Consider the following 72,089-nt stretch of genomic DNA (forward strand, 5'->3'; position numbering starts at 1 on the left):
GTAAATGATTTATTTATTTTATTAAATTAAAGTAGTTAAGAGTAGAACATATTTCAAAATGTTTATAAAGGGTAAACAAAAATATTAATCAATGTTTATTGGTTTTATACTTTTATTTTCTTGTTCAACTCTAAACTCAAATACGGTAATCACTATGTTTGCGTGACATTTATAAGAACCATCACCGCAATCACCCCATCCATTGTATATCAGGTATATCTATTAGTTTTGTTAAATATATAAATTTTTATTAGATTCATTCAACCCGTGTAATAAACAAGTTTTTTTTAAAGATATAACATTTTTATTTTTTACTATACAAAATTACATTTATGGAACTCGTGTAATACACGGGGTTTTAAAAAATATAACTTTTTTTTATTATGTAATATATAAAATTAGATTTATTCAATCCATATAATACATAGGGTTTATAAAAATATAACTTTTTATTGTTTGGTATATAAAATTACATGTGCTTAACCCATATAACACATGAGGTTCTTAAAAATGTAACTTTTTTCATTATTTAATATATAAAATTAAATTTACTCAACCCGTACAATACACGGGGTTCTAAAAGATATAACTTTTTTTATTATTTAATATATAAAATTACATTTATTCAATCCATGTAATAAACGAGATTTCTAAATATATATTGTTTTATTATTTGGTATATAAAATTACATTTATTCAACTCGTGTAATAAATTAGATTTTTAAAGATATATATTTTTATTATTTGGTATATAAAATTACATTTATTCGACCCGTGTAATACACGGGGTTCTAACCTAGTTTTTAATATATTTTGAAAGTGGTTATGAGTGGAGTGGAGAGAAAAAGTAATGATAAAGGTATAAAAATATTATTTAATTGAAAAAGAGAGAAAAAATATAGTGTTTTTTAGTTTAATTTAGTGAAAATATGGTGGAATGGATGTGAATGCTTTTACACCCCTTTTAACATAATACCCCACAATGCCCACATCCCCACCACACTCATTTTAACATAATGTCCCATAATGTCCACATACTGACTGGACCGCAAAATTATGCAAAATGCCCAAGGGTCTTCCCTCTCCCACTACACATGGTCTAAGTAATATCTCACCAGCCACTTAGGCTATAGCGTAGCAGTCAAGATGAATTATCTTTTTTAGGGAGACCAAGGTTCAATCACTGGGATGTGTAAGTATTTAAGGGGAAAAAATTATCCGTTAAAAAAAAGTAATATCTGACCGTACCGTTACGGAGGAGGAGCTGTATTTGTTTGATTTAGGGCATCCCAGGATGTTTAGAACTAAGGCTTTTTTGAGGTCGCCAGTTCGAAATCGAGTCGAATCGGGTTTTACCACAGTGTGCCTTCAGTCGGACGAGTTTTCCCCAGAACTGGTGGCTTGGTAGTTTGGGTATGCATCCAACTCTGATCGTTACAGAGGAGAGAATGCATTTACTCGATTGAATGTTTATCCGCTGATTTAGTTGGATGTTAAAAAAAAGATATTAAGTAATATCTAGTAATAACGAGATAGATAAAATAAAAAAAAAACTATTTTTTTTTTGAACGGCCAACAAACTCAATCCCGAGCACTCTCGGAGCACTCACTGGATAAACGGAGTACTCCGAGAGTAACCCGAGTCCACCACCAATTCCGGGGAAAACCCGATAACCCACCCGCCCGTAGGCACGACAGTGAAATTATCGGTAAGAATCATTATTAATTACTAATTAAATTACCTTTCGAAAATAAAATACTAAATAAACTCGTATATTAGATAAATAAATTTAGCAAACATCATTTTGTTTTATTTTATTTTCCGAAAGTACTCCTGCATTTTCTTCTCTTTTTTTTTTACTTCTTTTCCTCTTTATGGATCATCAATTAATTTAATTTTCTCAACGAAAAAAAAACGTATATAAACGTCAAAGCAACTATCTATGTGGAGAAAATATAATGTTTTGGAAGAAGTGGTTTCAAATCTTCATTATTCTATCAATTTAGTCCTAAAAAAAATCACGAGTAAACTACAATTTTATCCTCTGGGATTATATGAGATTGACACTTTGACCCCCTTTTAGAGAAATTTCGCACTCTGATCTTCCAACTAATGAGAAACCATGCAATATTACCACCTGTCGTCAAAGAACTTAATAGTTCTGTTAAATAGTATGTTAAATGACTATATTACCCTTTCTTATTACTCCTTATGCTATGTTCTACTCTGCAATATTACCCCCGGTGTAAAATGACTATATTACCCTTTCTTATTACCCCCTATGATTTTCTGTACTTTGCAATATTACCCCAATGTTATATTTCTTGCAAACCTTACCCACTGCAGGAAAAAAACCTTTCCTGCCTAAAAATGCTTAACCAGACAGTTATAATACACATATATCAAACACACATGGAACAAGGAACAAGTGTGATCATCTAAAAACCTTGCTGCAAAATGACCAAAATGGTCATTTTGACCTTAGAAATAAGCAAAATGGTACATGCAAATAAGCAAAATAAGCAAAATGCTACAATACAAAGTAACCTGCTGCAAATTGTTGCAATAATCCAATTATCCAAATATGCTACAATACAAACTAACCTGTTGCAAATTGATGCAATAATCTAATTATACTAACATGCTGCAAATTGATGCAATAATACAATTATCCAAACATGCTGCAAAATGCTACATGTTGCAAATGGTACATGTTGCGAATGATCCAATTATCCAATTTATATAGGCTGCAAATTGATATAGGTTGCAAATTGATATAAACAAACCTACACATAATAATTTTGACCTTAACATGCTGCAAATTGATATAAACTAACCTACTACAAATTGATACAAACTAACCTGACTGTGATCATCTAAACACAATCAAACATTACCAGTTCTGTATTATCAGTTATAATACACATTATGCCATTATACCAAACATGCAGTTATCAGTTATCAATCATACACATTATACCATTATACCAAACATGCAAATTGATATAGACATGAAACCAAAACATCCTACAACAACCATATGTACAGTTTTCATACACATTATACCAAAAAATCCTACAGTCAGCCTACATAAATACATTATATATTAGAGTTAATAAAGTTATCATAACTAGGCAACCATTTCCTACTGAGGGGGAAACTGGAAGTGCAGGAAAGGGCGGCCTCGCATTTTCACCACCATTGAGAACACAATCGTTCTTAGTGTTACACTCATCCTCATGTCCACTGCAAACACAGATTACAACAAAATCAACTGTAATAAAACCATCTGATCCATTAAACCCCTGTTTCAATAACCCTTGTTCAGTTGTTCGATTAAACCCCTGTGTTACATACACAGTGATTCCCATTTCCACTGTTTAAATAACCCTGTGTTACATCCCAAGTTTGAACTAGGGGCGGACCTAGGTGAAAAAAAATAGTGTTTTTTATAGGCAAAATGTCGATCGCACCCTTTGAAAGTTATTCCTGGATCGGCCACCGGAAGGAGAATGAACATTTAAAGTGGAGCAAAATTTGACTAAAAGAGATGATAACTAACCCTTGGTAAGATGTTAGAATATTGGGAGGTTGGTGAAACATGAAGGATGCTAAATAAATTTTTTATTAATTAAAAAAAGTGTTGCCGCATCAGCGTCAACTCACAGGGCCGGCCTATAGGGGGTGCAGGTGGGCGACATTACAAGGCCCAAATCCTCCGAGTGCCTAAATCTTTTCAATTTTGTATGGAATTTACGATGTATAAAATAGAATATATATGCACTGAATCGAGAGATAACATAAATGAGCCCTTGTACTAGTGGTTACTACCTTATTTAAAAAACAAGGAGACGTGGGTTCTAATCCTGGCGTCTCCAAATTTTTTACCTTAGCTTATTTTTTGTTTTTCTGTTGTTGATGACATTTAATGCTTAATTTTGTCAACTGAATCTTTCCTTTTAACTGATAAATTACTTCCAAAACTTAGCTAAAAATAATTATTTAAATTATAACCACATAAATTTAAATGATTGATGAGTTTATATGAAATCGAGATTTTCGAATAGGGCCCAAATTTTTTATCTCGCACATGGCCAAAATTTTTCTTGTGATTTTCGGAGACGACCCTGTCAACTCAGCACATTTTTATTAATTAAATTGTACGTTAACTAGGTATTGTGGGTTAACTACACTGCAATCATTTAACAACAGTTATACTATTTTTTTATAAAATATTTTATAAAACAAACTTTAAAAAATACACTAGAAAGGAACTAAAAATACGACCAATCGAAAAAACTTTATAAAATTTTGAAATTTTGAACTAATTTCACAAACACCACAAACTACAAGGATCACATTAGTCATTTTTGAAACTTGAAATACTAAAGGTTTTAAAAGTTAAGCTACTTTTAACTAAATAACAAACTTCAGGGACTGAATGTGTAATTTTAAAAAATAAAATAAAATTATAACAAATATTTACCACCACCTTTCTTCTTTGTGCACCCACATTCCACAACAAACAAAAACCGGCTATTGGACCTTTCCCCTCAAAATCGCACCCAACATCACCCGACCCCACTCCAACGTCTCCCTCATTTCATTCCGCCAACACATTAACAGGATTACCAAAAGAATGATCTATGGGTTTATGTTAATAAGACTATTCATGGAGATCAGGCAGGTGTAATCGATGGGCAAGGCATTGGTTCAGGTAATGGTATTTGGCAGCGTATTATTTGATCAATTCTCTTCTACATGAACGAGATATTATCTCGTGGAATACGTTAAAGAAGAAAGTGGGAAATGGTGAAGAAACTAGGTTTTGGTTCAATATCTAGAATGGGGAATCATCTCTTTGTTCTCGGTTTCCCAGATTGTTTCGGTTAGAAGTAAATCCCAAGGCTTCTATTCGATCGAAGTGGTCTGATACAGGGTGGGTCTGGGATTGGCGGCGCCCAGTCAGAGGAGGGGTTGAGCCAGAGCAAGTTAACTTGTTGTTGGTGGAGATCCATCAAGTGACTTTACAAGTTGCACGAGACACTTGGTTATGGGAGTTTGATGATGATAACATTTTACAATGAAATCTATTCGTAAGCACATTGATGATATGGTTCACCCGGGTAATTTTTCTCCTACAAAATGGAAACAGTATGTTCCCACAAAAGTAAATATTTTGGCATGGCCAATTTTACTAATCCGAATTCCTGTTTGAGTGAAGTTGACTGATCGAGGTCTAGACGTGCCTTCTGTATTGTGTCTGATATGCAATAAAGAGGAGGAATCTATCGCGCATCTGTTTAGGAGTTGTGATATTGCGGGAAGGATATGACCTGTTATTTTTAAATGGTTAGAGGTTTCGCCCAGTGGTGATTTAATCCCTTCGGGTATGCTTGTATGGATGGACACGCTCCGATTAGATAATAAGAAAAGGATACTCATTCATGGTATTTTAATGACTACGTGGTGGGTTATTTGGAGATTTAGGAACAACATTATTTTATTCCAAGATAATCGGCTCAAAGATTTTCCTTTTTGACTATATTATGAATTATTCGTATTGCTGATACGGTAGTAGGAATAGAAAGATAGTGGTTTCTTGGGTGTTGTGGGTTCAAAATCCCCTCCTTGTAATGTAACGATCGTGTCTCTTTTGCTAGCTTATCTAGTTTTTATAAATTAATGCATTTGTTCCAAAAAAAAAAGATTTTGATATATCCTATTTTGCTTTTTAGAAATTTTGTGTTTTTTTTCTTTTTATAAATACTTTTTTTATCAATTTTTGTCACGTCCCCCGACCCCACTCTTGACGGAATCGGGAGCCGCGAACAGCCAGTGGTACCGGTGGTTTATTTTTGAAAACATTGCAGCGGAAATTCATCAGGACCGTGAGTTAGGAAAACTATCAGAGTTTTAGAAACACCGGATTTTAGTAATTAAATAAATGGGATAAACCCATGTTTTACAAAGGTAGCTTTAATATGGGATAAACCCGATTACATAAAACAGCTTTTCATAATTTAATTGAATTGATAAATTAAGCCACTTCTGTAAGCCTTTTGGTGCCGTATCCAACTCTTATTCCGATCTACTGTAAATACCTGAAATATGTTTTAAAAAGGTTTTGTCAGCAGGGAAATACTGAGTGAATCATTCTTTTTGTCTAAAACGACGCATTGTTATAATTTACAGTATTAAGAGCGATTACAATGTTTCTACATGTCAACCATATACCCATGGTATTTGTCACTCGACCACCCATTGGCTATCTCGTTGTCCAATGGCGTCTGTGACTATGGTCATATCACCCCTTGGCTATCTCGTTGTCCAATGGTGATGGATTAACAAGTAATTTATACAAAACCCCACATACCGGCTGTAATGAAGACTACAAAGACTTAATCCCTGTAATTATAACTTTGAAAATAAACATGATTTTGAAAGCAAGTTTGGTAAAAAGAGAATGACTCATATTATAAGCATGCGGTATTGATTTAACAAGCTTCCTGATTCAAATTCTTCTGAGAATTAGCATCTACTTTGATTGTAAGTGTATGGGGTAGAGTTTAGCTTACTGATAAGCCTGATAACTTAATTTAAACAATAATGCACACGAAACTAGGTAAATAACTAATACAACATTTACGATAACTGACGAGATTTAAACCCTCACAACGAATGACAAAGTGCGCTACTTAAACATCCAGCGGATTCGCAACGAAGGACAGAGTATAGCCCGAGTTTGGGCGACACTCAAACATCCTGTCGGAATCACGACGAATGACAAAGTATAACCCGGGTTTGAGCAACACTTAAACATTCATCGGATAGTTTCAATCGATCGGACATTGAATCGTAGCAGCGATCGAGTTAATACCCTGTATCGTAGCAGCATTTCGTGATCGTGTGTGTTTTTATAGTAAACGGACGATATCTCAGTGCACAGAACGAATTTGTACGTGGAACCAACGCCAGAATCAAGTCCCACGCCCTTCTATTTATATCTGGAAAAAGGCGCGCTCGCGTGGCGCGAGGCTCTGTCGCGTGGCGCGACGGGGTCAGTTTTAGCATAGGGTAGCCACGTCCCTAACTAGCTTAGCTGAGTTGACGGATCGTTAAGATTCGATTTCCACGTAAAATTTAAGTTTAAGTTTAAGTTTCATGTGTTTTCTTGTGCACTAGCACAACTTTACATGCTTTTTACTTGCGTTAATAGTTTATGGTAACGCATTGGAAATTCTTATACTTTTGATGGCGTACCAACTTAAAGGGTTCCCGTCGTTTATGTTGTCACATGAGTTACGAGACAAATGATCAAACGAAATAATGTTTGATATCGGAATTAAAAATATTTGCAAGAGATTTTTGATAAAGAAATCTAGATTTATTATAGACACATATGCTTATGCTTTATTCTTAATTATCAATTGTTATAGTTTTTGGAATTCCTTATAGATATACATATCTATATAATCACATATTTCACATGCTGTAATATACATACCCTTCATAAGGTCAATGTATTTAACATATTGATTTTTCCAAAAACAAGTCAGACATCTGGTCATGATACTATTTAGGGAAATCTTGTCACTTGTTTGACATATTATATACCCCGTCTTATCCGGGTCTCGCCGGAGAGGCAACCTCATCTTACCCGGTTCTCGCCGGAGAGGTAATTATTATATTTCCCATAAATAGTATCTTTTCAAGATTTTAAAAGTGCCTCTTTTATTAAGGCGTTCATCCAGAATCAAGGAAATTTGTATTCACATAACATATCTTATTCTAGACCAAGCAGTATCAATAAGCAAGAATTAACAGCAATTAAGTATTATTGCTTATTTATCGTACTTGCAATGTTCTGGTCATCATTCTTACGGCATACCAATATTTATCATATTATACTTGTACAAGTAATTAGCTTATCTTGAAACTTATGTTAAGGTAGAGTAGGAGTTGGGTGGAAAGTCTATTTTTCCTAGAAAGTCTAGGAAGGAATAAGATTTGGACATGTGTCATTGAGGTATTTTAAGTAGAAGGGCTATCATGTAATTTCACATTTTAATTTTATTTTTGGAATGTATCTTCATTAACTAAAATTCCATGATTTTCGGAATTTTTATTGTTTTCGAATTCAAATCTGCAAGTCAATGTGTTTATCTGAAACTATCAGCATGTTCTTGGTGATGTGTTTTACCAGTCAGAGAGGTTGAAGTCAGTGTGTTTTAACAATCTGAAGTCAATATATAATCAGGTTGTGTTTTAACAGTTATTTTGCATTTTAACACTCTGATTGTGTTTTATGTTGTTGTCACTTGTCTATGTCACATTACATCACATTGTGTTTTTTGATGATTACATTACATCATAATGTGTTTTACAACAGTTTGTTTTTATACTGGATTTTAACAAATCTGATTGTGTTTTAAGTCAGCAGATTTGCTGGAGGATTCTTGATATTGTGTTTTAATAGCAAGCAGATTCTTGACATTGTGTTTTAACAGCAAGCATGTAACACCTCGAAATTTTGAGTCCAATAATGTATTGACACGTGTCTTGAGATTACACGTGGCATTTAATATTTAATAAAGGACTAATATTGACAAACCTTGAAAGTATGTAAATTCGAGGGTTATAAATGTCAAACAAGGGTAAGTATACTGTATAGTAACCCTAAAAGATGCTCGTACCTTAAAACGAATAAATCATGGATCGTACGGAAGCGAAACGCAGAAGAAAGTGAGAGATTACAAGCTGCGGGGGTTAACTGTGTCAACATGTTTAATTATACCTCTGAGTGACCCTTGACGTACCCGAAGCCTTGTAACAGTATAATACGCTCACTAGAATATAATATATAAATTCCGCGAAGTTCCGTTTTAAAACGAGAAACTTATGACCAAATTCGTACGAGAGGGGTTAAAAGCGTCAACTATATAAATTAAGGCTTTTCGGATAATAAGTAAACTACCCGGGGGCTTAACAACACGGGTAAATAACGCGAGGTCCTTAAATATAATTAACCGAGGGCCATATCGCAAAGTTACCCCTTCAAACCCGAAAGGTCAGGGTATTAATTACCAAAGATCTTCATAATCATTATAAAAGATTCAAAAAGATATTTTTCTTAACCCTTACGGACCGCAAGGGTCATGCCTTACGGACCGTAAGGAAGTGAATGATTAACTGAGATCCGCCACAGGCTTACGGATCGCAAGGCCTAAGCCATACGGTCCGTAAGCGATGCCCAGCGACAGAAATATGGCTGTTGGCTCTTTTAAGCGGCAAGACAATTATGGATGGGTTTTCCAGAGGCATGGGCGCCCCCTACTCGACCCATAACACCTTAGGACACCTGCCCATCATCCATGATCACTTGTAGACCAATGTGTGATGATCTAGGAGCTTGTCTTGCACTATAAATAGGCATGTTGTGTACATAAGTTTCACCACACCACAAACACTTCTCTTGATCATCTCTGGAGCTCTCAAAGCTTTCTCTTAGCATCCTATTTCGTGTCAAGCTTCTGTAAGTCATTCAAATCCTTTGTGGTTAAGTTTTTCCTAGTTTAATAGCTAAAAATCAAACCGTCGTAACTACGGTTTGACTTCAAGATAAATCCTTAATGGCTCAGTCGCTTGTCGAATCAAAAGTGGTTATGTGTTGGTATTTATGTGGGTAATAAACCTCTGAAAGGGTTCCCCATGATCACCACTCTAACTAGTTCAAATGTCGAGTCAAACGTGTACTTAAAAAGTCAACAGAAAGCTATTTTTGCGATTTATGCATAATCTGTAATATAAACGATATGAAACCTGTTTAGACACTCATAAAACATGATAATAAATATATAAACTTGTTTACGCTCGTTTGATTCGGCCATTTGCTATATAAACCCGGTTCGGAACCGAATGTCGCAAAAGTTTGACTTTTGCTTTGACTTCAGTTCTGAACCGTTTTAGTGCAATGTAGATATGCCTTAGGACTCTCTTAGGACCAGGTTACATGATGGTATAACCCTCTGTGACCGGTTCGATGTTGTCCGAGTCTTTTACGCGTTTCCGTTAATTACTTAAAAAGTTGACCGTAACGCCCTTTTTAAAATAAAACGAGTATTTCGGATACGTGAAAGGACCATGACTATGCTTACCAAATGCTAAGCATGTCCTTAAAGTTTCACGTCAATCCGAGGTCTAGAATAGGAGTTATGCTAAAAAAGCGCAATTAAAGTAAACTTTAGTAATAAACGGCGCAACTAGCATAACGCATACCTAGACCAAGATTTGGTCACCAAAACTATTACCCACTGTAATAAAATAATATTTTGGGATTTTTAAAGATTTTTAACAAATTTTAACCTGCTCATAACCTGCGGTTATGGCTACGGTTCGGTAAATACCGAATATGCCCTTTTCGGCCAAAACTTGAGTTCTACAAGGTCTTTTGACCCGATTCCAGTTGCTACTGATTTTAAATAATAAATAAGATATTTTAGACTTGTTAAACTGATCGGGAAACTCAGGTTTCCTGTAGAACTCGGTAATCCCTTTAAAAAGTCTTTAAAATAACCGGAAAACCCCTACGGGGCGTATAATGAACTAAAACTCGTTACGGGCATTATGGAAGGTATCCTACTGATACCACAACCTCTTTAAAGAATATTGACTTAGGAAAACAGTGTAGGACTCCTACGGTTACCCGTTGCGCCTATTGCGCGCACGGTTCGGCTTATGTAACTAGTTTACATAAATTAGCCGATACGGGTCAAACCATATCATTTTGACCCCAAAATCCAGAGTGTGAATATTAAACCCATATAAAACGAGTCTCCGAACTTGTTGGGTCAGAATCACATTCCATTCTCGGTTTTCGCCTTTCACGCGATTAAACCGTAACTATCCCTCGAAACTAACCGATCTAGGCTACGGCTAATATAAAGACCCGTTAGGATTCTAATAGGTTATTTTAAAACCTTCGTTCCAGAATAAGGAGCCCCAGTAAAAGATACATGTGATTTAACTGATTAAGGAATATGCATTGCAAAGGTAAATACTTTTAACTTATTTTCCCTTATACGGGCTTGGGTTACGGTATATAAAATACCGCTTGATTGAGCATCAAATAATTCCATCGTTGAGGTGGTTAATTGAGTAGTTTGATCGGCTCATTTAAACAGTCTTGTTACTTAAAAGCCTTTGGGGGGTTAATGACCATGTCCCGGATATCCTTGGCATCATTTTACGAAATGGCCACGACCTCGACACCCGGGTGTAGGCGTACACCCGGTTGATGTCTATACTATTAAAAGACGTAGCCGATGGTTTACCCACCTCGGTTTTACGCAAATGTGGTGTGTCTATTGATCTTTAACCCGGCACGATCCGGGCTACTGAACGCAAAGAAGGAACATGTAATTCGTTCACAAGATTATAATTTTAAATAATTCTCCCAAGTTATAAAAGAATTTGTGCCTCGTGCATTCAAATCAATTTTAATAAACTTTTTACAAAAGAGTCGGTTGAATGTATTTACCAGTGTAAACTGACGTATTTTCCCAAAAAGATTAAGTGCAGGTACTACACGAAATTGGCTGGCATTAGCTCCATAACATCATTTAGAAGTCTCGCAAGCTTGATGTCTTATCTGTTGAACGACATTTTTATTTGTTTTGATCCATCCTGTGGATACTATTCAACTACTTGTGATACATTTGGATATTACAGTAAATGGTTGAATTATATTTATCTTTATGCTTCTGCTGTGCATTTATATATTATGGTTTGACTATTTGTTGCCAACTACGTCACGGTAATCCCCCACCGGGCCCACCGGTGATACACGTGGAAATTGGGGTGTGACAAAGCAGGCCATTGTGTTTTAACAGCAAGCAGATTCTTGACGCTGTGTTTTAACAGCAAGCAGATTCTTGACGCTGTGTTTTAACAGCAAGCAGATTCTTGACGCTGTGTTTTAACAGCAAACAGATTCTTGACGCTGTGTTTTACATGCCTCTCTACAATCATCAATTAAAACAGAAAAAACACAGCCAAGTTACAAGCAGGTTAAGACCGAAAACGTATATGCACTTCAAGAACTTTAATCACAACACAAGATATGAATACCTAGTGAAGAAAAGGGGTATTAACAAGCCTTGGAACCGAAATCTGAATGCTTTTGGGGTCCTGTTTTGCGTCGCCAATAGCAAGGGGGAGTAGAGATCGCATGTTTTATTATGTTTAGGGTTGGATTGGAGAGAGAAAGAGAGAAAATCAAATCAATAATGGAGAGAGAGATGGAAAATCCCATGAAAGTAGGGATTGCAGTTATCTAATTGATTTAAAAAAATGGTCATTTGACAAAATTGCCCCTATTCATTTAAAACAATCAATTAATTAAACTCAAATATTACAAGATTGCCATTGATTTAATCTCAACCCTTAAACACACCAATCGGATGGACCAGATCGCTTCCTAGACTTTCTAGGAAAAACACACTTTCCGTGCGAACCCTACTCATTAAGGTATATTTCTTAAGTTCAAGTCTAAATACTATCCTGAGTGCTACCAGATAATATCAAGTTCTTAACGTTTTTCGTTTTAAGCATAGGTATTATTATAGTTGTAATTTTCTTTTGTTTGGAAAATGGAGTTTTGACAAAAATATCATTGTCTCTATTGATATTATGGCTAGGTTCAATGTGATGAGTATGCTTACAGCTAACTCTTATATATTATTAGATTCTTTCGCAAGAAATATTTCATTGAGACAGACGGCATTTTAAAACATAATAGGTTTTATTTATTTTTATAATGACTTCATGTCTTTATAAGAGTTATCAGTGCTATTTTCTCTTATATTTATCTTCAGAAGATATTTGATTATTATATTGTGTATATCATCAAGAGATTCTATTATGTATATACGTGTGTATATTTATTATTTAGAAACAAAACAAAATTTTCAAATCTCTTAGTTTAATATTTAAACTTAGGTAATATATATATATATATATATATACATACACACACATATATATATAATATTAAATTATTTTGTAATATTTTTTAATTTGATGGTACCAATTATCAAGCTTATTTCCCTAGCTTTATTTACCCTTTTATTAAAGTAATATATTGAAATAAACTTCTGTTAAATTTATTGAATATAATATTTTGAAACTTAAAGGATGGATCAATAAAAGAGTTAAATAAAATAAATTAATCAAATATAAATTTTCTGAACTCATAGGAACAATTTCATTTTTAACTAGTGGGTTAAACCATATGGGTTTAAAATATTAAAACTTAACTCTCAATTTTATTGTATATTATATTATTTATTCAAAGAAGTATTACAGTAAGTAATACAAAGTTTGATGTTTCTAGAATTGATTCTAAATATATTAGGTAATTAAGTAAAGTACAAATATTAGAATATGTATGTGTATCTTAAGCAATAGTAATAGTAATTTGTTTAAAGATATTATAATATTAATACTGTAATTTGATCTTTAAATAAACTTTATAAATGGATAGGTGTATTAAATATACATTTGAGTCAATTATTATATATATATATATATTTTATGGAATTAATATAGGGCTGTGTTTTATAATATATAAACTTTCGTTAATATAAACCTATGCTATAAAACTATAGACCCTAAAGTGTAAGTCTAACTAGAAAAGTGTCTGCCTAGTTAAAATATAAGACACATGCTAGAAATATAATATGTTTTCCTGGGTAGCCTATATTGGTTATTCATACTGTGGACTGAAAACATAATTATTATAATATGTACATTAAGATTTATCTACCGAGAATAACACAATATTAATTTCCTAACATAAAGTTTAAGTTTTAGGCTTTTAAAAGAACACCTAAATGGCTTAAACTTGTGGCTCTGATACCACCTTATGTCACGTCCCCCGACCCCACTCTTGACGGAATCGGGAGCCGCGAACAGCCAGTGGTACTGGTGGTTTATTTTTGAAAACATTGCAGCGGAAATTTCATCAGGACCATGAGTTAGGAAAAATATCAGAGTTTTAGAAACACCGGATTTTAGTAATTAAATAAATGGGATAACCCCATGTTTTACAAAGGTAGCTTTAATATGGGATAAACCCGATTGCATAAAACAACTTTTCATAATTTAATTGAATTGATAAATTAAGCCACTTCTGTAAGCCTTTTTGTGTCGTATCCAACTCTTATTCTGATCTACTGTAAATACCTGAAATATGTTTGATGTGTGTAAAATGCAACATATAAATCACATCAATTAAGGCATAAAACTAACCCTTTTTAAGCACTAATGTTGGAAAAAGAGTGTTTTTGTCTTCCTTTTGTATTTTCAGGATGAAATGAGCTCAAATTCACAAAAGAAGCAAAAAGACAACTAATTCTAGCATAAATACAAGGAAAGGAATAAAAGAAGACTGCCCGGACCCTCAACGGCATCCTCCAAAGCAAAGATGAAAAAACAGAAGCCTGAACACGCCCCGTGCTCAGCCAGCACGGGGCCGTGCCCAAGAAGCAGCATAAAAGACAAACTGGTAGAAGCTTCCATTGCCCACCACGGGGCCGTGTCCAGCGAGCACGGGGGCGTGGTGAAAGTACAGCAGGCGCATTAATTGTAATTGCGAATTACAATTAATGAGGAGAGAGAGTGTCAGACGGGCACGGGGGCGTGTCCAGCGGACACGGGGCCGTGCCCAGCCTTCTGTTCAGCCTATAAATATGGGTGCTTGGTTTCATTCCATCTCATCCCTTGGCACACCACCTCTCTCACACTTCATCCACCACCCACCACCACCATAACACCATCATCCACCACCATCATCCATTGTCCATCGTAGAGTGTGTGAGTCGTCTCGGGATCCAAGATTGATCGTAAGAGTTCTTGACAATCAAGGCCATGTTTGCCTAAGTCTCTTACATCACTTGGTGAAGACAAGTGTTTAGTATAATACTTTTTATTTTTAATCTTTTGCACTTTTTATTTGGTTTTTTATTAATGACTTTAATAACTAGTTGCTTATGTTGAAGGTGATCTTTCCTTATCGTTTGTCCGTGGTGTCTTGGCATTATTTTACTGTCTATATAAAATAAAAGATTTTCACCATTCATATCTCCACGGTCTATATGGAGGTATGTTGGCTACCTGGTCGGGGGTTAAGGGAACGGTTTGGTAAGGGTCTTGCCCTTGTTCAGCGTTTAGAGGTCCTGCTTGGGACCTGGGTCAAATTTAGTAGGATCTCCTTCAATGCCCATAGGTATTGGATGGCGGGGATCCAAACTCTTTGACCCCCTCATAAGTTAACTACTATTAATTCTATAACCCGACTATTTAGGACTGTATCCCTGCTGACTCAGACTACTTAGTCGAGGGTAGCGTCACCGCCAAAAGCGGGGCCTACCATATTTGCATTAATAACTTAATTCATTATCTTCCAATAATCCGACCCTTTAGGATTGTATCCTTGCTGACTCAAACTACTGGGTTGAGGGTAACGTCGCCTTCAAAAGAGGGGCCTACTACAATAACTAAGATAATCTCTTAAACAAGTGCAAAAGTGCGAAAATAATCAAAGGTTATACTAATACACGAGTCGGATCCAAGTGATTCATCTTGTCTATCTGTTTTTATTTTTATTTTATTTTTCAACATTTAGTTAGTTTTTATTTTCTTAGTTTAAAAACATTTTTCTCACTTTTTGATTTGATTAGACGTTGAGGATAAACTGGTATTAAAAGCTCTTGTGTCCTTGGACGACCTCGGTATCTTACCAACACTATACTACGTCCACGATGGGTGCACTTGCCCATATGTGTGTTTAGTGTTAGTGAATATCGTGTTTTTATAAATTTAAAACTTGGCTAAAGGTGTAAAAAGGGCTTAATTATACATCTAAATTATATATACACCAACACACATCAAGTTTTTGGCGCCGTTGCCGGGGACACAAGGATTTTAAGAAAGTTAGGAATCAACGGCCTAATCATATTTTTATTTTTCTTTTTAATTTTTAGGATTTTTTTCTTAGTTTTTCAGCTTCTGCAGAGCTCAGCACGGGCCGTGCCTGGTCGGACACGGGCCGTGCCCAGCGTCGTTACTGGCAGTTTTTAGTTTTCCAAGTTACAGAAGGCTGACCACGGGGCCGTGTCGGTGCAACACGGGGCCGTGTCCAACTTCCAGTAACTGGGGTCTGGAAAATATTAACTGAAACTCCGACCACGGGCCGTGTTCGCTGAACACGGGGCCGTGGTGAACCTTCTGACCAGCATTCTTTTCTGTTTTTATTGCAGGACTTGGAACCCGACGTCAACCTTACATAGTGTATGAGCTCCAGTTCCAATAAGGACATAAAAGAACCACTAGAAGAACCCGAACGCTTTCTCAGAAAAAGGTTAAAAGCTAAAAACCAAGAGAAGGTTTCGGGTGATCCACCTCCAATGGCGGACCAACGTACCCTTATGGATTATCTACGACCTACCGTAGGTAACCTAGGCGCCGCTATCAATGCTCCGAATGTCGAAGCTAATAACTTCGAACTTCGGCCGTATTTGATACAAATGCTCCAAAACTCCGCAACCTTCCACGGGCTTGCGGACGAGGATCCCCATCTACATATCACCAATTTCTTAGAAATATGTGATACCTTTCGGATCAACGGAGCATCAAATGACGCCATCCGCCTCCGTATGTTTCCTTTCTCACTGAAAGACCGAGCGAAAGTTTGGCTCAACGCCCTCCCAGCTGGATCAGTAAACACCTGGGATGAACTAGCCCAAAAATTTCTATATAAGTATTTCCCTCCCGCTAAAACTGCTAAATTAATGACTGAAATTAATACATATTCACAAGAGGACGGGGAATCCTTATATGAAACTTGGGAAAGGTTCAAGGAGTTATTACGCAAGTGTCCGCATCACGGCCTTGCGATATGGCAACAAGTATCCACTTTCTATAATGGATTGTTGCCACACACAAGGCAGACACTTGATTCTAGCTCCGGGGGACTTTTAGGTAATCGACGCCCACACGAAATATATAATCAAATTGAGGAAATTGCTCAAACCAATTTTCAATGGCACACCCCCCGGGGGAATAAATCTATAGCCCCGGGCGCCCATAAGGTCGATGAAAGCACTTCTTTACAAGCCTAAATCGAGGCCCTTTCTTCAAAGATAAAAAAATTGGAAATGACAAAAACAGTCTCGGTTATGGCTTGTGAAGGGTGTGGTGGGTCACATGAAATTGGAGTTGTATGAAAGAAACGGACGATCAACAAGAAATGGTAAACTGCATTGATAATAGACCTAGGCCGTCGGGTCCCCCAACGGGAACTTACAACCAAGGATGGCGAAACCACCCAAACCTTGGTTGGAGGGAACCCGGCAATAGTAGTAACCAACAAACCCAACGAACAAACTTTCAACAACCAAGAAATGAGTCACAATATTTCACTCAACAACAAAGTGGACGAGAAAGGCTCGAAGATACTATATCTCGCCTCATCTCCGACACTGAAAAGAAAAACTCGGAAAGATTTCTCCAATTAGAATCAAATTTTAGAAATCAACAAGCTAGCATTCAAAACATAGAAAAACAATTAAATCAAATAGCTCAAAATTTTGCCGAGAGACCGCAAGGCGCATTACCTAGTAATACCGAAACAAACCCAAAAGCGCAAGTTCACCTCATCACACTACGAAACCGCACCGTAGGGCCTGCAGAAGCGCCACCGCCAACAGAAGAAACAATACCCACACCTCTGCAAGAGAAGAACTCCCCTCCGTCACCAGAGCCTACCAAGGCTCCTCGAGTTCCATACCCCGGTAGGTTAATTCGTCAAAAGACCAATGAGCAATTCGCAAAGTTCGAAAGTCTGTTAAAACAATTGCATGTCAATATTCCTTTTATCGAGGTCCTAACACAAATGCCCAAATACTCTAAATTCATGAGGGACTTCCTTACGCATAAAAAGAAAATTGAAAATTTGCAGTTAGTCAATTTAGGCGAAGAATGCTCTGCACTCGTACTCAATAAACTTGCCCAAAAGAAAATCGATCCCGGAAGCTTCACGATTCCCTGTTCAATAGGGGAATCCCCTTTTCGTAATGCTCTAGCCGACCTTGGGGCTAGCATTAACCTCATGCCCTCATCTATGTTTAAAAGACTCGGCTTGGGAACCACGAGTCCCACAAAAATGAGCATACAACTCGCTGATCGCTCCGTCAAATTTCCACAGGGTGTCATCGAAAACGTTTTGGTAAAGGTAAGCAGATTCGTCTATCCAGCCGACTTTGTCATACTAGATATGGAAGAACACACCGAGGTTCCCCTCATACTAGGAAGACCCTTTCTTGCCACCGCCTAAGCAGTGGTAGATATGAATGACGGAACACTCACTTTGAGATATGGGGATGATGAAGTAAAATTCGGAGTCGGGAAAAGAATAGAGGACGACGACCCGGTCAACTACATGAAGGTTATTGATTCGAGCTTGGATGCTGCTCTCCGACGGTGTAACATGGGACGCCAAGCATCCCACTCAGAAAACATATAACCTCGCATTGGGTCTAGCCAAGGACCCTTATAAACGTGGCGCACCACGGAGGCATTCCGCGGAACTATCCTTAGTTTAGTTTAATCTTTTAGTTTTAATTTGCAGGAATAAAACACACTCATGGTGGTAATGGATGAAAAAGGGAACGAGAAAAATGGCCCCATGCACAAAGAACAAAGCAACCCGACACAAATCTCCATCACAGAAGGCTCAACACGGGCCGTGCCCAACCAACACGGCCCCGTGCTGAACCATCTGCAGAAAAACGCCCAGTTCAGGTAACTGGACACGGGCTGTGTTCAACGGACACACCCCCGTGTCTAGGCTTCTGTCTCATTTCTTTAATTTCTGTTACTGGCACCTGAGCACGGGGCTGTGCCCGGTCACCACGGGGCCGTGTCCAGGCTGCCAGTAACATAAATCTTTGCTTTTTAACACCACACCACACATCCAATCAACCTAAAAATTTATTTTTGGGACACATTGAGGACAATGTGTAATTTAAGTGTGGGGGGGAAGCTAACACTTTGAAATTTTGCAAGTCCTAACAACAAGCCTTACACAAAACTCTATTGGAACCGCTAAACACCCAATTTTTTTTTCAAAAATCCTTTCATTTTTACTTGTCTAAAGTTTAAGTTAGGAATCACAAGATCAATAAGGTTATATTTTTATAAAATTTACAACCGAAAGCGTCGTGATACAAGAACCAACATAAGAAAATTACGAAACGGCATAACAAGTCTAGTTAAAATTTAATTATATATACTTGATCACATTAAAAACCCATTCCCACAAAAGTGAGTTTTGAGCCTTTATTGAGCATACAAATTTACATCTTTAGACTAAATGCTCATTTTTCGTTTCTTGTGTGAATAGCCGCTTGGTTCTTACAACTCTAGAACTTGCCACGACGATTCATTCCCGGTCCTTACCAACTTAAACCCAAGTAAGTAAATGATGGAGGCATTAGGACTAACCATTTTTCTTTCTACACAATTATTTTTCAATTTTTTTTACCACCTACCCAAAATCCCCCTAGTTAACCCCTTTGAGCCTAAACCTTTCATTTCATTACCCTAAATCCCTTTTTACCCACCAAAAACCTTTTTATTTTTCACCCCTTATTTTAGTAACAAAGCTCGGTTTTTCGCAAGCTCGTTCTTTTATGTGACTAAAAAAAAGAAAAAAAAATAAAAAATTTATATATATATATGATGAAGTTAAAAACAAACAAAGCTATACAAACAAAATCTTGTTTGGAGGAATACTTCAAAATAAAAAGTCACTAAAATTTTTTTTTTCGAAAACCGACGCTTTTTACGCTTTTCGCCCTTTTACTAACCACTAACCCAACCACCCACCTTTAGCCCAAGCCTAACCCTTCACCCAAAAAGTCCTCTTGATATTTACAAAGGTAAAAAGTTAAAAAGGAGGAGGATTGATTGCTTGGCAAACCTATGGAAGGTGTGAGTTCCATGCTGCTCTCGAGTGATTCACTAAAAATACACCTACGGCCGAGTGTTGAGTGATTTATCCCGTGAGGTATGTGAACTTGTATATAAATAGAATTTAAAAAAAAAGGCATGTTATGCCCAAATAAGTAATTTATCCTATGAGACGTTCTCAATAAATCCTAACGAATAAAATTGTGAATAAATAAAAATAAAACCTAAAAAGATCTTGGATTCCCGACACTCTATGACAAGCCAAAAACTTTCTCTTCTACCTATTCCATTTGGGAGTGTAAGCCACATTTTAAAGAGTTTTGCTTGAGGACAAGCAAAAATTCAAGTGTGGGGGTATTTGATGTGTGTAAAATTCAACATATAAATCACATCAATTAAGGCATAAAACTAACCCTTTTTAAGTACTAATGTTGGAAAAAGAGTGTTTTTGTCTTCCTTTTGTATTTTCAGGATGAAATGAGCTCAAATTCACAAAAGAAGCAAAAAGACAACTAATTCTAGCATAAATACAAGGAAAGGAATAAAAGAAGACTGCCCGGACCCTCAACGGCATCCTCCAAAGCAAAGAAGAAAAAACAGAAGCCTGAACACGCCCCGTGCTCAGCCAGCACGGGGTCGTGCCCAAGAAGCAGCATAAAAGACAAACTGGTAGAAGCTTCCATTGCCCACCACGGGGCCGTGTCCAGCGAGCACGGGGGCGTGGTGAAAGTACAGCAGGCGCATTAATTGTAATTGCGAATTACAATTAATGAGGAGAGGGAGTGTCAGACGGGCACGTGGGCGTGTCCAGTGGACACGGGGCCGTGCCCAGCCTTCTGTTCAGCCTATAAATAGGGGTGCTTGGTTTCATTCCATCTCATCCCTTGGCACACCACCTCTCTCACACTTCATCCACCACCCACCACCACCATAACACCATCATCCACCACCATCATCCATTGTCCATCGTAGAGTGTGTGAGTCGTCTCGGGATCCAAGATTGATCGTAAGAGTTCTTGACAATCAAGGCCATGTTTGCCTAAGTCTCTTACATCACTTGGTGAAGACAAGTGTTTAGTATAATACTTTTTATTTTTAATCTTTTGCACTTTTTATTTGGTTTTGTATTAATGACTTTAATAACTAGTTGCTTATGTTGAAGGTGATCTTTCCTTATCGTTTGTCCGTGGTGTCTTGGCATTATTTTACTGTCTATATAAAATAAAAGATTTTCACCATTCATATCTCCACGGTCTATATGGAGGTATGTTGGCTACCTGGTCGGGGGTTAAGGGAACGGTTTGGTAAGGGTCTTGCCCTTGTTCAGCGTTTAGAGGTCCTGCTTGGGACCTGGGTCAAATTTAGTAGGATCTCCTTCAATGCCCATAGGTATTGGATGGCAGGGATCCAAACTCTTTGACCCCCTCATAAGTTAACTACTATTAGGCCACATGTAATGGGGCGCGAACAAGAACATAGCGCCGGTATGGCGCCGATAACACCGCCCCCCGGGGCGCTTTGAGAAAAAAAAAAGAATGGGCGTGTTGTTTATCGCGGCGCGAGGAGATTATATTTTATGATTTTGACCGTTTGATAACGGTCATATGTTTAAAAAAAAAAAAATTCAATTTTTTTTATTTTTCACACTATAAAACCTCATATTCTTCCACTTTTTTTACAACTCAAACCTCATACTCATTCTCCATACTCATTCTCCATATATTTTTTAAAAAGCTAGTCTCACTTTATAAAAAATGGGTTCCCCGTCGGAAGAGTCTTTCACCGAAATTTACCGAAGATATTTTTCGCCCGACGAAGACGCGGCCGAGGAAGAAGCGGTTACGAGTGCATGTACTTTTGTGCTACAAACATTTGCGCACATTCGGCCACCTCCCCCTCCACGACCCATCTTGCGACGCACCTATATCTTGCGAGATCGTGAAGCCGCGAACGAGCGTTTGATGAAAGACTATTTTGACGCGGCACCGGTTCACGGACCGAATGTTTTTAGACGACGTTTTCGTATGAGCCAAAGGTTATTTTTGCGCATTAACAATGACTTGGAAAATACGTACGATTTCTTTAAGCAAAGAATGGACGCACGAGGATATCTAGGCTTCACCTCAATTCAAAAGGTCACATCCGCCTTACGCGTATTAGCATACGGAAACACGTACGACATCAACGACGAGTATTTGAAGATGGCGGAGAAAACAACCCGAGATACCTTGGAACATTTTTGCTATGGTAATTTTTTAATTGTCTTTTATTTATTTACTTTTATACATTTATTTTTTCGTAACTTTTAAATTATATTTTAGGAATATGCCAGTTATATGGAAAACGTTATTTGAGAAACCCCACTTGGAACGACCTTCAAAAAATATATGAGGTGCATCTAGAAAAGCATGGAATACCCGGCATGATTGGTAGCTTGGATTGTCGTCAATGGCGTTGGTATAATTGTCCAACCGCATGGCGAGGTCAACATACGCGGGGTGATCAAAAAGGGCCAACTTTGGTATTACAAGGTGTTGCGTCATACGACCTTTGGGTTTGGTCCGCCTTCTTTGGTGTAGCCGGGTGTTTTAACGATATTAATACGTTAGAGGCTTCACCATTAATCGAGGGCTACATTTCTGGAACTATACCAAAGGCCGGTTTCCATGCAAACGGGAACGATTACGAGTATGGCTACTACTTGGGCGATGGTATCTACCCCGAGTATTCGATTATTGTTAAAACGTTTTCTGAAACTTTCGATGAAAAAAGAAAGTATTTTAAAAAATTACAAGAGTCTTCGAGAAAGGACATCGAGAGGTGTTTTGGGGTTCTACAGCAACGATGGCATTTTATCAGGAATCCTTGTCGCATGTGGCATAAGGATAAAATACGAATGGCCATGTATGCTTGCATCATTTTGCATAATATGATCATTGAGGATGATGGAAAAGCGATATGCCAAAACTATATTCCCGAAGATTTGGTCGAACTACCCCAAGCGACAACGGAAGAGAGACTCGCAAATGCTCAACTACTGCGATCTAGAGAAATACATAACACGTTGAAGGCGGATTTGGTTGAGCATGCTTGGGCGATTCGCCCAATTCGATCAAACAATGATCACGACGAAGATTCCGAGGAAGAAGTGGGGGAGGAATTCGAAGACGGGAACTTTGAAGACGTAGGTTTAGATGCTGGAGAAAACGAAGAGGAAGAAGGAGAGAACGAAGATGACACCGAAGAATAAATTTATTTTTTAGGTGTAATTTTTTTTTTTAGTGTAACTTTTATTTTTTATTTTTAATGTAGTGTTTTTTATTTAATGAAATGTTTTTTTATTTTATAAAACTTATAAATTATTTAAAAAATAGAAAATTAAATTAATTGAGTAATGATTACACAGGGGCTTTATGACTACGGCCCCAAATTGCATAAAGCCCCATAAAGCCCCTTTGCTGACGTGGCATGCCACATGGCACATAACGCCCCTTTGAGGGCTTTATGACTACACATGGTCTTAATACTATAACTCGGCTATTTAGGACTGTATCCCTGCTGACTCAGACTACTTAGTCGAGGGTAGCGTCACCGCCAAAAGCGGGGCCTACCATAATTTGCATTAATAACTTAATTCATTATCTTCCAATAATCCGACTCTTTAGGATTGTATCCTTGCTGACTCAAACTACTGGGTTGAGGGTAACGTCGCCTTCAAAAGAGGGGCCTACTACAATAACTAAGATAATCTCTTAAACAAGTGCAAAAGTGCGAAAATAATCAAAGGTTATACTAATACATGAGTCGGATCCAAGTGATTCATCTTGTCTATCTGTTTTTATTTTTATTTTATTTTTCAGCATTTAGTTAGTTTTTATTTTCTTAGTTTAAAAACATTTTTCTCACTTTTTGATTTGATTAGACGTTGAGGATAAACTGGTATTAAAAGCTCTTGTGTCCTTGGACGACCTCGGTATCTTACCAACACTATACTACGTCCACGATGGGTGCACTTGCCCATATGTGTGTTTAGTGTTAGTGAATATCGTGTTTTTATAAATTTAAAACTTGGCTAAAGGTGTAAAAAGGGCTTAATTATACATCTAAATTATATATACACCAACACACATCAATGTTTTAAAAAGGTTTTGTCAGCAGGGAAATACTGAGTGAATCATTCTTTTTGTCTAAAACGACGCATTGTTATAATTTACAGTATTAAGAGCAATTACAATGTTTCTACATATCAACCATATACCCACGGTATTTGTCACTCGACCACCCATTGGCTATCTCGTTGTCCAATGGCGTCTGTGACTATGGTCATGTCACCCCTTGGCTATCTCGTTGTCCAATGGTGATGGATTAACAAGTAATGTATACAAAACCCCACATACCGGCTGTAATGAAGACTACAAAGACTTAATCCATGTAATTATAACTTTGAAAATAAACATGATTTTGAAAGCAAGTTTGGTAAAAAGAGAATGACTCACATTATAAGCATGCAATATTGATTTAACAAGCTTCCTGATTCAAATTCTTCTGAGAATTAGCATCTACTTTGATTGTAAGTGTATGGGGTAGAGTTTAGCTTACTGATAAGCCTGATAACCTAATTTAAACAATAATGCACACGAAACTAGGTAAATAACTAATACAACATTTACAATAACTCACGAGATTTAAACCCTCACAACGAATGACAAAGTGCGATACTTAAACATCCAGCGGATTCGCAACGAAGGACAGAGTATAGCCCGAGTTCGGGCGACACTCAAACAACCTGTCGGAATCACGACGAATGACAAAGTATAACCCGGGTTTGAGCAACACTTAAACATTCATCGGATAGTTTCAATCGATCGGACATTGAATCGTAGCAGCGATCCCTGTATCGTAGCAGCATTTCGTGATCGTGTGTGTTTTTATAGTAAACGGACGATATCTCAGTGCACAGAACGAATTTGTACGTCGAACCAACGCCAGAAATCAAGTCCCACACCCTTCTATTTATATCTGGAAAAGGGCGCGCTCGCGTGGCGCGAGGCTCTGTCGCGTGGCGCGACGGGGTCGGTTTTAGCATAGGGTAGCCACGTCCCTAACTAGCTTAGCTGAGTTGACGGGTCGTTAAAATTCGATTTCCACGTAAAACTGTGATGATAATATCGAATGGGAAATGCCCCCCCCCCCCCCTGAGTTTTAGGGGCCCTGATCCTGATTCTAATTGTTCTGAAAATTTTAGGGGTTGTGCAGGATTACTTGGGGGTCTCAAATAGGGTTTCTTATTTGTCAAAATAAAATAATAAATAGTAGTTTTGGGTGAATCACAAAAAGGGAATAAAATGGTGAGAAAAGAGAATGGACCCACTTTTAGGGTTCAACTAGAAAACCTCCTGGTATAAATCTTGGGTATAACTTCTGAGCTATTTTAAAATATATAATGCACTCGTGTTAAGTATAGTACCCCTAATTCAACCTTGTCCCTATGTCACGAGACAGAACCCCAAATGAACTTAGTCAGGAAGAGCCTTGACATGCGTTATGGGGCTCAGATCAATCGGAAAGGGTAGCGATGATCGGGAGTTAAAATACTTAAAACGAGGCAGGGCTTTATTATTATTATTATTATTATTATTATTATTATTATTATTATTATTATTATTATTATTATTATTATTATAGGTGAAAATAATTAAAAAGAAAAAATATAAAATTGATATAAAAGAATGGTAAAATTCTGTAGAATCTATTCAGAGAATGTATTTCATATTCACTCTATATCCCATCAACCTTTGTATCAAGAGTACATATATATTTATATTACAGTCAATGTAACTGCCAAACATTTATTGTGAAGCCAAAACGGTTAGTGGGAGATAAACCCATAAGGGGTATTATGTATGTATATCTGATTCATAACACTCCCCCTCAGATATACATTACTTGTTCATTATACACTGTTAACATGATGCTTCAGGATGATGTTAAAACGATACTTCAGGACCTATGAGATAAACTAATACTACAGGACCAGTTATGCTGCCTCGTTAAAAACCTTACTAAGAAAACCCAATGGAACAAAACTTAGTCAAGGAAAAGAGTACAGCGTGTATAATTCTCCCCCTGAATTCAACAAACATTTTTCAATCTACGGAGACCGATCTTGTGTGATAGTTGCTCGAAACTGTTTCTTGGTAAAGATTTTGTGAATAGGTCAGCTAAATTATCTCAATTAAATTCAATCGTTTCATATGACTAGAGTTATTTTCTTTATTTATTTATTTCAAAATTCAACCAAGTCATCAATTATCCCAATCAATGTAAAATAATAATGCTCAAACTTTTATCATTAAGTTCGTAACCTTCTAGATTAAAAAGGAATTAATGCACATCAAGAGTGTTAAAATAATAATAAATGATATATCATGAAAAGTATGGTGTTTTGTCAACTGGGTTTTTATAAACTATTTTCATATATAATTGATAAACGCATTAAAGTAAATAAATCATAATGTTAAAATTTTTTTTTTTTTTTTGAGTTCTCTACATTGTAAGATCTATTATCGACCATTATGATTATTTTATTTTTTTTACTGCGCAAGGATATAGGTTGTGGCATTTAGCACAAATAAATTGGTCTTAAGCTAGTTAAGTAAATTAGTTAATTATAATGAATCGTAAGTTTTTGATCATTCAATTTGTTACACCACTATGCAATGTGAACATATTAGTTGTATGATTATTCTTATCGTTTTTATATAGCTGCAAAACAAATATTGGTAGATATTAATATAGTCAATAGTTCACACAAATATATATATATATATATATGGAAAAATAGGTAGTGGTCTCTTAGCTTAAACAAAATACATGGATAGATGATGAACCATCTTTTGAAGTCATTGTTTTTCTCTGTTATTAGCACGATGCTCTCCAAAATTCCTTAATTTTGAGGTGAATATACGAAGTGAAATAGAGAGAAACTCATTTTATCATCTAACATATACATCGTATATATATACACTAGTATTATAGAACCCTAAAAGTCTAAAGCCCATAAACATTGGATTGGGCTATAAAATGGTTGCATTCATAACACTCCCCCTCAGACATTTTATATTATACACTATCAACATTATACATTGGAAGATATTGGCTCGGTTCTTCAGGACCGATATTAACTGACACTTCAGTATCAGTTATACTGCCTCATTAAAACCTTACTAAGAAAACCCAGTGGGACAAAACTTAGTTAAGGAAAAAGAGTACATGTATATTACTCCCCCTCAATTTTACATATAGCTCTTAGTCTGTGGAATTCAATCTTCAGTAATAATCGCTTGACTTGATCTTTGATGTAGTCTTCTTTGCTTAGTCTTCTTTTGATTCAAGTTGCATTGCCTTTAAATAGTACAACTCAGCTTCTTCTGATTCAGCTTACACTGTCTTCAAATAGTACAATTCGGCTCCTTTTATTGACTCTAGTCTTCACCTGTCTTAAATGTGTTGAAATCATTGACTTCCATTGGTAACATATTTAGATTGAGATTGAGCTTTGTGGGGGTCTAATAGATATCCTTCATTATCATAATCCGATAGTTCTGACTCCATATTTTCTCATGAAAAATATCATGTCTCGAATCTCATATCATTTAATACGCTTTGTAATTATGCCTCGTTAAAAAAAAACCTTGCTAGGAAAAACCCAATGGGACAAAACCGTAGCTAAGGGAAAAAGAGTGCATTGCGCATTATACATAATTAACAACATGCTCCAGGATAATGTTAAGTCAGTATTTTAGTGTCTATAAGATAAACTGATGCTATATGTTGCTTCACCAAAAACCTTACTAAGAAAATCTAATAGAAAAACTTAGTAAAGGGAAAAAGAGTGCAACATACTAAATTGGAACTGTAATCTTGCCAATACATCTATCAAGAACGCAATATCAGGTGTCGTCTTGTTTACAAGATATACCATTGTTCTGCTCGCAATTAAGTATGGTACTTCTGGACCAATTATTTTTCCATCCTCTTCTTAGGGACAATAAAATCCTCTACATATGTCAAGCAATTCGAGAACCATTAGCGTACTCAACAAATGAATTTTATCCATATAACATCTTATGGATGTAGTTTGATGGATGAGCAAAAATAGTACATATATATTCAAACTGAGATATACTCGAACTGTGGGTCGAGAATAACTACACTGTATAAAGATCTTTTCAGAATTTTCACTTTATAGTTTGGCAGTTCCTTTCGATAGTGTTTACAACATCATTGTAAACTCCAATTACACTGAACATTAAGAGTGAAATCTTTATAAGTATACATAGTTCATTTTATCAAAATTATACCCCCTCTTTTCAAAGTATCAACCAAGTCAATTATACCCTCTCTTGTTTTATCACACGTTATCAGCACGACGCTCTCCAAAATTCCTTAATTTTGAGGTGAATATACGAAGTGAAATAGAGAGAAACTCATTTTATCATCTAACATATACATCGTATATATATACACTAGTATAATAGAACCCTAAAAGCCTAAAGCCCATAAACATTGGATTGGGCTATAAAATGGTTGCATTCATAACACTCCCCCTCAGACATTTTATATTATACACTATCAACATTATACATTGGAAGATATTGGCTCACAGATATCCCCTTGGATTCTTTCCAAAAATGAGGGGTTTTCTTGTGTCAACTTAGTTTGTGAGGGTCGAGTAATGAGTTTACCTAGAGAGCATGCCGCACATGATAATTCTTGTGATAACAAGACTTTTAAATTCTTAAGAGGGTGCCCATTTGCACTTTTAATTATTCGCCTCATCATTATGTTACCAGGGTGACCTAGTCGGTCATGCCATATTGTGAATGTGTCTTTATCTAGTACCTTATGGTTACTCACCACCATGTATGATTCAATAGGAGTAATATTTGTACAATATAATCCAGAGGATAAAGCTTTTAGCTTTTCTACAATGGTATCTTTACCATTTTCATTTGAAGTAATTTGTAAGTATTCAATATTGTTTCCGGATGTTGTTTTGAGGTGGTAACCATTTTGTCGAATACTTTTAAAACTAAGTAAATTTCGTCTTGATTTACTAGAGTATAATGCATCATTTATAATTAGTTTAGTACCCGATGGTAATATGATGCTTGCTCTTCCAGAGCCTTCTATAAGATCACACACACCAGAAATAGTACCCACAAGTGTCTCTGCAGGAGACAACTCAGAGAAAAATTTCTTATGTTTGAGAATAGTGTTGGTAGTACCACTATCTACGAGACATTCATCACCAATGATAGCTTTATTGGAGCTTGTAAACATATTTCCTCTGGTAATAATAAAATAAATTAATATAACGAACTTCTTGCTTGAGTATGATAAAAAAAAAATCACATCACACAAATATGAATCAAACATCACAAAATTTTAAATGAAACCATAATAATAGTTCAAAACATAAAATACCGCTAGATTTGAAATAAAAACCAAACAAGGAAGAAAAAAAAAACATAGTCTAAAAAAATCATCACATAACACGCATTTAATGATTTTGTAGTATGAGCTTGTTGTTTTGTTCCGCGACCAACAAACATGATATTAGCTCAGAGTATTTTGTAAAATTACGTTCCCTGTACTGCTGCGCCAGGAGCATGTTTGATAAAGGGAACGTTGAGATAGTTTGATCAATCATGTCTTTGTCGGTGATTTGTTCACCACATAATTTAAGCTCAGAGGTGATACGAAGAAAAGCAAAAATGTACTCACTAACAGTCTTATGATCTCATAATCTTAAATGAACCCACTTGTAACGAGTTTTAGAGAGTAAGACCAACTTCAGGTGGTCAAATCTTTCTTGAATGTTTTTCCATAACTCGAGAGGGTCCTCCACAGTACGGTTTTCCCTCTTTAGGTCTTCATGAAGATGAAGGCGAAGGAATGCCATAGCTTTAGCTTTTTCTTGAAGGGACGTTTTATTCCCATCAATGATTGTCTCCCCCAAACTCATTGCTTCCAGATGAGTTTTAGCATCAAAAGCCCAAGAGGGGTAGTTGTTGCCCGAGATTTCAAGTGCAGTGAATTTAAGATTTGACAAGTTCGACATGGTATCTGGATTGATGAATATGTGGTGGAAGTAGAATTCCAAAATAGAGGTGAGAGCTAATAGTGATAGTAGAACACCGCTGTAGAAGCAACCAAAACAAGAGAAATCGTCAACAAGCAGAATGAGTTAGAGCAGGGTGCTGATAACGTGATATAAAATAATGGTAAAATTCTGTAGAATCTATTCAGTGAATGTATTTCATATTCACTCTATATCTCAACAACCTTTGTATCAAGAGTACATGTATATTTATATTACAGTCAATGTAACTGCCAAACATTTATTGTGAAGTCAAAACGGTTAGTGGGAGATAAACTCATAAAGGGTATTATGTATGTATATCTGATTCATAACAAAAATAGAAATTTAGAGAGAGAGATGAGGGCGTACGAAATATATGAGAGACTGGGCAAACAAAAAGCTAGGTGCAATTCCTATTTATACACTTTCTCCATGGAGATTTAAGATGTTTACACGTATTCCTTTTTGTTCCAATTTTTACACGTATACTAACATGCAACATACACCAAATCTTTCAATTAATATTTAGTTTGATTTTGATTGTTGTCAAAAGTGTACGTGTACACTTTACATATGAAATATGTAAGTTTATAATTAATATTTTATTATATATATATATTATAATTAATATAACTGCTTCACTTATTTGGCGCGTATAACTTCTAAATTATAACGTTCTAGAAAACAATGAATATGTCATTAGAACGAGAATATTTATATCTACATTTTGAACCAAGTTTCATTAAAAATGGAGTAGGTTCGAATATAATGTATTTTTATAATTTAATGATTAAACGGTTCCTGGGCTCGTTTAGGTACTTCATATTAGTAACAGTTAACTTACCCGTAATCTACCCGTCTAATTATATAAGTTTTTATATACTTTTATTTTAATAGAAAGGTCACCCGTATACAGGCCAATAATATTTCAACCAACTATATAAAATAGTTTTTAAAACTATTTGGGTCGAATAATTATATTAAAAATAAAACTAGTTACTAGTGGTTAATTAATTTAAACAACCCTAAAATTCTTATATGATAAAAATAGGAATGTTACAATTTTCGTGTTTTTTTCTAAATATTTTTTTTATCAACTTACGTATTTAATATTTCATATTTTATATAAACATTATCTTATAAGACATTATATATTATATATTATGAATTTGTAACACACTCAGGCATCAAGTTGTTGTATATTGTGTTTAGAATGTGTTCTATGTTACAGTAAGTTGTACACTTTGTTTAGATTCTTGTAAACACTAATTTGAAACATTTTCAGGCTATAGAGATTATACATTGTATCTTTTTTACCATATATGTAGGTTTTTTGCTTTTTATTAGATGATTTGGGCGGTGGATGATAGCACATCATAAAACAAGGTTTACAAGCACCTCTTGCACCACCTCTTGCTTCCCATTTAAGCCACCTATTACATTAACCACTCTTTCATCTATCACAGTGTGTTCAAAGTTTACTAATGGAAGAAAAAGAAAAGAAATAAAAAGAAAGTAAAAACATTTTGTATTCTAGAGTTTCATTTAATTTAAGGAAGGAAAAGAAAGAAAATGAAAGGAAAACTAGGCTAAATTTTTTAATTTTTCTTTGCTTTCGATTTGAAAGGAAATAGAAGGAAAGACATCTTTTTTCCTCTCTCTTCCTTTCCTTTCTCAGTTTTACTTTCTTTTCTTTTCCCTCATTAGTCAATCTGTATGCTAATATTACTGCGTTCCCTTTAAAACCCTCCTTCCCTCCTGTTTCATAATTTTGTTTATTTGCTCTTTAAAATCGAAATATTTCATATCAAAAGCAATGGTCATGATTGATGTCGGTGGTTGCGAAGTCCGGGATCGATTAAGAGGCGTCGGACGTTGTTGGGTCCAATAGGAAGATGAAAGGGTTTTATGGTGGTAGTGCTAAAAGGGTAAATTGGCTCTGCTAGTAGATTGGATTGGATTGCATGTGACGAGGGGGGTTGGCAGAGACCAGATCACTAGATATTGTTGAATGTGGGGCGTCTGTGTAAGCTACGTCGCCAACAACGAATATCAGTAATTGATTGTTGAAAAGCTTTTTGTAATGGGTTGTGGTCGGTGATCACACCTTGTGGTTTCTGAGTGGTTTTTGTGCTTCACAATAATAGCCTAACTAATTGCCTAACTAGGGAGAGGTTGCACAAGATGTGTTCTGCATTTGTTATTCATTTTGTTGCTATTAATGTTAATTTTTAATGTATAATTAATAATAATGTGTGTTTCCTGTCGAATGATCGTTATTGAATGACCACTAATTATTTGTTGGTTTGGTGGATACACGCACCAAGTGTTTGAACCCAAAATATGATTTCTATTTTTCTTTCATGTTTTTTTGCTAGAGGTAAGTTCTTTTGTAAGATCAGTTTCACTTATTTTTTTTATTGCGTAAGATTTCTTATCAACTTTTAAAAGTTTTCCTTTGGTCTTTTGCAAATCTTAATGTTTACTTCATGAAAGATGAACCAAATTTCAATTAAGTTCTGATATTTATGTTTGTGGCTGTCATACAATTTAGACCAACAAAGTATCCCGTTCTTGCTTTTAATGTGATGAGTTGATATTCAACATTGTTTTGAGTTTACAAAGAGAAAATATGAATACGATGGATAGACTAATGGGGTTATAACGCTCCATATCTTGTATAATGTATAATTGAGGTCACATGATTAATGCTTGCCGTTTATTTTTTTTAATATTTTTTTGAGGGGCTAATGCTGGTGTACGGTTACAGTTCACAAAAAGTTTTACTCCTTTTGTGTTTCATTGTTTAACGACATATCGAATCCTTTCTCCAGAGTCTATAACGATCAAATCCTAATGTTCGAGATAAAATACAAGCCCATAACGATCGAATCCCGTGCCGCATTGAATACTAGTTAATATCATTTTATATATTATTCAAGTATGATTATTATATTTTTTTTTCTCGAGTGTTACAACTATACCTCTCTAAAAGAAAATTTCGTTCTCGAAATTACTAAATAAAAAAAAACCTACAAGGTATGTGAATAACGGAGACCCAAAACCTAAGTCAATAGAGACTGGTACATAATTGATAATATTATACGTTTACAATTGATGAATATGAACACTAATCATAACGAATAACCTAAGTTATACATATATCCCAATTTGACATATACCCATTACCTAACATGTTTTGTGTTAAAAAAAATTAAAGAGACTGAGTTCTGTTGCTATAATTGTGATACACAAACCCGACTTAAAAAAACTTTAAGTTATATTTGGAAGATATACAATACGAAAAATAATGTTATTTATACACGATGTTATATGTAATATAATATGTAATGCCAGTCATATAAAAATATATATTTATGTATTACATATTTTTCATCATTCAGCTCATAGTATTTCAGTGTTATCAGTCAATTTTTGTGATAGTTCAAGTTACTTGTATGAACAATCATGTGGTTTTTTGCCGATTATATAACTACATCGTTTTTATTGTACAACACCGTATAATATACGGGTATATACCTATAATTTATTATATATAGGTAAACGATATTAAATATTGACATAGATCTAGTATGTTCAAAAGAATTCACAATTTTAGTTCTCGATATCTCCAGGTATTATTATTTCTTAAAATAAAAAATATTTTTTTTAACGGCCAACTAAATCACGGGATAAGCATTTTGGGATGCTCTCAATCGAGCAAATGCATCCACTCCTCCATAACAGTTAGAGTTGGATGCATACCTGAGCCACCAAGTCACCATTTTCGGGGAAAACCCGCCCCCCGAAGGCCCACTGCGGTAAAACCCGGTTCGGCTTGGTTTCAAACTGGCGAAATTTCATTGTCGCCACCAATGTCCTTCAAGATGATGCTAGTGGGAGTTGAACTTGAGACTTCAAGGAGAGAAACCAAATGACTAACCACTAGACCAACTTGTTAGGTCTAAAATAAAATACTATATGAATATTTATAAATCTATTTGAAAAGTTATAAGAATCCATCACAAAAACATTAAAATATAGGCACGAGATACAAGAAAACATGTAAGAGTGGCATGATTGGTTGAATGACGTTTAGTATCGTAAGCAGAATTCAAAAAACCTCTGCCCATTCGTATTAAATATGCTAATAATAGATTAGACCATAATTTAAGGGGTTAATTACGAAAATCCATGTACCGTATTAATATTCTATGGAATTGATTTGCACACAGATCGAACTAACTTACGTACAATGACAATTATGCCCTCCTAGACGCTCGACGGGCCATCACACTTGAATCGGCAAAAACGAAAAATTCAATTTTTTTAGCCAACCCCACAAGTCAAAAAGAGAAAACAAATTAATTTTTTAAACTTGTTATCAATGAAGCATAGAGCAAATATAAATCTGTTAACTGGAACTCTTGGGTGTTTGTTTCCATCTAGTTGTTGTAGCCTTTATTATATTATCTAGGGCCTGGCTAATTTTTTTTTTATTTCTATTGAATCTTCGTTAAAAAAAAATAATTTTTTGTAGCGAGCAAGGATCATGAAACTCGACGGTTTAAAAAAAGTAATTATTTATTGTTAAAAACTGTGAGGTCACTTAACTTGGGTCACACCTAATAATGAAGAGGACAACTAAAGCCAACACCTAGTGAAAGGGTCGGCTCTACAATTTGAAATGGTTTGTAAATTTAAATGGCTTGAAAAATTCGGCTAAAGGCTAGAAGAGGTGCACAAATTAGTTTGGAACCCTAAATCGCTTCGGGTTACCTAATAAAAAGTCAAAACCAGTTTTGGTTTCAACCGGTTCGGGTTTTGGCCAGTTTGGAGTAGTTTTGTTCAGGTTTTTACCTGTTCGGATCCGTTTCTAGCCGGTTTCATTTGAAAGGAATACAAACCAATTAAAAACCTGCAAGTTTAATCAGGTTTGAATTGATTCGTCTTAATATTAGTTTCGAACCAGTTTTTATTGCAGGTCTGTTCATTAGAGTCTGTTTTTAAACCAGATTAAAGTTGCACCTCTTCTTGAAACCTCTTTTCCATAAGCATATTTTAGTATTACCTACTTCTTAGCAAGTTGAGATAAGGGTTCTTATAACTTTTTACACTTACATAAATGTGATATTTTTTAAGGTTTACCATTTTTTTTCACTAATGTGAGATAACAAACATAACATAAAGGATGACTCCATAAATTTCTTTAGAGTAAACTGCCATTTTGGTTCCTGTGGTTTGGTCACTTTTGTCACTTTAGTCTAAAACTCAAACTTTTTACATTTGGATCCCTGTGGTTTCAGTTTTATTGCCATTTTAGTCCAAAAATGAAATCATGTGATATTTGTCTTATAAAATCCTGTTATTTTGTTCTTTTCCGCATGGGCAAAATGAGATTTATTTTTTATAAAATAAATACCATTTTTATAAGACAAATATGATCTGATTTACCCCTGAGGAAAATGACAAAATTGCAGGATTTTATAAGACCACCCGTAGTGGGGCATTATGTGGGCATTATGCTAAAAAAACGCCCCCCACTCCCATTACATAGGGCATTATGGGGCATTATGCTAAAAAAAAATTGCTTTGGCGTGATATATAAAACGCTTAAAGGGGATTGTGGGAGGGTTGACTGACCAATGAGATTTTTTAGGGGTTTTTTCTTTATTTTATTTAATGCCCCAATAATGCCCAATAATGCCCCATCCCCATTACACCCCATTTTAGAAAACGCCCAATAATGCCCCTTTGCTGACTGGACCGCCACATAGCGTAAAATGCCCTAGGGTGGGGGCATTATATTCCCCTTCCACTACACATGGTCTAAGACAAATATGACATGATTTCATTTTTGGACCAAAATGGCAATAAAACTGAAACTACAGGGACCCGGATGCAAAATGTTTGAGTTTTAGACTAAAATGGCAAAAGTGACCAAACCTTAAGGACCAAAAATGGCAATTTACTCATTTCTTTATATAGAGGACCCAAAACTAAAATGTTGCTTGATGCCACATAATAGGTTGGGCCGCCTTACCTAACAATTATCACCACTACCAGATCCAATGGCACCGAGATTGTTAACAAACGGTATAAAGGGCTTGTGATGGTTAAACCATGTCAAAGCTATGAAAGACAAAGGAACTCGGTACTAGTCTCGTCCTGAACTCGTTCTTGTTGTTCTTAATCCTAACACCAACTACCAAAGTCCTCAAAACTCCTTTGTTGTTTATGCATCGTTGTTTTCTCACTTTCAATATTGGAGAATAATCAATAAGAATTATAGATATTAACTTAGATCACGTATCTTGAACGAGTTAATTTTGTGGGTTAAGAAAAGACACGAAAAGGTTTTTTATAACTAAAACTGATTTCAAAAAAGCGTACGATAATGTGAATTGGAATTTTGTCTCATTATGGGATTTCCTCCTTTTTTTTCGTGTAAGTGGATTTACGGGATTCTCTCGTCCGTGAGATCATCGTTTCTTATCAATGGCTCTCCAACCTTTGAATTCCCATGCTTCAAAGGTATGTGATAAGTTGATCCTATCTCTCCCTTTCTCTTTATCATTGTCATGGTGGCGTTTTCAGGAATGATTAGGAAGGCGTGCAATGTGGGTGCTTTTAGAGGCATACCTCTTCCAAATAATGGGTCGACTCTTGATCACCACCTTTATGCAGATGATTATGTTATGGTGGGTGAATGATCGGATCACAATGTTAAAAAATGTTGCTAGATTGCTTTGATGTTCTTACTTATGTTCGGGATTGAAAATAAATATGGGGAAATCTTGCATATTTAGTATTGGAGCCGAGGAAGTGGAAGTGGATGGTATGGCCGGTGTGGTTAATTGTAAAACATGTTGCTTCATTTTAAACATCTTGGTATTTTGGTTGAAGCGAATATGAGTAGAGTGGCACATTAGAATTCTTTTTATGATATATTTTAGGCTCGGCTCTCATGTTGGAAGGTGGATACGTTGTCTATTGGGAAGGGTGACTTTAATTAAGTTGGTCATGGAGGCCCTTCCAAATTACTATTTCTCATTGTTTAAAGCCCCGACTCAGGTTATTCAAGGTTTGGAAGCTATTATTAGAAGATTACTTTAGGGAGGTTCGGTGAATAGAATAAAAAGGAGTTGGGTCTCGTGGGATAGGTTTACGTCTCCTATAAAGGTTGGTGGCTTAGGTCTTTCCAGATTAAAAGATACCAATATAGCTCTTCTTTCTAAATGGATGTGGAGATATAGGAATGAGCCAATGAATCTCCGGAAATCCATTATCGACGCCTTACATGATACTTAAAGATGTTGGGCGCTGCTTTCGGTTAATAATTCGATAACAAAGTGTTTGGAAGAATATTGTGGGTATGATTGAGAAGGTGAAAGTTAACAATTTCAGCTTGATCTTGTGGATCTCGTTCATGGATTTGGTTAATGGGCTAGTTTCAGAAGCCCACTTATACTAGAGAACTCAAAGAGTATATCATAGCTCATTAGTAATTACCATATTTGAATTTCATAGCATTCTTGAAATATAAAAGAAATATTAATATGATGAAGTCTAAGAAACAAGTACTTCTGAATGATTTTTATTTGTTGATTTAGATAAAGTTATAATCCATCAGTTAATCAAATTATTTAGTCTTTACGAGGAAGAAATTATGTTAGAAGCAACCATGTGTAAAAATAAAATGATATAATGTATCATTGAAGAAAATGATAAAATAAATACAAGGAACATAGATTACGTGAATGTATCATTGAATGGCCAAAATACATGTTCTTATGTATTATTTTAAGAACATAGGTTACGTGAAACCCGTCATGCAACGTACGTCATAAGTACCCGCTACAACGTGCGGGCGTTCCTACTTTTTTGCTTGGTTAATCTTCGCCTAACTTACTGATTGCAGATTAACTTCATGCATTAAGTCAGGCCTACATTTAAGGTATGTATTTTGTTTCTTCAAGCTCCTTATTTTAAATTTATATGGGTTGGGTAACGGGTCAACATGCAATGTATGAGTCGAACAAAGTGGGTTGGATCAACCCACAAACACTATTTTCTTTCCATTTTTTAGATTTTCTTAAAAACAATAACGTGCTAAATTGCTAATCATGCTTACAAAAACATTACTGCGATTAATTTATGTCCGAATAAAATGGTTCAGGAGGTTATATGCATTAAACATACAATGTTTTGCTATCAACGTGTTTGACCTATTCCCCTTCCGGCTAAGTTTTATTTCGTGACCCGTTTGTGATAAATCATAGCTTAAATAGACCCATTTTTAAGTAAATGTGGTTGAATTTATCACATTTTTTTGTTTATTTTAAATGCTAAAAGGTGATAATTTTAAACAAGGTGAATCTCATTTTAATGGAAAGATATCATCTTTTTGCTTCAAGTTGTAAACAGTTCTGATACAAGCGTAAATCACATGTTTACGGTGGTTCTTCTAATATGATCTAAACAAGGCCCCTGCCGATATTCAAGCTACAGTAGCCCATAATGACGATGACAAGGATGCATCGATTGGCAATATGGAAGGGGAGGTATTTATTAAATTAATCTTATTCTTCGCTGATATTTTTTCCTAATTATGTTTATTGAAGTTTTTCTTTTTGCATAACACCCTGAAGAGGATAAGGAACCATCTAAAGTTGAACATGAACATGATCCTGAGGAATCATCTAAAGCTGCACATGATTCATGAATATGCTCATTCTCCCGAGCCTGGACGTAGTATGTTGTTTGTCTTTTTTGAGCATTTGTAACAACCCTTGTGTCATGTTACCTTCGGGTTATTTAGTCCCCAACGCATAGTGCGCCAAAAATACATAACTACCCGTGGTAACACGCGAGCTTTCCCACTAGTATTAAAAGAAGGGATCTTAATTTGTTACAATTAACACTAAACACATTGTTACCCTAACAAGTTCTTTTGTTGCAAGGCGGTGGGGTTATTCAAACGATATTGTATGATGGTGTTGGTCGATTTAGTTGAAAGCTCTAATTTGAATAGATTTGGTGTTATTGCTTGTGGAGGGGGTGTCGGATGCCATGACCTAACTAAGAAATTGGATATGGTTTCTGCAAATTAAGAAAGAAAAAAAAAACCAGAGAAATTTTCAAATAAAGGACAAAGTCAATTTTAAAGAATTCAGTCTATAATTTGATGATATATAGAAAAATAAAATTTATAATTTATTTCGCTTAGGATTTATCCTATTAAAGATACACTCAATTCATTCAGTCTATAATTTGATGATATATAGAAAAATAAAATTTATAATTTATTTCGCTTAGGATTTATCCTATTAAAGATACACTCAATTCATTTTTTATATGTAATTATAACTAGGATTTACCACCCGCCGCGATGCGGCGGGATCATTCATATGCATCATAGTAAATAAAACCCCAAGTATTTGTTACACCAATGTTCCATACTTACATCGCCTAGCCTATATGTGAAAGATGTACAAAACGAAGCTATACAAAATGTTGTGATGTTTAAAGTTCATCACAACTTAGTGTAGTAACATGTGGAGTGTTGTGTAGATAAGTTGTGCAACAGATGCACATCTAACTGACGAAACGCACGGCGTTTTTGTTTTTGGGTTCCAGCTATTCTTCATTGTTGGCAGTTTTCAAAAGACTTTTCAGCTTGTTCATTCATCACGCGCCTTCTTGGTTTTAATTAATTGTTATATAGTAACATAATACTGCGTAAGTTCGCTTACCTTCTCGACATAAGAACAGTCCATATTTTCAATATCCCCAACAATCGAATCTGGAAGTCCCTCTGCAAAGGCCAACAACGCCATTAGCTTGCAAAACTTGAAGTTGTCATAGAAAAACACTCAAGGCTGGAAAAATTAAGTAATACCTAAATAGTAGTAAATTCTCACATGCAGCAACTTTTGTTAACCCATGAAGATCCATAATCACTTAATGTTTAGGAAGATCTATAACCCTGGGCGAGGCTCAATAAATTAAATTATTTGTGTAACAGAGTAGGAGCAAGCGTTGCCATTAAAAAAAAACTTAATAATGATATATCCTTACTCCTACTGTATTACACAAATAATTTAAATTATTCAGCCTCGCCCAGGATTATAGATCTTCTACATGTTTAGATTTTAAATCAAGATTAATTGCAGATTAGATAAGCATTTAGTTTTTTAATTCATGATTACTACTGTATGATAGACTCGGCCAACAAACTTTGACATTATAATCACGACTGTCATGAATTAATACAATTAGAGGAAAAGATTTTACTGAAAAACCTTCATCCCAAGCATCTGGACCCAATTGACAGCAGTTCCTATGTGGCCTTTGAAAGGACTCTACCAAGGTCTCTTCTACAATCGACAGTAGTCTACCACAATAACAAACAATAAGCGCGTTGCGGCGGGGCTGCGGCACGTATTTGGTCAGTATTAGTTTGATTCGTTACAGTATTGGCACATATTATAGTAACCGGAAAAAGACCCCAAAGGATAAAGTCTTCATATGATCAAAACGATCTCTACACATGTTCGGAAGATTGTGGCGGCTCGATTTTGCTAAGACGTAAGTAAACAAACGCAGCATCAGCACGACCGTACTTGGGGGTATTCACGGTTTGGTTTAGAACCATGAAACCATTCAAACCGGTCATCGGTTTGGTTTTAAGGTTGGTTTTTTAGATTGACTTTCGATTGGTCGGTTGTGAAAGTTTCAAACCGTGGTGAACGGTCATTGGAAACCTTTCGTAACGGACATAACCATTAAGATTTGATTACATTCTATTTTACATATTTTATGTTACACATTTAACTTTTCATATTAGACTTAAAAAAATTATATTAGTTTAACTCTAGTTTATTTACACAATAAAGTTTCCAACCATCCTAAGTCCATTCGTAGTCGGCTTGGTGTAGCGCCCCCACCACAAAGATGCCCTAAGGTCGAGCATGCTTGGGCGATAGCGCCCTCGGGGCGGTGTACGAAGGCGCCATAGGGCGTTTTTTTGTGGGGGCGCTACATCAAGCCCGACTATGGATGTACTAAAAAACGATCCAATAGGTATAATCCTATGTCAGAACTTAAAAAACTTTCAAAATCCACCTAGCCGGCTTCATTCTTCCATCAGTCTTTTAACATCTAACACGAAAGAAAAAAAGAAACTCTCAAGTGCTGATGCTTCTACCTCCAACCAGTCCCTTAGGCCACTTAGATCTGCATCTACTCTCCAACCAGTCCCTTTGGCTACCTAGATCGTTTTTTGTTAAACACTGAAATTGAATCTTAGGCTGATGAGTACTTTCCTTCATTGATGTTCCGTTAATTGTAACTAATGTTTTGTCTCAGCTTTTAGATTTACTCTTAAAAGTTTTATGGGCTGCTGATTTTTAGTGAGCTAGCATTCTTTTTTAGTGCTGAAATCATATTCTGCTTTAAATCAAAATTTTAACAGTTTTTCTTATGCATTTTATGTTAAAGCTTAACAAAACTCAAACCAAAACCAAAACCATAATTAACGGTTGGAAAATCATTAAACCTAGGGTTCTTAATGAGGTAGCCGACAACCAGCTGATGGTAATTGAGTCCTATTACTAAAAAACACGCACATAAGCAAGAGATCGTACCATGAGAAATACATGGTTGGTGATGTGGATGGCGATGTGTAAAAGAACCGTAATCTTCCCCCTTTCCTCTGCGTCTGCCCTTCATCTCCTTCTTTGGTGGGAATTTGTTGCCATCGCTGAATGAAACCCTAGCCAAATAACCGGGATCAGCAAGATGACGTCTACAGATAACAAAATAGCAATTAGCAGATGCACAATTACAAAAGACCAGTTTGTTGAAGAAAGTAATACATGGTTACCTTTAGCGATGAATTTCTGGCAGCGGGGTAGGAGATTGGTGAGTGGTTGAAGCAGAGATTCTAGGGTTTCAAATGATCGGGGAAGATACCAGCACCGCCATCTGCGGTGGCCAGTCGGCGCGTTCCGCTGCTGGTACGACCATGCCGACCACATCTCTCTCCAGACTTGGACTCGACAATGGCGAGTTTTAGTGGTGGTGGACCGACCTAATTTCTTGTCACCGGAGAGATCTTTTTCACCAACTGATACCATTAGTAACCTATGTATATGTATGTGTGGGTGTCTTTTTATTGAGGCAGAATACTTTCGTGGTAAAAGTGAGAACAACAACACATCAAACAAAACTATTCACAACATCAAACTAAAACCTATTTTTCATTGCCATTGCAATAACAACTAAACATAACGAAGAAATTAAACAATTAACGAACACAAAATCACAATATATCCAATACTGCAAAAAAACACATTCAATAACACTTACTAAACACAAAACATTCATCACAAACCAGTAATCAACAACTTAACACAATAAACAACACCTGTTGATCCTGATACTTATCAGGATGATAAATTTGCGCCCACTGACGATAAGCTTTACGGATTTCTTCATCGGAAGCTTCAGGAGACACATGAAGTAGATCATACAGTTCTCTGTTCGAGTCTCCGTCTCAACATAATCAAATGGACTATTAGATGATATTATATTACCTGTTTTTTCATCAGGTCAAGCATCAATAAAAATTAAAATAAAAAGAAATACATCATAAATAAAAAGAGGATGGAAAACTTGTTGTTAGAGTTACCTAAGTTGTCGAGGGTGGCTACCGATGTACACAGATCTGAGACATGCAAGCCTTGATCGGTTCATCCGATGAGGATGGTGGTTAAATCGGAAAGAAGCCAATTGGCGACCTGTAGTCGACACAATCATTCAAATATCAAACCCCTAATAAGCAATTACTCTCTGTTATACCCAACTATAAATCAGAAATCATACCTGAGTTTGTTGACTTGAGCCATGTTACCTTCAGCGACTACCAGAAGTTGGTTCAGAAGGGTCGATTTGGAGGGTCTTCGTCACTGAACCACCGTCAAATTCACCATCGCCGCTACGTCGTTGCCGGAGCACCGTCCGCTCCGCCGCTCTCCGGCCAAAAACAGTGTGCAAGAGAGAGAAAACGAAGGCGGTGGGGGTGTCATAGGAAGGAGAAGAGTGTTGGGGGTGTGTGCGTCTCGCCTGACCGTGTATACCGGCGCCGCAATCCCTCCTCCGTCGACCGGAGGTGTGAGAGACCAGAGAGAAGATGGGGGAGAAGGCAGATCTTGATGGTGCGCAGGTTTGTTTTGAAGAGAAGTTGTGTTAACTTGTAAAAGGGGAAACCTAAGATGGCCAAAACCTAAAACTGAAGAAGGCACTGGCGCAAAGTGGCGATGTGAATTGATATATATAACAATATGTCGATTAAAATTCATTCACTAAAATACTATTCATTTTGTTTTGAGTGAATTGCAAGTTTTGTCCTTTATCTTTAGGCCATTTTGCAAGTTTTGTCCTTTATGTTTAAATTTGACGAGTTTTGTCCTTTATTTTTAAAAATCAAGCACGTTTACCCTTTGGGCCTTAAAAATCAAGCACGTTTTGTCCTTTATGTTTAAAAATCAAGCACGTTTTGTCCTTTATGTTTAAAAAATCAAGCACGTTTTGTCCTTAAAAATCAAGCACGTTTTGCCCCAAAGGGTAAAACGTGCTTGATTTTCAAACATAAAGGACAAAACTCGTCAAATTTAAACATAAAGGACAAAACTTGCAAAATGGCCTAAAGATAAAGGACAAAGCTTGCAATTCACTCTTTTGTTTTATATTTATCGACGAGTATACCCCCTCCCCCCAATGCTTTGTTTATACACTAGTTTTAGAGGATGTTTGGGATTGAGTTTTGAAAATAAATTAAGCATTTTGAATAATCAGAATCAGATAATTAGCTGTAACAAAACATGCTGCAGAAAGATAGTGTTTGGATTTGATTATGTTGTTTGATATCACAATAATCAACTATTTGAGTGTTTGGCAAATATATATATTTTAAAAAATAATTAAGTGAAATGACAAAAAAAATAATCAGATAATCAGCTATTGTGGAATCCCGTTTTTCTGCAGTAAGGGGTGACCTACTTTTGGATTATCACGTTTTAATCTCTACAAAACGTAAAAAATCAGTTTTTATTAATTTATTTTACCAAACACTCAAAATAGATTTTTTTGCGATTTCAAAACACAATAATCAAAATATCAGGTTGAAAAGCAATCCCAAACACACCCTTATGAGGGGCAATTCTTGACACAACACGATAAAAAATAGGTTTTAGGTTGACTAACCTATCGAGTTTGGGTTGATCCGTTTTAAAAACATGTCAGGTTTGGATTGACCCGTTAACCTGTTTAAGCCTTCAGAAAATGAAGATTCTATTTTTGTTTGATTTTTCATTTTCCATGATACATGTTAAGCCATAATGATGTTAGTTTGTCACACCATATGATCTACTTATCATATTCATACTCACCATTAAATGCATTACCAACCCGCTAACAACCCAACAATCCGCCTATAATTCATCAAGATGTATAAGTCATTTAAAAAAAGAGTTAGTCAGGTCATATTCAAGTTGACCCAAATTTATGTTTGTACAGGTTAGGATTGAAATCTTTACCACGAATAATAACATGTGTCGAGTTTAGGTTGCATATTTCTACCCGCTAACCCGACACGACCCATGACATCCATAAGTTTTACAACAAATCAATATTTTTATCAATGGTAAATTGTTCATTTCTTTTACCCTTCCATTACTTTTTATATACTTGCTAGTGACAAAAAATAAAATTATTGGTAAATGTAATTAAAAAACAAAAAAAATATAGTAAACTATTATTATTCATATTTATAATTCGACTAGGTTAGAAACCTGTGTCTTACATGGGTCGAATAAATTCAACTTATTAAAACCATTGTTTTTAATTAAGAGTTTGCATGTTGGATGTTTTTTTTTTTTTGAACGGCTAACAAACTCAATCCCGAGCACTCTCGGGGCACCCACTGGACAAACGGAGTACTCCGAGAGTAACCCGAGTCCACCACCAATTCTAGAGAAAACCCGGTAACCCACCCGCCCGTAGGCACGACGGTGAAATTACCGGTAAAACCCGTTTGGCTCAAGGATCCAACCCATGTTTCCCTTGGTCTCCTATCATTGCCCACCAATGCCTGACTCTGCACCAAGTGAGAGTCGAACCTGCATCTCTCAAGAAAAATGCAAGCTCTCCACCACTTGATCTAGAGATCGGCCATGTTGGATGTTATTACTTATTAGGCATTTGTGAAACAATAAATAATAAATAATAAAGATTTAAGAATTTTAAAATATGATATAATTTAAAATTTATGAAATATAATTTAAAATTTATGTATAGTAAGTTTTAATAAATTATTAAAATAAGAAGATATATATTCTAGATATTTAATTGTTTAATTTAATTATTTTGGGAGGGAGACATTTAATAGAAGAGATACAATTTAATTGGGTGGAAGGCTAACAATGTGACACGAAGTAAAAATGACCTAAAAAGTTAAATCATTTTGATCTATTAGACAGTGGGATTATAGATTTAAAGTTAAAAGTGACCTAAAAACTTAACAAGTGGAGTATATCATTTTGATCTATTAGACAGTGGGATTATAAATTTAAAGTGCTTTGAAGTAGCCATTTGGGCAACAAATTTGCCAAATTGAGACAAGGGAGTATAAATACAATACCATCACACAAACACTAGTTATAAATTGTGTACAACCCCCATAGGCCGGTATAAATTTAAAACAAGTGGTTCACGTGATAATGAAAGTGATAATCATCTTTTATCTCTTGTATCGTGTCAGATTCCAACATATCCCATGATGAATTTAGGGTGTTTATAAATTCATAGATTACTTATTAAAAAGATTTGTTTACTTCAGTTTGGAATAGTTTCAAGTTTAATAGTGGAATTATAACTTTTGCTTCTATATTGATTTGAATAACCGCTGATAATTTATACGCTCAAACAAAAAGTTAAGTTACGTAACTTTAATACCTCTGTTAATAGAAAATTTGCCGGTAACCAACCCGGACCGTCTTCATAATATTTACAAGTCTTTAATTATGATGAAATAATCTCAAGTCTGCTACATACATGCTGTGATCTTTTACTAGCTCAAAATTTTTCAAACACCATTAGATGTTATGTTGACTTTGAACCAGCGTTGACTTTGCAAAGCTTCTCTGCCTTAAAAAAGGTGAGACTTTCTTTGAAATAGTTGGTTTAGGGAGGGTGTGAGACTTGTAGGTATCTAGACCACCTCCATAGCTCTTGCTGTTACCTTTCATCTTCCTCATTTTGTTGTATGGATTCTTTATCTTTTTTGGAAGATCTTCTATGCTCATTACTCTTGCAAGAGATGTAAATGATTCTGATTTCCCTTGATAAAACTTTGATAATCCTCTCCTATAATAATAACAATCAGGAAAAAAAATAGTTTAGTATTTATTAATGTTCTTGATTGAAAATCGAGATAAGTCCACGCCTAAGCTAGAATTGGACTTGTTTAATTTCACAGCGTTTTATCTCAAGCTCGGCTCGTTTCAAGTTCTGCATCCAAAGTGTAAGCTTGGCTCTTGAGTAATTATCGAGCTTAAACACAAGTCAGGCTCGACTCAATTATTATCTTTTAATTATTTTATTTATTATTTATATAGATATAGATATTTTTATGTATATTTACAAGACTTAGAGGGTATTTGGGGTTGAGTTTTGAAGGAGATTTTTAGATTATTGAGTTTTGAAATCGTAAATAATCAGTTTTGAGTGTTTGGGTAAAAAAAAATTAAAAAATTTGATTACTTGCGTTTAGAAAGTTACAAAACGCAGTTTTCCAAAAGGACCCCCCCCTTACTGCAACAAAATGCAGTTTTCCAAAAATTGATTATTTGCGTTTAGAAAAGGATTTTTACTTGTTTATTTTTTTTAAAATATATATTTACCAAACACTCAAATAGTTGATTATCTGATTATTGTGATATCAAGCAACATAATCAAATTCAAAGACTATCTTTCAACATCACGTTTTGTTACTGTTAATTATCTGATTCTGATTATTCAAAACGCATAATCTATTTTCAAAACTCAAACCCAAACACCCTCTTAGGATAATAGCACACCCCTAATGATCTTTTGATACCATGACACGTCGTTTAAATATATACGACTCATATATCCTTTTCCTAGATGAACTATACGAGTCGTCTATTGAGTGCCTAATACTCGTGTAGTTGGACCCAATTATATTATAATTATAATAATATATAACATAATATATAGGTATATAGTTTCGATTTAAGCTTTTAATATACCGATCTCAAATAGCTCACAAACGCTAAACCTGTTTACACCCTATAAAAAAATCATACAAAGTTGAAAAGAAACTTACTTGATTGGTAGCTGGACCATTAGGTCCGATAAGTCAAGTACAGAAGATCCATTTGAATTTAGTGAAGATGATGATGATGAAGCATCATCTGCAGTTTCAAATGAAGAACATGAAGAAACTGATGATGATTCACTTGAGATTGTTGAAGTTTCTTCATCTTGTTGATCTGAATTTGCAGCAAACCCCCATGATCTTTGATGATCATCATGAAATATTTGTTTCTTGTGTTGGTTCATTCTTTCCATCAAAAGATAAGATCTAAAAGTTGAAGATTAACGAAGAAAGTTTCAATCTTGATGACTCTTTCTGAATGAATAGTCAAGAACAAGAAGTAATAGAAGTGTTTGATTGAATTATGGGTTTGGAAGTTTTATGGAAAGTGTGTGTATATATACAAGGGCTTTTGGTTGTCTTGGACACGTGGCAGAGATCTGTTGGCTCAATGGAATAGGATTTAGTACCTTACCATTTCCACCCACTTGCCAAATGCCATTCTGGATATGGATGGAACTCATGGAGGTACTTTTCAACAAAATTAAATTATCTATATGATTATCCTAGTACACCTTTTTAATAATAATTGAATGCCCTTTTGATAATTGATCAGGACATCAAGAATCAAGAAACAAATAATGCATATTTAAATGTTTATAGCTTTTTCAAGTTAAGGCTGCTAGGGCGTAAGCAGGGAGGTCATGCGGTGAGAGGAGTTTCAGCGTGGACACATTGCTATCAGCCGTCTCAAAACTTCGATGAATGGTTGAAATCGGTGAGCATTCACCGCATGATTATTGAACGTTATAAACAGATTTATAGCCATTGGATTTTATAAAAAATTACAATTTTCTTATTATTTAACCACACCATTTCTCATTTCTCTTACAATTCAAAACTTCTATCAACCAAATCATTTCTTTCACAATCCAAAAAATCTCACCCTACTTTTTAAAATGGTGGATGACATACCGCTGTTTATTCCATACGGCATTAGTGACGATGATTCTTCCTCTAGCGATAGTAGCTTATTTTTTTCAAAAATCTCATCGAGCAAGCCGAACTAGAAGACACAGGCACATTTAGTAAAAAAAGATATGTCTGTCTTGATCGAGAGAAAGGCCACGAAACGCTTATGGCAGATTATTTTGTCAAGGAGCCCAAATACAATGATGAATTTTTTCGTCATAGGTTTCGTATGTCATAAGGGTTGTTTTTAAAAATTATGAGCGACGTGCAAGCGAATAACTTATGGTTTCAAGAGGGCATGAATGGGAGAATAAAGAAAAGTTTTATACCGTTGCAAAAACTTACATCGACGATTAAACAACTTGCAACCGGTAACCCTCCAGACGAGAATGACGAGTATTTAAATATGGCCGAAAAGACTTCCCGCGAGTGTTTAGAATATTTTTTGCGAAACAGTATGTAATTTATACGCTTCCGAGTTTTTGCGTAGACCAACAAGCCACGACGTTGCGCTTTTTGTACCAGGCTCATGAGGAGAAACATCACCTTCCTGGGATGTTGGGTAGCCTTGATTGTACGCATTTTGTTTGGAGAATGTGTTCCGTAGAGCTGCAGGGCCAATATATGAGAGTGGATCACAAGTACCCGACAGTTATGCTCGAAGCGGTGGCCTCTCAAGATTTGTAGATTTGGCATGCTTTTTGTGGTCCACCAGGTTCACAAAACGAAATTAATGTGCTCCAATAATATCTATTATTTCTTACTCAACGAAATGGAACTGCACCAAAATGTCCATTTTACGTGAACAACCACTTATACAAGCATGGATACTACTTACCAATGGAATCTACCCTACTTGGTCCGTGTTTGTGAAGTCATTTCCATATCCTCAAATTCCGAACGAAAAGAAGTTCAAGAGGCAACACGAGGCGGCAAGAAAAGATGTGGAACAGGCTTTTGGTGTTTTAAAGTCAAAGTCGAGTATACTTAATCGACCAATGTGTGCTATGAATGCGAAAAAGATTAGGTATGTTGTATATATGTGCATTATTATACATAACATGATTCTAAAAGACGAGGGAAACGCGATAGCACCGGTACACATTCGAGATCCTCCAGTCGAGCCCGTTTTCGATGATACTGTTTTTTAACAAGCTCATTGATAAAGATACGCATTGAAGACTAAAATATGATCTCGTGGAGCATTTTGGAGAACTAGATTTACCCACCTATTGGCGGATTCCGACTACGCGTAGTTAAATTAGTTTTAGTGTTAAAATGTCTTTTTTTATTTTAATGTAATTTTATTTATTTTAATTTAGTGTAATGTCGTTTTTTATTAATGTAATTTTATTTGATTTAAAATATCTTTTATTTATTAATGCATAATTTGTAGAAAAAAAAATAAGAAATGAACTCCTCACGTGAGGGGAGTTGACATAGCATGAGCTGATTGGCTGAGGCGGAGAGGTTATCACTCCCCACGTGGGGAGCACCCCTTCCACCCTAAGAGTAGCTGATAAACCCGATGAGCTGTAACTTAATTTGTACCGGAGGGAAAGTGAAGATTTGGGTTTAAGACCAGAAGTCTCAAGTTCAAATCCGATTTTAACCGGGTTTTACCATAGTAGGCCTTTGGACGGTAGGTTTTCCCCAAAACCGGTGACGGTGAGTTTGGGCCTTTTGCCATTGGATTACCTCGGGTAGCTGAGCTTTTATTTTGTTGGTCATTCAAAAAAAATACACAGCTAAAACTCAGCCTAAGAGTAATCTTTAAAATAGAATTCTATTAGTGGACGTAATTCGGTGATTTTAGTGTGATCGACTTAATCTTACTTATCTATTAAATGAGATTAGCTGTTGACCTAAGAAAAGCTTACTTGGCAATCAATGAGCTATGCCAAGTCAGCTTTGCTTACTCCATTATTACATCATAAATATCATTTTTATTCCATTTTAATTTGAAATTTAACATTTTAAAAGAGAGAAAGTGGGATCAAAGTCTAAACCGCCTAAATCTTGCCCACTTTTGAAATTTGAAATTCAAACCTAAATCTCTGCTCTCTCTCCCTTCTCTATTGAACATCCATTCTGAACATTTACACCCTAATACCTTCTAAACATTTACCCAATTCGTGCAAGAAGACGACTGTCACACCGATTCCTTCACACACACCAAAAATAACCATGGATTCCGCCTTAGCAAAGGAAATAGAGGAAGCAGTTCTACAAGTATTGAAGAATTCCGACATGGATTCCACAACAGAATATCAAGTCCGTAAACTAGCATCGGAGCCGATCGGAATCGATTTATCGGAACCTTCATGGAAGAAACTTGTACGGACTATCGTGCAAACGTACCTTGAGGAACAACAGGCTAAAGCAGAGGCTGAGGAAAAAGTCACTGAAGCAGGTGAACCAGTGGAAGAAGAAGAAGATAGTGAGGATGATAAGAAGAAGCGTAAAGGTGATAAGGAGTATGATGATGAAGGAGATCTCATTGTTTGTAGAGTAAGTTTGTTTGTTTCGAAACTTTTTAAACCCTAATTTGGTGTTTTGTTTAATGGCGGAAGGTTTTGAAGCCCTAATTTGGCTAATAGTTGTGTAAAGTTGTTGTGGATTGAAGATGTATTCAATTGAGTGTGTATAAGTTGAGAAAAGAATACATGTTTTGTTTAATTACACCTCTGAAATCTTAATTATGCTCTTTTTGTATTGCTTATTATTGTTGCAGCTTTCTGATAAAAGAAGAGTGACTCTTACTGAGTTGAGTGGGAAAAGTTTGGTGTCTATAAGGGAGTATTACATCCTCACTCACACAAAACCAACAACACTACACTATTATTATTATGTTTCAGATTCACACCAATGGCCACTCAATCTCTTCACTCACCACACCCAAAATACACTTAACTAAGCTCTTCATCAATGGCCAGTTCGTCGATTCTGTTTCAGGTACACTTTTTGCCGTTAGTTCCACATGTTTTTTCAGATTCATTGTTGCTATATATATATATATATATAGGTTTTGTTTTGATGAAAAGGGAAAACGCTCGAGATGATTGATCCAAGAACGGAAGAAAAGATAGCGGATATTGCTGAAGGAGATAAAGATGATGTTGATTTGGCTGTTGAAGCTGCACGTGCTGCTTTTGATCATCGCCCCTGGCCTCGCATGTCCGGTTCCTTACGTCTTACATTTACTTTTTTTGTTATTGAAAGTTTATATGCACATGAATGATTTTGTGTTTTTATAAAATTGAATGAATAGAATATGCTCGAATCTAGCGACCATGATCGAGGCATAAATCCGATGTGTTTTGTACTGAAGACTTATGAAACTGAACTTATACATTTTGTCTTTTTGCATATGTAGGGTATAATTTAGTAAGATAGTGGTATTAGATAGATTCTGATATGAAGTGTTTATGTTAACAGTGTTTCAACCAAATTGTAAAACTCTTTGTCTACCGTCACAAGCTACAAGGTCAGTTATCCCTAGTCATTTAATTCTCTTATTGTTGGTTGTTTGTTTTCGTACTTGATGTCAAACCCTAGGTTCTTCTACTGCTGCATCATCATCCTTAACACCACAATCATCCCCACGTTGATTCGCTTAATGGTAGTTATGTATACACAATCTCTCGAGACAAACCCTAGACTTTATCTCCTTGCCATCTGCTCTTATTTTCAATCAAAAGTTTAATACATTTTCAATTCAATTGTAGAACAATCTCTTGGTGGCTATTTAGAGGTAAATTTAGTGAGTTTGATAAATAGATGCAGACGTTGAAGATTATTCTAATTGAAGCCAATAAGGTAATGTGGTTTTAAATTTATTATATATTATGGGGTAGAGGATCCTGTAAAAAAGGTCTAAAGTGTGAGAAAGGTAAGAAAGAATCTCAGCCATTAGATCTTTGATCTAATGGTTGGGATAATAGGGACCAAATTGTAAAATGTGTTTTTATTTTTTGGACTAATTTGTAAATTGTAGGGGTAATATAGTCTTTTATATCCACTAGAATTTAGGAAACTGCAAATCATAATCCTACAATTTCGATCCTCTTTCTTCTTTCAGAATTTTACGAACAACATCATCAAATCACCATCTGTTGCTTCAATTAAAACCCTAACACTCCGACGATTGAACATCTCCGCCTTCCTCCGCCGGTTGACATCTCCACCGATCTCATCTCCGCCGTTCTGATCTCCATCGATTTTCCTCCGCCGATCTGACATCTCTGCCGATCTCCGCCGATCTGAATCATCGACGTCTCTGCCGCTCTGAATCATCGACGTCTTCGCCGGCACTGGAACGATGTGTTGTAGTGTTATACAGAGTTAGAAAATGGTAATATGGTGTTATATACCATTCATAGTGTTTTATAGTCATTTATAGTGTTATAAGTCATTTGTAGTGTTATATCTTGTTTATAGTGTTATATAGTTATCGAATGGTGTTATATAATTATTGAATGGTGTTATATATTTATTGAATGGTGTTATATGTGTGCTGAATGGTGTTATTTTTGTTTACTGAATGATGTTATTTTTTGTTTGCTGGATGGTTTTTTTTTTTTTTTTTTTTTGTTTCTGAATGGTGTTATTTTGTTTCTGAATGGTGTTATTTTGTTTCTGAATGGTGTTCTTTTTTGTTTACTGAATGGTGTTATATCTTGTATTGAATGGTGTTATTTTGTGTAATGAATGGTGTTATTTTTTTGTTTACTGAATGGTGTTATATTATTTTCGTAAAAACACCATGAATTGAACTATGAATTTTTTAAAACACCATGTCATGAACATGGCTCTGATTCTGTGAATGATGCAAAAAAAATTAAAATGAATAATGTTATGGACGGTTATATTCCTTAAATCAAGGATTTTCTCTCTCCAAATCCTTAAATCAAGGATTACCATATTTGAATTTGTTAATGCATTTACAATCTTACCCTTTTCAATTAATTTAGATCTAATGGTTGAGATTCTTTCTTACCTTTCTCACACTTTTGGTCTTTTTTACAATAACTCCACCCTATATTATGGTTCATATGAAGCATTTTGTTTGTATTCATATTTCAATCCTTCGTTTATTTGTTGCATCTGATGCAGTTTGATGTTAAGCATTCAGAACTTGCCACCAAATCAGACCTTGAGCTTTTGAATATCATCATAGCAAAGGTATGATTCAATTTTAACAACCTTTTATGCAATTTGGTTAAAGCATGCTTCTACAATTTCATAAATAATCTATCCCAAATATGTAGTTTTGAATTTAGTTGTGTACTTGATTTGTTTCCACGATTTATTGTGTACTTGATTTGGCCACAAAAGTCAAAGTTACCTCTTCATAAATAGATGTGAATATATATGATAAGCTGACTAAATGTAATAGGTGGACAAAGGGCGGGTCAAGTAACAAGTCAACACGGCTAAGTTTTGGTACAGGTCAGATTAGGACCCAACACACTTTTTTATAAAACTTAGTGTAACAAATATATTTATAAAAAAATTAATTTATTTAAATAGTGTTATTTTTTAATAAACGCTTATAGAGGTTTATGCAGTAAAATACACTTTGAGCGGTTTTGACCCGTTTAATATATTATCCTTTTAGTTAATTTTCTTTTCGAGTTGTCCCATCTAAGATAAAACACACGATTAAATCATATGGTCAAATTTTTAAGGGTCTTGATGATTTAAGATGCTAAATGTGTGCCGTCTATTAGCTAATTATTTGTAATTTATAATGTGTTGGACCAGGTGATCAGACCCTGAAGAACAGATGATATGGAAAGCCAAAACTGGATCCCAACAGTTGATCCACAATAAGCACTGCCCATCTAAGTTTCCTCCAATGACAGTGGTTATAACAAGTTAATAAGGCAAAGCACTGATCTGCCTAACAACTGTTGGATATAAAGACTGTTATGCACAAAGACTGATGAAGATCATCCACTGTTGAAGACCAAAGCACTGATGAAGATCAAAGCCCTGTTGAAGATAAGCACTGATGAACCAAAGGCCTGATCAACCAAAGGTGAACCACTGCCCAACAACAACAGTGGTTCAGTATCAACATCATATATTCTACTTTTGTTTATGTTAACAGTGTTTATATGTAACAGTATTTATCACATCAGTGTTTATATGTAACAGTATTTATCACATCAGTGTTTATATGTAACAGTATTTATCACAACAGTATTTATATGTAACTGTATTTATCACATCACCTCAATGGTTTGATCTATATTGACATTCAAAGTCATTGTCCAGTACGCAGAAAAGATAATAATAACCTAATCTTTATACTAATAAATAAAAATGAAGTACACTTGGATGATTATTAAGCTCCTCATTTTGATTGTTTGGGTATAGTATTCTTGAAATTGGTCTTTTTTTGCAAACAAATGTTGACCAAAAGTCAAACAGATGTTTAACCAGATCCACTGTCTTCTCATATTTTAGCATTGTTTTCCTCTTCAAAACATTGTTCAATCTAACATGGGTTTCCTTCCAACTGTTGACCAAAAGTCAAACAGATACTCAAACCACTGATTGAGTTATTCAAATTTCTGTTGAATACTAAATGAGATGTTGACCAAAACTCCAACAGATGTTGACCAAAAGTCAAACAGATGTTGACCAATAGTCAAACAAATGTTGACCTTAAACAGATGTTTGGTTTAAGGCCAAACATCTATTTATGGGCAAACATCTGTTTAAGGTTAAACGTTTGTTTAAGGCCAAACATCTGTTTATGGGCAAACATTTGTTTAAGGTCAAACATTTATTTAAGGCCAAACACCTGTTTATGGCCAAACATCTGTTTAAGTCCAAACAACTGATATAGAAGGCCAAACATCTGTTTAATCCCCAACATCTGTTTAAGTCTAAACAGATGTTTAACCAGATCCACTGTCTTCTCATATTTTAGTATTGTTTTCTTCTTCAAAACACTGTTCAATCTAACATGTGTTTATCAAGAACTAATTCTGCAGGAAATTCACAAGTCAAAATCACTTCCATTATCAGAGCAGCAAATGATCAAAACAGCTGTGAAAGCTCAACCACTGATATACCAACAATGCTTGACCAAAGTAACTCTCATAAACCTTTACCAGCTCACCCCTAACCACTGTTGAGAAAAATCCATCAAAATGGATAAAAATTATCAGTGTGTCATACCTATCTTTCAAAACCATCTGTTTTCATTTCAAACAGATGTTGGATCATCAAAAGTTACCAACAGTTGTTAGCTCAGATGATTCACATCTGCAGCTTCACCTTTTAAACATCAATCCTTTTTAGAACTCATCCATTTTACAAAACACTTGACAACATCAATGAAAAGGAACTCCTACAAAAAGTCAATCCTAAAACATTTGTCTTCTTATTGGCATTCTACCATTCCTTCAACAAGTCAAGTACCATGGGGCACTAACAGACAGAAGTTGGGTAGCTGTTATGTAAGAGGAGCTTCAACAGTTCAGTGACAACAAGATTGAAAATTTGTACCACAGCTAAAGGATGAGAATCTAATTGGTAAAAAGTGGGTCCTCAAAGAACATCGCATATGTTAGAATTGGCATGCTGAACAAGGAATAACAGGCAAAATCCTGTTTTTCTATGAATAAAGCATTAAAATGTTTTCAGAAAATAAAAAATTCATCCTTAAAAATAGTTAAAACTGATAGTTTTCATTAATCCTTAAAAGTCTGTTACAACCACTGTTTTGGTTCAAACATCTGATTGTTAAAAGTTATCCACTGCTGAAAGACAACCTCTGTTTCTTCATTCTTCATGTTGACCACTGACTGACCAAACATCAGTGTTTCAATCACTGTTGGCTATCAACTGATAGTTAAAAAACAGCCACTGCTCACATTTTTATTGTTGACATCCACTGATATTGACCATCAATGGTTTCCCTAAACAACTGTCATCCATTTTCATCAGAGGTTGTCACGTGGACAGTTCTTAGTCGTCCGATCTTTGTAACCGCTGCCACGTCAGCATTCACTTTTCACTTTTATAAAACCCTGATCAAAACCCCAAACAGGGTTTTAATTGCCATTTTGAATTCCAAAATTCTTTCAAAAGAGGTTTCCATCAAATTCCTTCAAACGCTTCATCTACTTCTTCCTCTCACAAATTCCTTCGAATCACCATGGCTCTTGCTCTCAAAAACCCTCATAACTATCTGTGTACACTTGAGAAAACAAGTAAAAACACAAATTTTCACTCAATCATCGATGCTCTTTCATCCTCAAAGTACAAAACTTTGTTAACCTGCAATGCACCCATTTATCAAGAAACCCTACGAGACTTTTGGAAAAATGCAAATTTGGAAGTTCAAGACAAAAAGCCTTGGGCTATTACATCAAAAGTCTGTGAAATTCTTGTCTCAGTCACACCACAGACCATATCTGAGGTTTTTGAGATGAACGATCATACAGGTAAAAATTCTTTCTCTAAAGATGAGTATCAGACAGATCTAATCGAAAGAGGGTATGTGGGACAAATGACTAAAGCTACTTTGCAAAAGGGAAATTTCCCACCTCCCATGAAATTTTTATTTCATACCCTGCTCATGTGTGTTTCAAACAAAACAACAACTTTCAATGAAATTCCATTGAAGATCCAATACTTGGGATATTTCTTCTTTTCTTTTATATTATTTAAATTTTTAACCAAATCATTGAAAATCTCTTGGGATATGCTATCATGGCAGAAGCTGATTTTAATTACTCCCAAGAGATTTTCAATGATTTTGTTAAAATTTTAAATAATATAAAAGAAAAGAAGAAACCATTTTTGTTGTTTCCAATATTTTTAAGTTACTACTTACAAAAGAAAATCCCAAAGGATAGTGCACAAGTGCTTATCCAAGGTGCTTCTTGTCAAATAACAGCCTTTCTTCTAAAACTTTTACAAGGCTGTCAGAGTCAAAATCTTTTGAAACACAAACAGAGGAGCCTGAGCAAACTTTGGATGCGTCAACATATGCTCCTCAGGTTTCTGCTGTTGAACCCACTGCTCTTAGTGACCACAGCAGCACAACCACTGATGTGCAACCCCCACCAAAAACTCTCAAAAAGACCAAAAAGAAATTATCCAAAAAGCCCCCCAACCCATCTAAAAAGGACCTTCTGGAAGATGAGATCCCAGAAGTTAATCCAGTGACAACACAAAAGTCACCAACACCCACTGTTGCTACTTCCTTACAACAGTTGGAAAGATCTCCACCCCATGCCTCAACTCCTCCTGCTTCCTCACAAAAGGAACAGGTTATAAGCACAGGGACACCATTCTATGATACATTACCCTCACTTGAGAGTATGTTCAATAGCCCTGCTCCCGGGGTAAATTCTCTTTCAACTCCTATCCCTACAACCACATTACCATCCAACATTTTACCTCTGTTGAAAGCATTGGATATGGATCAGACACTAATCAGTTCTTCTCAACAACCCATCACTGAGAATATACTCCAACAAGTGACTGAGTCTGATGCCTCTACCTTTGCTAACCCATCAACAGTTGAGGAGGTTACACCCCTAGAGTTACATGTATCTCTTGGTGGTAGTTCAAGTGGAGCAGCTACTACAGGTGTTAAATCCACTGATTTACACCTGGACAGTAGTTTCATAAGTCAAACTCCCTTGAAGACAATTTCTTCCTTGGGAACCAAGGTATCCACTGGTGTGTTCAAGCTAACCACTGGTGTGCTTACTAAGGTAACTACTGCTGAAGAAAGAAGTCCCAAGTACCAAGAAAATGGGGCATCAGTGGATGAACCATTGGAGACTTCTCCTGGTCTAACTGCTGATACAACCACTGCTGGTGGGAAATCAGATGATCCCATTAAATTGGGTGATGGTTTAAAATATCAGGATTTGACGGAGATAGTTACCAATCTTGAAACATCTGTGGCAGATATCAAAAATATGCTACAACAGTTGTTACAATCCTCAAAGTCTCAATCCACTGATTCATCATCTGCTACCACAACAAGTGAGCTATGGCAACTTCTACAACCTCTGTTTCATCAATAAAGAAAATATGCTGATCAACAACATGAAATTCAGCTACAAATGTTCATAAATGTGATGGATGCAAGGTATAAGGATACTCAAGCTGACATTAAAGCAATTAAAGCTCATTTACTCCAAACCACCGGTACTTCTCCTCCTACCATTATCTATGTAAACACTGATGATGCCAAAAAGGGGGAGAAAGGAAAGAAAGGAAAGGAAGGTTTACACCTAGAGCCTGATCCAAAAGCTAAACCTGTGGTAGAGATTCCTAAACCAGATGGTACAAAGAAGGTTGATGTGACTCTCAACCTATTTTCTGAACAAAAAGCAAATAGAAAAGAGAGAATGGAACGAAAGGGTTCTAAAATATTTGAAAAAGAAAAAAAAAGTTCTGATGGCAAAGGAAGAGCAAGGTACTTCAAAAAGAATAAGAACTACCAGAAAGGTCAGCACACCCACTTCCACACCTTCCAAATCCACTGAACAACCTTCTGAAATCCCCAAAAGTTCCTCACCTCAAACCACAAAGCCAGCAGATGTTGAGACACTTGTTATATCAACAGCTGTTGATACATCAGTGGTTTCAACAGATGTTGTCACAACAAATGCTCTTGTCACTTTACCAACCACCACTCAATCTACAAATACACCTCCAAGTTCAACACCTCCAACCACACCAAAAATCAAAAGAAGGAGGATAACAAATGTCATACTTGAAGATGACACTGTATCTTCTCTACTTCCAATATCTTCACAACCTCTGATCCTATCCACTGTGCAAAAACCTACTTCAACTGCTTCAATTCTAACCCCTGACCAAACTACTACCTTGGTTCCTTTGGCAATGAAATTTCCTCTGGATTTTCTAGCAGTTAGGGAGGAGATCAAATTCTTCTATTCTGAAGACGATCCTGAAAAGAGTAATCTTCCATCTCTTCAAGGGTATCCTTTGCCAAAGAACATTGATGAATACCTTCAATTGAAAGCCAAACAAGCAGAGGATGTCTCAAAAAGAGACACAAAAGGAAAATCTGATAGAGAAATACAGAGAAATTTGCAACATCTGCTCAGCCAAGTCAGAACATTAGAGCAGTTTTCAAAAGATCTTTGTCAGCAGTTATCAGAAAGAGATGATGAAAGCCTAAGAAAAGATTACATTGAGCACATCATGGAAAACAAGAAATACAAGGCAGAAAGGTATCAATTCAAAGACTGGACCATAAGTGAGCTCAAGCAAGAAATTGCAAGAATACAAAAGATGCTTGAAGACTCAACAATAAAACCAACCCCACCAGTCTGGTCCCAATATAAAAAGAATGTACCTGAAAGGGCTTTGAAATTGAGGAGAATGAAGGAAGAGCTTATAAGTGCAAATTATGGCTCAAGGAATCAAATCACAAGGTGGACAGAAATTAAAGTGATAGAGACATACAAAAAATTGGAAGAAAGAAGAAAGAAAGATCCATCTGTTCCTAAAAAGCCAGATTATCCAGCATCAGAGGTTTCAACCAAACAGACCCAACCAACTAAAAGATCTGCTAAACCCAATGTTCCATCTGCTATTGACGTTCATCAAAGAAAGACGCAAGGGCCAAAGCCCTGTTGAAGACAAGCACTGATGAAGACCAAAGCATTGATGAAGACCAAAGCCCTGTTGAAGACAAGCACTGATGAACCAAAGGCCTGATCAACCAAAGGTGAACCACTGCCCAACAACAACAGTGGTTCAGCATCAACAGCAGATATTGCATCAGTGTTTATGTTAACAGTGTTTATATGTAACAGTATTATCACATCAGTGTTTTATAGTCTGGATAATGAATTTGAATGTCAATATATATCAAATCCCCGACAATCTAAATGAACCGATAATTACTTACTAATTAATACAATAAAACGTTACTAAAACTACCCGTGTTTTACACGGGTCCGACTACTAGTTTATTGTAATGGCGGTTGACAGTGAGATCACCAAACGTGATCACATTTATACTAAACTCATATCCTTAAACTTTGTGTTTGGATTTGTACTGTCATAAATTCCTACTCTTAGGCTATCTCCAATGCATCCATTGAAGAGATTTCCTAAAGGCCCTTACAAGCCCTTAAGCATTGTGAGATTATATCCTTAAATGCCCTTAGCATCTAAGCCCTTCCACAAGGGCTTTGTTTTTGTAAGTAAGTGGGTCCCAAAGTAGAAGAACAAAATGTTTTATTTAAATCTTGTGGGTAGTGGGTAGGTAATGAGGTGGAAATTAAGAAAGGTAAGGATATTTGTAGGGTTGGAGATGAAACAAGGGTTTTTAAGGATTTGTAAGGATATGATGTGGTATATGACGTGACAGCTAAGGGCGTCTTAGGGCATGCATAACATTGGAGATAGTCTTAGGTATAGTAGGGGATGTAAAGTACACGTTAAACTTCAATTTTCGTCCCTGTGGTTTGCTAATTTTAACACTTCCAGTCCAATAGTTTAAACATTGCATTTATTATCCATTAGTTTGCTGATTTTAACAGTTTCAGTCCATTAGTTTTCTGATTTTAGCAGTTTCAGTCCACACCACTAACACTAGGGTGGACTGAAACTGTTAAAATCAGCAAACTAATGGATGATAAATGTAATTTATAAACTATTGGACTGAAAGTGTTAAAATCAGCATACCACAGGGACGAAAATTGAGGTTTACTCTTAATTAAATAAACTAAATCTCAAACCCATTGTGTGTGAGGGATCATTGGTTAAAAACTTGAAGTGGAGGTTTTACTTAAAACTTTAGTGTTGAAAAGCTTGACAGGTTGCTTGTTAGTTTTAAACATAAAGAGTTAATTACTGCTTTCGTCCCTGTAATTTGTCAAAAATTACTATTACAGTCCATTAGTTTAAAAATTATGATTTCAGTACCTGTGGTTTCACTTTCGTAACCATTTCAGTCCACCTCGTAACTATTTCAGTCCATATACTTAACAGAATAATGGATTGAAATGGTTACGAAAGTGGAACCACAGGGACTGAAATGGTTACGAAAGTGAAACCACAGGGACTGAAATCGTAATTTTTGAACTAATGGACTGAAATAGTGATTTTTGACAAACCATAGGGACGAAAACAGTAATTAACTCAAACAAAAATGACCTTGTGTGGATCAATTTAAGGGATTTTACTAAGTTACTGCAATTTGATGAAACGTTGATGACTGCAATATGTCGTAACTTCATTTATCCTGAGCTTGCATACACCTCCCAATTTATATACGCTTTCATATGGCCCAACTAACTTTCTCATCAAAACAAAATATGACAATTTCGTTAAAGGTGCATAACTAGAACATAAAACTACTTTTTTTAATTAAAATACTTCATAAAAATATAGGATTAAGTTATTTTACAAAGACTAAGGTGGTGTTTGTTTTTTGGAAGAAGAGCTTCCTGGCCTCTTCTGTCTGCACCGTGCAGATGCGGGAAGAGGTTTAGGTGCTGTAGAGTGTTTGTTTTTTTTTTTCGAGAAGTGCTTTTTACCTCTCCCCAACCTCTTCTTGGGGAAGAGATGAGACCTTAGCTTCTCCAAGCAGAGGTTTACCTCTTCTTGGCACCACCTCCACCTCCACCCCTGCTCTGCCACCACCACCACCCCTGCTCCGCCACCACCACCCCTGCTCCGCCACCACCACCCCTGCTCCACCGCCACCACCCCTGCTCCGCCACCACCACATCCACCTCTGCAAACCCTAATCGACCTCTGCAACAAAACCCCCAAATCGACCAACCCGCCGCCCCCAAAATTGATCTGATGAGAAGATGAGAGAGAGAGAGAGAGAGCATATCTGATGACAGATGAGAGAGAGAGAACATCACCTTCGCATCATCGGAAAAACGACCGGAGAAAGAACATCAACGGAACCGCCGCCGGCGGCGACGTCTTTCTCTTTCAGAAACTTTCTCTCTCCTCTATCTCTCTGTCTCGGAGCATCTGGAACCGGTGTGGGGGGTTGTCGGAGTCGTTGCTGGCTCCGCCGGTCATGTCGCCGGAGAAGGAGGGTGTACAGGGGGGATCAGAAGAGATGAAGATGGTGGTGGTAGAGAGAGAGTAGAGAGAGATCTGTGTGTGTTTGTGTGTGAAGAGGTTTTATATAAAAAAAAAAACAAACCCTCTTCTCCTTGCAGACTGAAGACATTTTGTCCACCTCTTCTCCTGCAGATGCCTGCAGATGTGGCCTGCAGCAGAAGAGGTTTTCCAGCAGAAAAAACAAACAGCACCTAAATAAGAAGTGTACAAAGGCACAATTAATTGCATAAGATGACCAGTGTCAAGCAAAATATAACACAATGTCGAGAAAAAAAAACAATGATTCGCAAAAAAGACACAATAACGCAAATATAGAAAAGACTCAATGATAAATAAAAGACACAATAATAATAAATAAAAATTCGAAAATCTACGACCTATATATCCAAAAGTGAAAACCTAAGATATCCTATCGTAGAGTTCGATGAGACGGTTCCAATGCCGCTTGAATGAGATCAATCAGAGTCCGTTTGATACCCTTTGTACGACTTCTTATTTCTAGAAGTCTTTATATTTGATCAAAAGCTAAAAATGTATACCATATTAAGAAAATAAACTAATTCACTATCAAAGTTATAATCTAAATTTTGTGTTTACTGTTAAACACCTTAAAAGACCAATATATATTCCTCAACATTGTAGGGTTAGGATTTTTATCTTTTAATCAAGTCAATGCATGCATCCGTTCTTTATCAAAATAAAAAAAATACATATATATATCATAGATATTGACATAAAGTTTCTTTTACTGTTACTGTAGGGGGGAAATTTCCCTCGCGAAAACTTCAACCTAAAAAAAGTAAAGGTTAGTGCTAATTAAAACGACTACATTGTATGTCTAGAATGGAACAATTTGTTATATACAATCAACATCAAAGATAAAATATTAGACAAACCAAATATTTACGTGTTTTTATAGGAAAAAATACTAAAAAAATGTTAAAATCAGTTTATAAAAAAAAACCATCAAGTGGGAAATCGTGATCCAGTTTATGGAATACGTGTTTAGCCCCTCTGCTTTTAAAAAAGTTTTCTTTATATAGTTAACTTTATTTAGAGTAAACTGTAATTTTACCCCCTAGGGTTTAGGCCAATTGTCACTCTGACCCCCTCTAACGAAATAATTGCAATTCCCCCCCCCCCAATGTTGGTGTTATGTCGCACATTTACCCCCTGGAGTCAAATTCTATGGTTATCTTTAAACGGTCAAAGAAGGTCAAAGGGCAGAAATGTAATTTTGCCTAAATAGTTACCTTATATAATACTATTACCCCTCTACTATTACTTCCAACCACAATCTTACCCCCTAACCTTGTTTCCCCTCCCTTCATCTTCTCCGGCGAATCTTCTTCTTCACCAGCGAATCTTCTATCTCTGATCTTTTATTCTAATTCTTTGCATATTGATTTTGCGAATCTGATGGACCAAACCATACACCACCTGCACTGATACCGACACATCTAGCTTCTTCACTTGACTCACCACTGTCGCCAGCTTCGGTCCTCCTTGAATCACCAATGCTTCCACTTCCACCTGCTCACATTTTCAATTTCAATTTTGATTTCAATTTCAAAACCTTAGATACCAATTCCGACCGTCAAAATCAATATATTTATCTATGCAGAAGTACGTGTTTAACCAGATCCAACAATCTATGACCATTAAATTAAATTAAATTAAATTTAACCAGATCCAAAACACAAAACAACATACCACTAGTAATCGATTACCTCTGGTTTACAGGCTTTACATAATGCGCCTAATAAGGTAACGAGTAGATTATCCGGAGCGGATGAAGAAGAAGAAGAAGAAGGAGGAGGGTTTATGTCTTTGTGAAAATTAGGGGTGGTTTGAATCTGGAGGAGAGTGAGCATATCTCCTTGATTGGCAACATGTGTGAGGGCCCAGAGCATGGCGTGTTTGGAATGAATGGATTGATCGACAACGACCATGACTCGTTTCCTCTTCTCCGGCATGATTCCGGTGAATGGTCCGGCATTGGTGGCGTACATGTCGATCTGGTTGAGGTGGGTGTCGGTATCAGTGCAGGTGGTGTATGGTTTGGTCCATCAGATTTTGCGAATCTTCATCTCTGATCTTTTGCTTTAATTTTAGTGATAAGAACAGCAGATTGATTTTGTCGTCAGTGATAGTTGTGGAGGTGGTGGTTGGTGGGGGAGATGGTGGTGGTGATAGGTGGTGGTAGTGGTGGTTGATGGTGGTGGTGGAGAGCTTTTGAGAGAGGGGGTAATATTGAAGAGTAGAACAAACCATATGGGGTAATATAAAAGGGTAACATAGTCATTTCACATTCCATTTAACAGATATGTTAACTTGTTTGACGGCAGGGGGTAAATGTGTGACATAACACCAACGTTGGGGGGAAAGTTGCAATTATTTCGTTAGAGGGGGTCAGAGTGCCAATTGGCCTAAACCCCAGGGGTTAAAATTGCAGTTTACTCCTTTGTTTATATGCGTATTTAACCCATCTGCTATAACTTTAGTAGTGTACATGTTTAATCATTCTACTTTTATTCCTTTTAATGAGTGATCGTGGCTTTTTGTATCTTGCTTTTAAACCTTCAACTTTGCTAACATACGTGTTTAGCCCCTCTGTTTTTTTAAACTTTTTTTTATTGATTAGCTATGTTCATATGCATGTTTAGTGCCTCTGCTTTAACTTTAGTTATGTACATGTTTAGTTCCTCTACTTTTATTTCTTTTAGTATTTCATCTTTTAGCCTTTTTTCTTGCTACTGTGACGAACCAACCCAAGGGAATAGTGACTGTTGCTATTGGTGGACAAACACTATTACTCCTAGACTTTAATAAAGTTACTCTATGACGAGCGTACTTTTACCTATGTCTTGAAATAATTTTTATTGAGATTGTGTTATGAGTAGTATGTTAAAATAACCGAAATACAAACATACATATTATAAATCTGAGAGATATTCTGCTTAGCGCCTCACAAAACGGACCGGACATAACATTAGTTGCTAATAAAAACGATGTTACCGTATGTAGAATAGAGTATACATTATTTTTTATATAATATATAATAATTAAAATCGAGAATGTTGCATGAAACGAATTGTTGGAAACAGGAAAAAGGAATATATATAGATTTAGTTGGATATGGGAGAAGCGTGGGTCGCTATCTTTGATCAAGTTCCGTGGGCAGAATACGACCAAGGAAAAGCGTGTCGTTGATAAATGAAACTAAATAAATGGATAAGTTCCAAATTCTTTATTTTCCATCCATCCTCCCATTCCATGCATATCCATTTCCAGCCTTTCTTTTCTTATTTAATTAGGTTGAATCGGTGTTTCTAATATTTAAAATGCTACACTTTACAGACTTATGTGTCTAGATACACTTTCTTAAGTTTTGATGTCGTCCGAGAGTTACTGGTGTATGGTGCCTTTGAAGAGTTAACTGATGTAATTGTAGTCTGTTGGTTAGCTTATTCTTGCTAGCCTTTTATTTTGTTTAGTTTAAGTATCTTTAGCTTCTTTTCAAAAAAAAAAAAAAAGTATCTTTAGCTGTTTAAGAAAAAAAAAGTCCATATTAAACCTTTTCTTTATTTTTTATTATTACTATGTTATAATAGTCTCGTGTGTTTCACGAGTTGAATAATAAAAACTTTTTGTTTGCATATCACAAGACAAGTAGGCGTACATTTTAATCATAATATAAGCTTACAATCTCTTTCTTAAAGTAATCAAACTGTTGTTGACAAAAAACAATTATGTGTATGTGCTATTTATATAGTAAAATCATGGTTTATATCAAATAAATTTCATTAATTAAAGGGTTAATATTAAATTATATTTGAAATAATGGCATTTTTGTAACGTAATTAAAAAAATATTATTATCATTATAAATCATATTATAAAACAATTAAAAATATTTTTGGTATGGCTTAATTAAAATCATTATGGGTAGCCCATTAGTGTTCTTTTACCAAATTAATATGGAGGCATCAAACACCACTCTCTCTGGTTATTGAGGGTGCGAAAGCCCTCTTTCGTCATTGCATTAACGGACGCCAAGCCCTTGAAAGAAGGGGTCCACTTTCATTTGACCAATTACGTCTTTTTATTTATTTATTTATTCTTTTTTTATATTTCTTTTCTTTTATAATATATTTTGTTACAACTACACCTAATTATTGTGAATTAAGTTGTTGCTTAAATGCCTATGTGATAACAACATGATGGTAATGCAACAGTTGTTTAGTTATTCACTACCCCATAGCCTCATTAGAAATTGTAAATTCTTAACCCGATTTAAAAAATAACAAAAAATCAATTTCAACTAAAAGTAATTTTTAAGAGATAATATAATGTTGACACATATTCTCATAAAAACTATGTAATAAATATAATCTTTATTAAGTTGATTTATCATTCATATATTTTACCAATCCTTGTGTTTTATATTATTCATAGTTATCATTCATATATTTTACCAATCCTTGTGTTTTGTATTATTCATAGCTACTAATACTAATACTAATTTATATAAATTAATGTGGTGATTTATGTTGACATATAATGGATGAATAAAAAAACAGACATTGATATTACAAATTCAACTCACGCTTTCTATCTACATGCTATATAATTTTTTTTTAACTCTAATAGTTTTATAGGAAACCTAGAACTATCATTATATAATTTAAATGAAAATTGTTTTATTTAAAGGAAATGTTCTCATGTAATATTAATTGAGATGTTTTTATTAGAATTAGATGTTTTTTTCTTGTTTGATTAGGTTTTATCGGTGTTTCTAATACTTTATTTAAACTGCCTATGCGTGTGTCACACTTTTTAGTATAAAAATAAATGTCTAGAAACAGTTTGTTAAGTTTTGGTGTTTAAACGAATCGGTTTAGTACTTATTTATATGTTAAAACATTTTTTTCAAGTCTATGTGAGTTATTTAAAGTTAAAGGGAATATATATGTGTGAAACTCTTCCTGTTTCATATTACAACTACTAATGTCAAAGTCATAAAATCGAGAATAAAATAAGCTTAGCTATAGATGCATCCGTTGATACAAGTATATGAGTTAATTACACAAATGGATGAGTTAATTACACAAATGGGTTCTGTGGTTTATACCTAGTTTCGTCTTTAGGCATTAACTTTTTTTTTAACCGGTTTAGGTTTTATGGTTTTAATTTTGTAACACCTTTGGGTACTAACACCAAAATTATCAATATAATGACTAAAACCCCCTTCCATTCTTTTTAATTTTATCAATGTAACACCTTTGGGTACTAACACCTAATTTATTTAAGTTTAAATCAATTTTACAAAATCTATTTTTTTTTCATCTTTTTATTATATCTCTTAATTAACATAAAATCTATTTATTTTCTATAAGTAAATATTTATATATAATTTTTTAAGAAATGATAAATAATTTAGAACGATAAAAGTTGCTCAAAATCTTAAATAATTAAGATATTAGGTTAAAACTCCGTGTATTACACTTGTTTAATGTATAAAACTTAGTTTTAATTTTTGTAATTTTAAATATATGGGATTAAATAATATAAAACCAACAACAATAATAATAAAAGACTGTATCTCATCGGAACTAAAGTGTTTCCTAAGCACATAGATACACAAATAAAATAGAGACGTTATGGTTTAATCACACCGTCTCAAAATGTGCCAAGTAATTGATCGTGACAAACAAATCAGATTAGATTATACATTTTTACGATTTTACTACAAAATATATTAAATTAGTTGTAGTTATTTATAAACAATTTTTCTCGATTATGCTACATATCTTGATATATTAATTTAACTAATTTTCAGATATTATATTCGTGTGTTTTCAAGATTGCTATGGATTTTAATAGATACTTATTATATCATTTGTTTCATTATTTAATTTATATTTTAAAGAGTTTTTATATATTCATAATATTAGTCAGATATTTATCTAGTATTATTTAGTAATATTATTAATAAATAGAAATGGAGCGGACGTTTTCTAACTTTTTTTAATTTATATTTATAAATTAAAAAAATAAATAGATTTTATGTTAATAAGAGATATAATAAAAAGATGAAAATAAAAAAAATAGATTTTGTAAAATTGATTTAAACTTAAATAAAATTAGGTGTGTTAGTACCAAAGGTGTTACATTGATAAAATTAAAAAGAATGGAAGGGTATTTTAGTCATTATATTGATAATTTTGGTGTTAGTACCCAAAGGTGTTACAATTTTTTTTTTTTTGAACAGAAAATTTCATTAAAACACAAAGGCCGGACCTCAAATCAAGGACCGAACCCAGAACTTACAAACCATACAAAGGGTATTTAACCCAATCGTTCCAAACCACATTATTGTACCTAGTTCGATGTTTAAACCAAAAAAAGAATAAAACTTTCACCCTCGCCACCATGTCCACCACCATGGAAGACGAACCTTGAAAAACCTTCTTATTTCTCTCGTTCCAAATAACCCAACAAGAGACCATCAAGATACCTTGTATAATTAACTCTAAGTATATTATTTGACTCATGCGGTTGTACCTGATAAGATACTATGATTATTAGGCTGAACGGGGTGTTCGCGGGGACTCACCTCGGGGAGGCATTTTGCCGATTAGGTGGGTACCGCCATTAAGGCGGGGGAGTGAATCGGGGAAGCTTGTAGGTGGCGGCTCACCGAGAGAGAGGGGAGGAGAGAGAGAGGAGAGAGGGAGAGGGGACCAATCACAAGCTTTCCTTTTTTTTTTTTTTTTTTTTTAAAAAAAACCAATTCACCTAAGAGGGGAGTGGCGCCATCAAATTGGGGTGTTAGGGGAGTTTAAGAGGGGAGTTGACGTGGCACACGGGGATTGGTTTGGCGTAAGAGAGTGCACTCACCTATTAGGTGTGCACCCCCTTCACCCTTATTGTATATAGAGTTCACAAGTACTAGAAAAGTCTATAAGCTTGACCGAACAGTATGAATCATGTGGATGTCGTTTACTGTTGCCGGATTTGATTATGTTAGGATGTTATACATCGATAATTCATATCTCTATCTCTGTTAACTATTTTCTCGAAATCTAATACAAAACACAATCTTATTATTATTATTATTATTATTATTATTATTATTATTAATTATTATTATTATTATTATTATTAATTATTATTAATTATTATTATTAATATTAATTGATATAAAAAGTAACGTGATGTTGTTTTCTGTCTAGTCATGATAGGCTTATGCGATAAGCTACATATATCTCGAATATATAATTTTATCCACCAACTATTCTAACTAGTTGAGAGTCCGTTCGTAGGCCGGGCACCCTAACGGCATAATAACATAAATACTTATAGAACATAATAAACAAAACGATAAAACATATTTATAATGTCACTAAACAAAGAACGAAACATTAAAATGAACAAAACAAAAAAACATACTTAATGGAAATAAAAATCTGGTGAAGAAAGAGTCTCAGTGTATATTGCTCCTTGTAACCCGTGAAACCAAACTACAGGTAAGAAACAATCATCCCCTTTCTTTGTCGTGTCAATTTCATTAGCAACTCCATCATTCGATACAACAAGAAACCTGCCAGTACTTGCAATATGTGTAATAGAGCATGATAAAATAATAGGCTGTATGCGAGGAAAAACCCATAATTTCACCCAACTTTCACCTTCCATTCTCCACAAATCAACCGTCCAATTAGGAAGCCCATGAGTAACAAACATATGAAGCTCTTTATGAACAACAACTAAATTTCCATCATAGTAAGCATGTGGAAATCTTGGAAAGGTTTTCAACTTAAATCTCTCTGATTCCACATCAAAGCCAAACAACATAACACCCTTATTCTCAATAAAACAGTTAACCAAAAAATATAAAACACCTTTGCAAAAAGTTCCATTAGACCAAATAGGCTTTCCACGCCAGCAATGAAGTTTATTTGCAAAAGTGATTTTGTGCCACGAGTCAAATATACTTGAATATACATGAACCCACATTCTACCACGCCTACGCTTTATGTGTAAAAGCTTGTAGTCATCCGTCTTATCCACATACAACCCAATTGCATCTGACTTAGGTTTATATAAACCACGACTATTTGAGCTGGACACCTCTTTAAATGCACGAGTTAATGGATTCCAAACAACCAATTTGCCAGTATTACGAAAACAAACACATAACAATCCTTCAAAACTTGTTAGAATATTTACTTTATTCCAAGGCGCTTCAAATGGAAGTAAGATTCTGGAGTTTAATAATGGACCTAAATCTTCACACGAAAGGGGGAATACAGAACATAAGCGCGAACCAATTGCTATAAACTTCTGGTTATAGGATGTAGATATGTGACGACAATGCATCATAGCAAAATGACGTGTCGATAGAAGAGATAACCATTCCTTGCATACACACTTTGACCGACCCACACCCTTTGCAGGAAGCCTTATTAATATCTCATACACAAGAATGTCAAGACCAAGATCATCAATAGAAGTACTTTGTCGTCCATGGCCATGTAAAAACATTTTTCTTTTGCATGATTGTAGGTTGTTCGTACTCATTTCTCACTGGAAGTAATATTAGTATAATTATTGTTAGCACATGATTATGAATAAAATTACCTATATAATGTCATTCATTCATAAAGTTAAATCTACATGACGACAGTAATAGATAAGATTATTATCTTAAACCGGAAAACATTTTAAAATTTTCAACAAAAAAGGTAAACAAATGAAAAAACAAAACATATTAAGTACAAAATACTAAGTAATCCAAAACATTAAATAACATGAACAATAATTTTAACGTTGCATAGATCTAAGCAAGTGTGCCTCATGCACATCTGGTTCAATAACCATTTTAGTAAACTCTGTATCCTTCAACATATTAACTGAAAAAGCAGACATGTGTTACAAATTATTTTCATAGGTCATTTAAAAAATTAAAATATATAAGAAATACGTATTAAGCCTATAACATACTTGACGACGTATAGACCAACTTGAGTTGAGAGACGTATATGATAGATTTACTGGATATTGCACGATATGTTCGTACAATATTTATATGCCTCGACGTGTCTAGACGCAACTTTATAACGTGACCACTGTAAAATAATCAAACACATTATATTAAAAAAAATATGTATACATATATGTGTTACTTAAAACATTAAGGTCATTAATAATAAAAACGTGGCTTACGTAGCATCTTGCAAATTAATCTTAAAAGTAAACATATGCTTTATTCTTTTCCCCTTGATGATTTTTCCTATAACATCTACAATAAAGGCAACAACATGTTAGACTTTTCACACACACACATAAATATATATATATATATATATTGTGACAACCCGTGTGTCCGAGATTAGTTACGTTCATTCTTCGCAATTTTTCTTT

General features: G+C 35.3%; 4 protein-coding genes, 1 long non-coding RNA gene and 1 other non-coding gene across 8 annotated transcripts; 1 reads left to right on the top strand and 5 right to left on the bottom strand.

Moving 5' to 3' along the window:
- Positions 1-16,845: 16,845 nt before the first annotated feature.
- LOC118483446 lies at positions 16,846-16,952 on the bottom strand. The gene has a single exon (XR_004870734.1). It is a non-coding gene; the product is annotated as a small nucleolar RNA R71 (small nucleolar RNA).
- A 22,597-nt stretch (positions 16,953-39,549) lies between these two features.
- LOC110886546 lies at positions 39,550-43,498 on the bottom strand. 3 transcript variants are annotated; one of them, XR_002562866.2, is made up of 6 exons: positions 43,068-43,498; positions 42,874-42,982; positions 42,067-42,778; positions 41,828-41,988; positions 40,484-40,575; positions 39,601-39,996 (listed from the first exon to the last, which is right to left on the bottom strand). It is a non-coding gene; the product is annotated as an uncharacterized LOC110886546 (long non-coding RNA). The 3 variants fall into 3 exon arrangements; XR_002562865.2 differs by lacking the exon at positions 40,484-40,575 and having other exon boundaries at positions 39,550-39,996; XR_004869921.1 differs by having other exon boundaries at positions 39,550-39,996; positions 40,484-41,988.
- A 2,676-nt stretch (positions 43,499-46,174) lies between these two features.
- On the bottom strand, positions 46,175-47,970 carry LOC110886547. The gene is made up of 2 exons (XM_022134358.2): positions 47,590-47,970; positions 46,175-46,607 (listed from the first exon to the last, which is right to left on the bottom strand). The coding sequence occupies exons 1-2, from the start codon at positions 47,832-47,834 to the stop codon at positions 46,337-46,339; spliced, it is 516 nt and encodes a 171-aa protein (XP_021990050.1). The 5' UTR covers positions 47,835-47,970; the 3' UTR covers positions 46,175-46,336.
- A 2,695-nt stretch (positions 47,971-50,665) lies between these two features.
- On the top strand, positions 50,666-51,469 carry LOC118482757 (RNA polymerase II transcriptional coactivator KELP-like). The gene is made up of 2 exons (XM_035978410.1): positions 50,666-51,063; positions 51,287-51,469. Exons 1-2 carry the CDS (start codon positions 50,740-50,742, stop codon positions 51,467-51,469), a joined length of 507 nt encoding a protein of 168 aa, XP_035834303.1. The 5' UTR covers positions 50,666-50,739.
- A 12,560-nt stretch (positions 51,470-64,029) lies between these two features.
- On the bottom strand, positions 64,030-64,725 carry LOC110883292. Its single transcript, XM_022131087.2, has 2 exons — positions 64,392-64,725; positions 64,030-64,194 (listed from the first exon to the last, which is right to left on the bottom strand). Exons 1-2 carry the CDS (start codon positions 64,671-64,673, stop codon positions 64,030-64,032), a joined length of 447 nt encoding a protein of 148 aa, XP_021986779.1. The 5' UTR covers positions 64,674-64,725.
- Positions 64,726-70,115: 5,390 nt separating this feature from the next.
- On the bottom strand, positions 70,116-71,246 carry LOC110883293 (putative F-box protein At3g16210). The gene has a single exon (XM_022131088.1). It carries the CDS (start codon positions 71,244-71,246, stop codon positions 70,116-70,118), a length of 1,131 nt encoding a protein of 376 aa, XP_021986780.1.
- Positions 71,247-72,089: the final 843 nt, after the last annotated feature.

Source organism: Helianthus annuus, chromosome 10 (genome assembly GCF_002127325.2).
Source record: "Helianthus annuus cultivar XRQ/B chromosome 10, HanXRQr2.0-SUNRISE, whole genome shotgun sequence".
NCBI lineage: Eukaryota > Viridiplantae > Streptophyta > Magnoliopsida > Asterales > Asteraceae > Helianthus > Helianthus annuus.

Coding starts and splice junctions, on each gene's coding strand:
- LOC110883293 (XM_022131088.1), bottom strand. CDS start 71,246: ATGAGTACGAACAACCTACAATCATGCAAAAGAAAAATGTTTTTACAT.
- LOC110883292 (XM_022131087.2), bottom strand. CDS start 64,673: ATGTACGCCACCAATGCCGGACCATTCACCGGAATCATGCCGGAGAAG. Junction 64,195..64,391: donor GTAAAGCCTGTAAACCAGAG/GTAATCGATTAC, acceptor AAATGTGAGCAG/GTGGAAGTGGAAGCATTGGT.
- LOC118482757 (XM_035978410.1), top strand. CDS start 50,740: ATGGATTCCGCCTTAGCAAAGGAAATAGAGGAAGCAGTTCTACAAGTA. Junction 51,064..51,286: donor GAGATCTCATTGTTTGTAGA/GTAAGTTTGTTT, acceptor TTATTGTTGCAG/CTTTCTGATAAAAGAAGAGT.
- LOC110886547 (XM_022134358.2), bottom strand. CDS start 47,834: ATGGAAAGAATGAACCAACACAAGAAACAAATATTTCATGATGATCAT. Junction 46,608..47,589: donor ATGGTCCAGCTACCAATCAA/GTAAGTTTCTTT, acceptor TTATTATTATAG/GAGAGGATTATCAAAGTTTT.